Below are 72,089 nucleotides of genomic sequence, written 5' to 3' on the forward strand. Positions count from 1 at the left end.
ACGCTAACAAGCAAACCGTTTTCATCATTTTTGACCCAAAGATTGTAACTTTATCTTGAATATTGAGTTCAAACTTTGTAATTTATTCTATTCATTTGGAAATGTATAATAGATAATTGGGGCCAAGACCTTCAAATTGTAATTACCTTTTGCTTAGATGTGATCCCCAACCCTTTGTTACCCCGATCTTGAGTCAAAGCTTTCATTTTTAAACCTTGGCTAAGTATATAAGCCAATTTTGTATTTAAAAAAACCTAAGTTTTGAATAACAAAAGCGCCCCTATTTTGTTCCCGAAGCACTGTTGTTGGTGTTGCGACTCATTGACTCCGGCCAATTTATGCTTGCCCTCTGCCGAAGCACTGTCTCTGAAGAATGCTACTTCGGCCTGATTCATGCATGCCCTCTATCTTCTTGATGTGTGCTACCCGTGAGAAGAATGGTGCCCCATTGTTCCATGCGATGGGAGGCATGTCATGCTTGACCTCTGCTCGCCTGATGTATTCTAACCGTGAGGAGGACGGTTCCGGCTCTGTTAGATAGCGGAAAGCATGTGAAATAGGCTGATGCAGGTGGTTGTTTAAGTCCTTTTTGGTTGTTGCTAAAAGGTTTGAGCATCTGAATGTCTACATGTTTGTATATTGGCAGTGAGTTGATGGGTATCAGCTACAATGCGCGCGAACAACAGAAATCATATGGATGGAAATCTTTCAAGATGGTGCAGCTTTCGCTTCGTTTTTGTTCTATGATTGTATGCATATTATTATTGCAAATATTGGGTTCTTTTCTGGATGGAGGGTTATCTGTACCTTTTCCATGTTGCTGGCAGAATTAACAGGAATTTTGTAAGTTAGCTGCTGGGTGAAATTTGTGTATGGTTTGTGTTATGCTTAACATGCTCTGGTTTTTCTGTGAATTTTGTAACAAGTTTCTGGCTTTTGTGATTTGGCATGCTATATAGAGATGTAATTTGGTGTTCGTTTGCAGCCTTCAGTTTTGGTGTATGGCATATGCAGGTCTGCCTCACTACAAATAGAAGTTGTGATACTCGGGAAAGTCGGATAATACTTTGAAGAAGCAGTTCTATTTTCTTGTTATTATTTTTAAACAATAATTTGGATTGTTGTTCCTGCTGTGGGTTCGTTGCGGATATGAAAGTGACCATATGGTGTTTTGATTGAGCTTGGGTTTATATTTTTAAATTGAGTTTGGTCCTTGATGTATTATATCTTTCTGTATGTCTGATAAATGCCTTGTTAACAGTGAAAAATCTTATCGGCTTTTGTTTTCAGCTTGGATATTCTCACATATCTCGGTGCCAGCTGTCACCCACCGTAGAGAAGAAACTTTTTCACCTCGAATTTCCAATTTTGTTTATTATTATCTTCTCTCACTAGAAAGTGGCTTTTAAAAGACCTTAATTGTAGCCTTCTCTCTCTAGAGATCTGCTTTTAAGACATGGATATTTAGCTTATGATTGTCCAGCTTAATGTCTTAATATCCATCACGTTTGCATTCTTTATAAAAGCCTCTAGCCATCCAGTTATACATTGAGTTTGCAAGGCGTTTTCTGCTCCTCTGGTCTTCCTGATAACATGCTGAGATATTCCTGATAACTTGCTGGGATATTTCTGATGTGTTGATGTTTCCTCACTTCAGCTCTCCCTTTTGTGGACTTGTACTATCAAGTCTCAGCTCTACCTACATACCAGGTCTCCATGGATCATCCAATGTCTCGTTAGGGCCTTTTGAACTTGTCTCTATTGAGTTTTGAGCTATTGTTACACGTTTTGCCTTGATTTCTTGCTCGAAACTTATAATACATTCTTACAGATCCTAACTTGAATAAGGAGGAACTTGCTTTCGATTTTGAAGATGACCTTGAGTGTTCTAATGTGGGTAAAGAGGGTGTGCAAGCTACGATAGACCTTCTTGCTTCCTCTGGTTTGTTAAAGTTACCTGAAACACATTTCTCTCCTTCTTTCAAATCCGATTTGTCCCCAAAGCTTTTGAAAAAGCTTGCTCCAAAGTTGAAGAGGTCATCCCCTTCTAAAGCCTTAAGAAAAGCTCTAAGCTATGCACGTGGTAATGTATTTCTATTATGTCCACGATTTGAAGCTTGTTTAAGGTTGTGAATAACATATTTATGTCACAGGCCTCTCTGTACAGCCTCGTGACTCGAGCTCCGCTTTTGTCGCAGCAAAGGAGAGTGATGAACCAATAAGTGACAACTTTGGCTCGCAATTGGCATTAGTGCCTTCTCTTAGTGTTTTGTCCATATCAGAGTTTTTTGATGCTATTACCTTTCGTTTTGCATTTGAGGGCAAAGTACTATGCAAGTATGGTACTTATAAAATACCTAAAGCTAGCTATGCGCGACATTTGAAGGATGACTTAATAGACAGAGAGTCCAAGAACACTGTCACCTTTGTTGTCACAGAAGTGTTTGTCCATGAGTTTGTTGAATCTTTTGAAGTCGGGGAGTTTGTGCGTATTGAGGGGACGTATGTCAAGAGAAAGTGTGGAAAGATGGAGGTACTAGCTTGTGGGCTCTCTATGCAAATGTTGCCACTAATGTTGTAAAAGCTGAAAGCTTTGATTGTTGTTTACATCTTTACCCTGAACATAGAATTAAGGAGTTGCTTACTAATAAGACAGTGATTGAGTTCGCTCCCACTATCGCGTTTACTGTTGTGAAGGTTGAGACCTCCACAAGGTCCGATGGTGGTGATAGTTATCGTTTAACCATCGCAGATGGCCCTGCATCTAGTGATAGAGCAAGTGTGAGTCATCAATTTGATCTATTTGCCTTGATATCTTAAGGCTTATCTCTAATCTGGATTATTTGTGCAGTTGCTATTTGTTCCTTCCATGCGTGTCGATTATCATCTCATGATTGATGCTTTGAAAACCAAGGGTTCTTTTTCATGTGTTGCGCACAACATCAACGTCTTCAAAGCAGCATCAAGCATATTATTTGTGGTGGACGCAACTCTTATTTGTGCATTGCCAAAAAATTTAAAGAGTGTTTTCTCGCAGCATCTCTCAAAACAAGTCACTAGTATGGGATTTGGGAAGAAGGTAATCTACTTTAACTAGGTCTATTTGCGTGAGCATTGCTTGCAAGTTGTAATCTCATAATTGTTTGTAGGTCTTTGGAACTTTGGAGATTGTTAACATCAACAGCTTGGAGGTGGAATATGTGTGTGACTCTTGCAAAGGTAGAAATGTTAGTCGTCAAATTTGCAACCCCTTTTGTTACTCGTGTGGAAACCCTGTGCAGATTGTGAAGTTGCCTTCTCTTCAAGCTAAAATCTGTTTGCAAAATGGAGAAGCTGTACAAGTAATTATGCAAGGAAATATCGTGGATGTAGTTCTGAATTTGCCCAAGCCTTTTCTCAGCCTTTTTTATGAGAATTTGTTAGACTTGAAATCATCTCTTGTTGCCTTTAGCAAAGCTGGAACATACTCTATAGACAAGCACGGTTTTGTGATTGATCACAAGGCACCCTAAATTGTATCTTTCCTCCTAACCTTTTGCTTGAAGAACGAGAGTATGGCTGCCTATCCTTCATCCTTTTTTGTAAATGACAAAAAGCTTTATGTTTTGCCAAATTTTTAGTCTACGTATAATAGTAACGATGATGTTTTGTAACCTTTGATTTGTCTCTTCAATTGTTCTATGTCTCTCATTGAATTGGAAAGACATCTTCTTGACCTTATAATGCTTGACCTTGCTAACAATAAAAAATGAAACACGAGCTGTATGGATTGCACCATGGACAAATAGTGTTGTTGATAGCACCGCATTGCATGACCACTTGAACACTTTGATACATACACGAGGAACATCTCGGTTCTTGAGCATGCACTTGGTTATCTTGTTTTGCCGACAATTTAATGTGACATGTGTTGTCCATGTCTTCCAAAATAAGAAGTATATCAAATCTGTTTTTTGTGGAGGCATAAGCATAGAATCCACATCTGCAATACCTTCACTTGCTTCCATTATTTTTGAACCAAAATGTGTATGGCTTCCTATGTCGTCGAAGCATTTTAAACAGCCACGTTGTGTTTGGAGCAAAGATGACATTGCTTGCTTGACCACATTGATTAACGAGAATCCATTTTCAAGTGCTAAAGATATTGTTCAGCTCTTTCAAGCGTCCTATCCTTCTTCATTCTCAAGCAAGCAAATTTTAACTAAGGTTTATAAAATGTGGAAAGACCCGAGTTTACAACCAAGCAGTGACGTGAGGGTGTCAAAATCACAAACAACTCTTTACGCAAGAAAAATTCTAGATGTTCCATGCTATCCATGTGCCTCTTGCAATGGTTTGTTTTTTCGTAAGAATTTGAGGCTATTATCAGATGGTGACTTGCTTCTCTTGAAGGAGTTGAGAGTCCTTGTCACTACTTCGCACATGGAATCTCATGCATGTGTTGCTTGCAAGCGGGCATTGAAATGTCAACAAATTCCACCTTTTTGCATGCAAAGGTTGCAAGTTTTCAATCGAAGCATGGAGAGTGTTTCGCAATTGAATGCTATAGAGCGTCGTCTTGTGTCTCTTAGAATTCCATTTGCCCAAATAAGAGAACTTACTTATGAGGGGCAATATGGGTTGCGAGGAAGCATTGTCAACGTTAGGCAGATTTGTCTAGGGTGCAAACTGTATTGCCTTGCTTCGCAGACGATCAAGCTATTGTCCTTGTGGAGATCAAGCAAAAATTAGAATATAATCATGCATACCTAAGTGGAGCTGTCCGGCCCGCATTTGTGCTACGAGCATTGCATCAACTTGTGCTTAAGCCATTGTATCTTGAAAATGGTGCCACTATCAATTCTTCTTGGTCATCTGCCTTCTCTTTAAGCTCCGACATTGCTATCTCTCCTAACTTTGATAACTCTATAGATGACCAAGAACCATCTGACACTCTTATCCATGGCCTTTACACTTCTCAGCAAGTTGTAGATCACAATGCACAAGCCAAGAGTGTTGCACCTTGCGAGGGGTTGCACCATTGAGCCTTTTTGACGATGAAGCTTGTGAAGAGTTATCTTTCCCAGCATTGTTCTTTGGCGAAAGAAGGCAATATCATCTCTTGGCAAAAAAAAGTTATCAGAAAGTCGCGCAATGGGAGCTTAAGAATGTGGACAGAAGATTTGTAGGAGATATCGATAATATTTTTTTCAAGACGATGAAGATTATCATCAGCAAGGTCCTCGGCTCTATATGGGTTCATTTACGTAAAGGTAAGTTGCGAGGCAAGCACCTGCAAGCTAAAGACGTTCAATCAACAACCAATGTCGAACAACTACTTTCATCCCAAGTCGGATATAGTGACTTTGAGAATTTGCGGACTTCCACTGACTACAAAGCAAAACTTAAGCGCAATGTTTTCGCCATGATTCGACAATTAGGACAACCCACGTTCTTTATTACATTCTCATGCGCAGAGCAAAGGTGGAAGCCGTTGATGGATTGCTTGATTAAGCTCAATCCACACATTGTTGAAGACAATCAATCCAATAGGTGTGCTTACATGAGAACACTAGTCCGATCAGATCCTACTACAACAGCTCGATATTATGTCCACAGATTTAGAGAAATAAAGAAAGAACTAAAACGTGACAAAACCATTCTCGGTGAGCTGATGGATTATTTCTTTGTCACTGAGTTCCAACAAAGAGAAAGCCAACATGACCATGGGTTGCTTTGGATAGAAAACGCACCTGTATTTGGCATTGCTTCGAATGACGAGGTGGTGGATTTTATTGATTCATATATAACGACAAACAAGGATGAGCTTGATGAATCCTTGAGAGCTGTCCAGATTCACTCACATCGCAAGACATGCAAAAAGCACAAAACTGTGTCGATTTGGCTTCCCACGACCACCCTCAAGAAGGACAATTATCTTATGCCCAAACAATGTGAACAACACAACAAGACAACAAATTGTCGACAGGAAGAGACATATCGATTAGCAGCTCCTTGCTTTAGAACGTGAACCGACACTGTCGTTTGATGCTTGGTTAGAAACACTGAATATGGACGAAGAGGACAACCTCCAAGCACTTTGCATAAACATAACAGAGCCAACACTTCTTTTGAAAAGAGACCCCAAGGACATTTTCACAAATAACTTCAACAAGAAACTTTGTGCATTGTGGGATGCAAATATTGATATTCAATTTATTTTCAATGGACACGGTGCAGCTGCATATTGCACATCATCCATGACAAAAAATGACAGCTCCGTAAGCAAAGCAATCAAACACGTGGTTGAAGCTTGCAAGAAGAACAACTTACCAACGTTGGAACACTTGAAAAGGATTGGTGGCGGATTGATCAACGCACAAGAAATGACATCACAACAAGCAGCATACATTGCATTGTCGCTACCTTTACATAGTGCTAGCAGAGAATTTGTGTTTATAAATGCTGATTGGAGCGTCGAGAGGACATTGTTGTTGAAAAGAAGAGCCATGTTGGATTCTTTGCAGCCTGAGGACACAAATATATTCTTCGATGACCTAGTCACAAAGTACGCACGCCGTCCACCTGATCTACAGTGCTTATGCTTGGCTGAATACGCTAGCAACTACAAGCTCGTTCGTGGCTGTCCTCAAAAGAACAAAAAAAACTCGCATTATTAGGTTTATCAATTTCAAATTGGAGGACTCTAAGAGACATTATCATGAGCTTTCTTTATTGTTTTTACCGTTCATTGGTGAAGAGTCAACCTTTGCACCGACACCTATTTCTTAGAGAGAGAAATATATCACACACTCTCAAACAATAAATGAGAACCGTCAAAAATTCTCAAGCTTGGAGACCACAACTTCAACCATTGTGGAGTCCTCAATGAACACTTCATCAAGTGCAGAAACAATGGAAATTCACAAATACAATCTAGATCTTGATCTTCAAGGACCTCCACTTGCAGCGAGGTTGCTCCCTCTTTCTAAGAAGCTCGCACTGCCGAACGAGCAATACCATTCATTAGTTGAAAAATTAAACACTGATCAACGATCCCTTTATGATGACATTTTAACCAGGAAACGATTGAAGCCAATGGAGCCTATTCATCTTTTCTTGACGGGAGGTGCAGGGACAGGGAAGACTTTCGTGCTACAAACTATAGTCCAAGGGCTGATTCGACACTACAACCTGGCGATTCAACTTGACATTGAACTCCCCACAGCTTTACTAATGGCATATACTGGCAAAGCAGCATTCAATCTTGGGGGGACAACAATTCACTCTGCATTGCGTCTACCGCTCGTGCTTCACGCTAATGTCAACCTCTCTTCTAGCAGCCTTGCTGAACTTTTACAATTATACAAAAACCTCAAACTAGTTGTGTTTGATGAGGCCTCCTTGATAGGCAACAGACTTCTAAGAATCATAGATACAAGACTTCGCAACATCAAGCATAACCACATTGAACCATTTGGTGGTTTGGACTTAATTTTTTGTGGAGATCTTTGTCAAGCTAGCCCAGTTCGGGACCGTTGGATCTTTTGCGAGCCACAAGAACCAGTTGAATTGCTCACACCCTCTTTTTGGCACACACATATCAAATGCCACGAGTTAACACAAATAATGCGCCAATCAGACACAAATTTTATTTCTGTTCTCAGCAGAATACGGAAGGCTCAACAAACAGACGAAGATTTGCTCTATGTGAACTCTACTCTTAGAAACAAATTGTTTGACAAATTCATGACACCTCATCTATTCTACACAAACAAATTGAAGAACGAACATAATCGACTTGTTTTCAACGGCTTGGCTACCCAGACATACATAGTACACGCGAAAGACACTTTCCACAAAACATGCTCTACAAATCTTGTCGTTCCAAATGATCCTCAGATGACTGCGGGTTTGACAACCACCTTAGAGCTAAAACACGAAATGATAGTTGAGGTTTCTAGTGACAACATTAACATAGACGACAGTCTAGTGAATGGTGCAAATGGTATTCTCAAACACGTAGAAGAAAGGAACAATTCGCATATCGCATGGATACATTTCTTCGACATTTCAACAGGGGCAAAACAACGAGCTAAAATGCACGTCTCTACACTCAATCTATAGAACACCACTGGACACCCATCTTTGAAACAACAAAAGAATTCCAGGTTGGGAGAACTTGTTGAATAGCGTATCTAGGACACATCTCCCCATTCAAGCAGCAAATGCACGAACGATTCATAGGTCACAAGGCTTGACAATGCAAGCGGTTGCATTTGACCCAACAGCAATCAATGCGCATGGCTTGGTTTACACAGCTCTTTCTCGAGTCAAGGATCACGTTAATCTTCACATCCTCAAACCAATACTTGCAAACCAAATCAAAGTTGATGCACTCGTACTCACTGAGTTGGAGAGACTAAAAAACAACGCCAGATGGGAACACTTGATCTCCTTGCTTTCCCACTTCCAAGAGACACTACATCATTCAATCCCTAAATGTTGTCTCCATCCAAAAGCATCTTCACCAAATTAAAAGTGATCCAAATTTAATGATGTCAGACATTCTATGCCTCCAAGAAACAAGACAAAACACTTTCTTTAACCCACTTGCACCAAATTTCAACCACATTCATTATTACAACAAATTTGGTATGTCAATCTTTCACAAGGACCATGTCATTGTTCACTCCACAAAGAAACTATCAACCCTTGGAATTGAAGTCATTGAAGCTTTCGTTTCTATGCACGAAGAACTTTTGCTCCATGTAGTCTCAGTTTACAAATCACCAAAAATTCCATTGGATTCCTTGCTACTAATACTAAAGAGTGTGATCCATACAACTGCTGACATTGAAACAAGCATCATCATTGGCGACTTTAACATTGACAACAACCTCACTATCAACACTTGGAAAGGGAACTACACTCTCATGGATACAAACAACAAATCCATGATGTGACCACAGTGTACAACTCGAAGCTCGATCACATTTGGCTAAAAACTCCTATGCCATCCACAGTATCAAGGACGAGATTTTGCTTTTGGTCAGATCACTCTTCTATACATCTTTTGCTCCCAAAGTAAACCCCCTCTCCCTCCCACCCCCCCCCCCCCCTCTCTCTCTCTCTCTCTCTCTCTCCCTCTCCCCTCCCTCCCATTAAACAAAAGCAAAAACACATGCAACTACAACATTCACTTCCTTTGCCAAGCTTTTTCCAGACGTATACACAAACGCCAAACTTCTACTTTGTATACAAGCTATTTTAACATTTGATATTCCTCTTTATCACTTGCGAATCTTTTCTTGTTGTTTCGATTTCATATATACACGTCTCGTGAATTTTTCACTCTTTTCAATAAATGTAGAGCTAGAGCTAAACACAATTGAGTATGAAATATGCTTTTTTGAAAATCAGTGAGAAAGAAGAGCAACTCTACTTACATTTGAGACAGAGAGTGCCGATTTAGTGCGAGAGTTTTTTGTTCATCCATCAAGGGCAGGCCTCGTGATTTTATCACTTGTTTTGCTAGAAAATAAAACTGACTTTTTGTAAGCTTCTTACATGCATAGGTTTTTGTATGCTCCAGCCGCTTGACATACACTAGGCTCTAGGCCTCTCTACCTCTCAGTTTCCGTATAATACAATACAATGCCCTCTTACATTGTAGGCCATGGCCACCTACAGGCAACGTTAGAAAGAATCACAAGCCCTTTGTTAGACTATGGTATACAAGTTAGAGAACTCGCCTACTTCTCTGAATAACTGTTTCCACCCTGCATTTGGTGGCAAATGCCTCACTGAAAGCTGCATTCAGTGTTCAAAAACTGCTTGTAAAAGCTTAACTATGCTCTCACCAGTTCCACACAAGAAGCTTTTTCTTTGCTGCCAATGGCGGTTTATCAGATCGTTGCTTGGTTATCGGGAAGGTCGTCTGTAATACTTCTGTTTGTTGCTTGGCTGAAGGCAAGGGTGTCTGTAATATCACTTCACATTCGGAACTTTTACTGAGCTTATGAGGCTTGCTTCTGCTGCTGTTGCCATGGTGTTTACGATGGTTTTTCGGGCATGCTGCCACACCCATCTTTGGAGTAACTGTTACCCGTAGCATATCTCTGCATGAGCTTGCAAAATGCAAGAAGCGTTTAGCACGTTCTCTTTTGGCTTCAGCTTGCCTAAGTTTCTGGTCAGCTGGATCCATACTCGAACGTTTTGTCCTTCCACTAAAAAGGTTCCTTTGCAATGATACATCTCTTGTTTGGTCTCTCCACTTGCCCTGAGAAGAAGACGAGTATGGGTTATCTGAATTGCTCAGCTCATCGTCTTCAGCACAGGGTGAATCTTCTTGTGCACCACTGCCAGATCGAATCGACTCACTGGCTACCTTTGATTGCTCCAGCTCTTCATCTGCAGAAAGATCATTATGGCCATTGAACTCCATAGCCATGTATATATCATTTACTGTGGTGGGTATTCTTTCAATGTACCTGGGAAACAAGTTAAAGATTAGATGAAGCTTGATTAGCACTCACTTCCTATCTTCAGTTCAGCAGATTTGCTTTGAAATAAATCACTAAATGCGAAGGATTCTTGGCTGTCATCTTGTTACTTGAAGCACTTTATTTGATGAGGTTACTCGTGGTATTGTGAGCTTGTCCGCTGTAACTGGGTACTCAAGCAAAGGAGACCCTGGCAAGCATGAAGTTAAACTACTATTCCAGATTTTAGCCCAGCAGAATTTTCCATGACTAAAGACCTACATAATGTTTGGTCCCCCACGACTATGTGGTGGCTTGTCCTGGAAAAGCGTGCATGGGTAAATCTAAAGTACTCCCCATTTAACCCAATAGCATGCTCACCAGCCATGATTTTCAAAGCTCAGATACCCTGGTAAACATTGCGGCAGCCTAATTGCAAGGCAACCCAAGCATCACAGAGAGAGATTCTGAAATCATCCTTATTCTGAAACAAAGTAAATAGAGCAGCACGCTCCGAGTGCATGGAAAGTAACTGCCTCAATCCTCCATAGGCCAATTGTCGTCCTCCAGTTCAATAAGTGCAAAGTTACATAATTCCAACACTGCTCCCAATTCCCTCCAACATTCTCACGACATATATATCCAGGAAGCCTTTTGGTGTCTTGTAGAATATTTTAAATTCAGCATTACCACGAAATGCGTTTCAGTAGCCCTGAAACACGTAACGGCCCAAACGTTGCAGGTGCTCACTGAAGAGGCTGGAAGTGTAACACCTGAATTTTTCTCTCATGAAACATGAATAACTTTCATGGGTATTTAGTCTTAACAAGCAATCTTCCGCTTTAATCCAACTGCGCGCACATGTATGTGTGTGTACACACACACAAACATGGTGCAAGGCATGATGCCATCATCACACTTGTCAAGGGTATCTAGAGCACGACGACTTCTATAACATGCCGGGAAGGGTGTGATGTACTTTTACCCTGGTACCGTAAGAACCATGTTGTGGTTGATTATTGGGCTAGAAAGGCCACATTGAAGGAAAAGAAAGGCAAAGAAATTATCTTTTTTGTAGAATTAAAGGGTGAATCTATCCCACCCTTGTATTGGCTTCAGCCATTTTCAAATTAATGAAATCTAGTCTTTTTGTTTACTCGATCAATTTGAAAGAATTAGACGAACGTAACAAGTAAAATCTATCAGAATTAGAACAAGAACGACATAAGAAGTCAAGTATGTCAAAATTAGAACAAGAATGACAAGAATTTTTGCAAGCTCAAGCCGATTGTTTCTCTCAAGGTTTACTTGAAGAGCTACCTCCTGATATCCCTAAAGAACATACGGTTGATTTGATGCCGAACAGCTCGCCACCGAACCGGCCACCTTACAGAGTAACCAAAGCCCGGAATGAAGAAATATTGAACCAAGTAAAAGAACTTTTCGAAAAGGGTCTCATTCCACCTAGTACATCACCTTTTTGTTCACCAATGCTTCTAATTTTGAAGAAAGATGGATCTTGGAGAATGTGCATTGACTACAAAGCTCTCAACAAAATCAAATCAAGAATAGTTTCCAATACCCAAGATCGATGATATACTTAACAGACTAAAAGGTTCTACGTGTTTCAATAGGATCGATTTGAAAATGGCTATGATCAGATCGGGATCACTCTTAGAGATGTATACAAGACCGTGTTCAAGACATCTTTCGAATTGTACGAGTATTTGGTGATGCCCATTGCCTTTTTTATCTCACAAATGCTCTTGCAATGTTCAACAAGATAATGGACCAGATTTTTAGGGAGTACAGGCCATTTATGGACACCTTTGACGACATCATCATATTCTCCAAGAATAAAGAACATCACAAAAGACATCTCTTACAAGTTTTCAGGCACTGTGGCGGCACAGATTGATGGTTGTAAGGTGCAGCGGAAGTGAATGTTGAACTTTGCTCAAGATGAGTGCTCCGAACTATGCTCAAGGGTTCCTTTTACTTACGGAAGGGAGAGCCTTCCGTTTCTTTAGTGAGAGAGTGCAAGTGGTCATAAACAAAGTGGCAAACAATGTGAATGAAGGTGCATGAGACTGAGAGATAGAGAGAGAAGAATACGACACCAGAATGTTGTCAAACCCTCCTCTAAAGGCCCCATTCTCTATGGCGAGAGCGGTCTACTATTGATTGCACAAATCTCTACAATGCAATGGACTGGCCGACGATGTCGACGACGATGAGACGGGCTGAAATCTGAAAACGCTAATGGCTGAAATCTGTAAATCTTTTTTCGCTGAATTCTGACACTATGTCGGTGATGATGTCAATGGCGACGACGCGCTGAAAACGCAGATGCTGAAATCTGCGTTTTTCGGGCTGAATCTGCAAACTACGTTGGATCTGACCAAGCGACGAGGATCTGCTGCAGAAAGGTGAGACCTGCGAGGCTCAAGGCTTTACTGCAGTGCTTGACTGCTGAAAACTGAAAACGCTAGTGCTTCTGGTAGTTACGTCGCGGAGAATCTGCAGAACGCTGAGCTGTCAAGCTGATGCAAAAACGTTAGGGCTGATTTGGGCTCTACTGCAAAAACGCTATGGCTTCTTCTGGGTTGCTAATGCCAGGCTTGATCTACAGCTGCAAACGCTGGGCTGAATCTGCATTTGTAGAAAACGCTGATTGTTCTTGGCTGAAAACGCTGAGTCTTCTTGCCGGGGGGGTCTTGCTTGAGAAGGTGCACTGTGGTTGTCAGATCCCTGCTGCCTCTTTTGCCAGAATCCACTAGCGCTAGGTTTTCTTTTATATATGCTTCTCAAATTTGCCCTACCTAGTTCCCAACAAAAGTCACTTAAAAATAATAAGTGAAAATTGGCTAAAATAGGGAAAATAGGTCTATGCACTGTAAAATTTCTTCTTATGGGTTCTGATGGTAATCTGATGATCATGTTGTGTGCAACCAGAGGATATGCATCTAATCTAAGTGCCTGGACATGTACAGTTTGCGAACAGACTCTTCCTAAGCTAGGCTAACTGAACCCATGTCATGAAGTAGCTTGTCCACGTACACGTAGGGCTAGATGTACACGTGACAGTGGTCAATGGAAAAAAGAGTGAGTTTTTTTTTGCCAAAGACATTTTTTGGGACACATTGTCTCAACAAAGGGTGTACAGATGGGCCAAGCCAAGAAAGAGACCATTCAAAATTGGCCAAAACTAAAGAACGTGCATGAAGTTTGAAGCTTTTTGGTTTTATGCACTTAATACAAACGGGTTATTAGAAAATTTCACGAGAAAGAAGAATTTGGTGGCAAATCTGTTGTCTCGAAAACCACAAGTATCGGCCATCTTGGCGATACATCACCAGAACTTTGAAGAAATGATTGACCAGTATGCTATCGATCTTGATATTACAGACATCTTTAATTGGATACAATGGGGAGAGAACTGCAGGCTCTACTGTCAAGGAAGGTTATTTGATGAGAAAGACCATGTTGTGTATAACACAAGATTTGAGGAAAAAGGTATTGACGGAGTGCCATAATGCTCCTTTTGTTGAATACAGAGGCATCGAGAGTAGCTTGAAAGGGATGGAAAAGTATTTTTTCTGGCGTGAGCTCAAGAAGGGCGTGGATGAATTTGTATGCACATGTTTGGTGTGTCACAAATTGCTGACGTGTCAAGCCACTGAAGAACGGAGCCAACCTGCAGATCCTGACCGAGAAGCCTAAGAAGCCTAAACCCTAGAAGCAACAAAAGAAGTCTTTATGAACTTACGGGACCCCATCCGCCGATGGAGGCCCAAGTCACTAGAAGTAAAGCAGGCACATATGCACACTCAAAACCCTTGCGTAAAAAGATGATGACGTGTCAATAGTTATACGGACAGGCATAAACCACGTTGACATGCTGACATGGCATTGTATGGATTTTCGCGTTTTACGCTGAAAGCCTGATGACGTCACTTCATTGTACGGATTTTCAGATTTCAATGTTGGCTGCTTTTGGGAGGCAAGATGCTTTCAGAACTTGAAGCTTTTCATGTAATATACTTTTGAGAGGTCAAGGACCTTTAAATATGTGCCATGGGCTCATTCTCTGGCACGCTTCCGGGTGAAGGTGGAGAGCGTGGAGTACCGGCTTGTATTGAGTTGAAGCAATATAAAGAAATATTGAAAGGAGCGCCAAGTTTGGGGCCAATGCTCTCTTGGGGTGGAACTCCGTCATTCCCCGTCGCGTGTGCCGTGCATCTCTTTCAATTCAATTGTTATTTGAAGTGCTTAAAGTTGTTCAGTCTGTTCTTTTCCGTTGGCACATGGTGCTCGTCCCCGTGACATGGTGTGTCAAGGGTCAAGTAGATAAAATATCAAGACTCTTACAACCTTTCTCTATCTCAAACCAACCTTATGAGAGTATAGCAATAGATTTCATCTTCGATCTTCCAAAGACTCGGAGTGGGCATGATGATTTTTGGACTGTTATCGTCAGATTTAGCAAGCAAGATCATTTCATCCCGGTAAAGAAGACAGTTAAAAGCGACCATTTGACCAAAATGTTCGTCTTACAAATTTTCAGATTACATGGCATGCATATCTCTATAGTATCAGGTAGAGACCCCAAATCTACAAGCTTGTTTTGGAGAGCAATGTGGGAGAATATAGGCACTCAGCTTAAATTCTCGTCCTCGCTTCATGCACAAAAAAAATGGGCAATCAAAGATAGCCAACTCTATGGTTTTGGACTTGTTGAAGTCTTATATCTTTGATCACAAGATGTGACAAGTTTTGAAGTTAAGGTTTTTGCGTCGAGATCAAAGACACATTTAATCACTGTGTTCGTTTGTTGACGAGTCATAGACTCTCTCCCTAAAAAGGTGGTTCGTGCCAATCTCTTTGTCAGAGCCAAAATTCTCCATGCCATGCACAAACTTTCTCTTTTCTTTTATGACACGTACTTGCATTTGTGATCATCTATGAAATGAGAAACATTGATCGATTCTCAAAATGACCCTCGTGTTTTTAAACTAGCTTGATTGAGTTTCACACATTCCAACAGAGGGGCCTAAATCATAGCAAAAGAAGAAGAAACAGAAAACCTTACCAATTAATTGAAGATGGTCAAGGGGTCTACAGATTTAAAGAATTAGGACTTTAAAATCCTAACCCTACCAACTTGCAGAGCAATGTGGCCGAGTAGCCTGAGACCCTAAAATAAAGTAAAACCACCATACACTCAAAATCCCGTAAAGGTTGATGATGTGGCATGTTGTACGGACCATCTCAGATTCTGACCTGCTACTGCTAGCTATACAAAATTTCCGTGATTTGCACTTTTAGGTGCTTTTGGGCTTTTGAGCCTGCAGCTTTTGGAGCAAATAGCTTTTCATGTAACTGCTTTTAGAGGCCAAGGGTCTTTAAATAAATGTGCTGGGCTCTAGCTCTAGCAATCTACCACATGGAGAAGCGAAGCAGAGTCGCAGAGTTTACCTTGTCGAAGCAATAATAAGGAAATACCGAAAGGGATGCCTATCTTTGGAGCCAGTGTTGTCTACGAGTGCAACTTCGCCACTCCATGTCTCTCTCGCATAGATTCTCTCTCTCTCTCTCTCTCTCTCTCTCTCTCTCTCTCTCTCTCTCTCTCTCTCTCTCTCTCTCTCTCTCTCTCTCTCTCTCTCTCTCAGTATACAAGTTTTGAAGTGATAAAGTGTTGCATGTTGTAGTTATCTTTGTGTTTCCGTCCGATCCCTCGTTGGAAGTGATTACAGTGGTATCAAAGATCACCTTGCTTCCTTGCCCCTCTGCAAACTGAAGCACGATCCTAGCAACATGGACAGAGAACATGGAGATCACAACGAAGAAGGGAGAAATCCACCAAGTCCTTCCACCCAAAAGCATCCAAAGGAAATACATACTTGATATGTGGTTCGATGAGTAACAGAAGCAGAACCCGACCAATGATCGAATTGATTTGGAAGTCTTGCACAGTTACTTGGGCTCTCTTAATCCTCCCGTTAACCGTGCTATCCCTCCACAACGTTCTCAAATCTACTCTTCTCTGCCTCCTCCCCCTTCTCATATTCCCGTTGTTAACTCTTCACGTCACAGATGTAGAGATGTTTCTCGATTGCTGAGAGGAATCATCAAGCATATGGCTTCAGAAGAAAGTCCACATGTCGCTTACGAAGTACTACCACCGTTGCCTTCTGCACCTTCGTCCTATGTTCCACCGTCCCAGCCTATTGTTCATCCTCCGTCTTCTTACTCATCTGATGTCACGTGCACATGGTTGTGTGTGCCACGTGGGCATGCTTCATCGACTTCCAAAGCAAATTCTGGACATATCTCTAGATAGGAGTGTCTAGAATCCTAGGAGGATTAGTATCGACAATTTTGTGAGCTTGCTTGGGTGACCTGCATGTTCGGACGAGTCCATTCGATTAGGTTTTCTAGTTTTGGTACGCTCTTGCATAAATGGTTTGTACACGTGTCACATGCACATCTAACGCTATGTGTACGTGGACAAGCTACTTCATGACATGGGTTCAGTTCAATTAGATTAGGAAGTGATCTGGCACTTTTGTGAGTCTGTTCGCAGACGGTGCATGTCCAAACACTTAGATTAGATGCATATCCTCTGGTTGAACACAACATAACCATCACATTTCCATCAAAACCCATTAGGAGCATTTTTACAGTGCATAGACCTATTTTCCCTATTTTTGACATTTTCCACTAATTATTTTAAGTGACTTGGAAACTAAGTAGGACAAATTAGCAAATGATGTATATAAGAAAATCTAGCGCTAGCACTTTCTGGCAAAAGAGGCAACAGGAACTTCGCGTTCAACGGGCACCTTCTCACCAAGACCCCCACTGACAGTAAACCTAGCGTTTTCAGCCAAGAACCAAGCCTAGCATTTCTCAACATTGCAGAGCCTTCAACGTTTTTGCATTGCAGATCAACCCCGGCGACAGCAATACAGCAGATAAGCCCTACCGTTAGCAGATTCTCTCCCTAGGACCCCAAATCAGCGTAGCATTTTTGGATGGGCAAGATTCCCAGCGTTTTGCAGATTCATCACGACAAAGTCAGCCTTTGCATCAGCGTTTTGCAATTGCAGCAGATAGACTCCGTAGTAGAACCCCCAAACCTCATAGATCTCACTTCCCAGATCCTCGCCACACGATCAGATCCCGCATAGTTTGCAGATTCAACCCGGCAAACACAAATTTCAGCATCTGCCTTTTTTGAAGAGTGACAGAAAACCCAAGAAAGAAGGGCTTGTCCAACCTCCCCTTGTTTCTCTTTTCACTCGTTGAGAGCGGACCGTGCATTTAGCGGCCGGCCAATCAACGTGAGGTGGGAAAGAGCAACTTTGGTGTGAGTGCAAGGCCGCCAAGGGGTGCGCCCGCGGAAAAGAGAAGAGCTTGGGTGAAGAGAAGATCCTTCTATAACACAAATTGCAAGCTAAAGAAGAACCTCAAGATTCTCAAGAACCTCAAGACTCAACAACCTCAAGAACTCAAGAATCAAGACCCGCAAGAACCCAAGTTCCTAGTGAACTAAGAACCCAAGACATCAGTGGATGGTCATCACCCAAAGCGGAATGGATACTTTGCATAAACGTGATAAGCATTAGGACGGTGAAGAAGAATTTTCCCCACCAGGAGGTTTTTCCGACCCTCCCCCTTCCCCATCTACGCCACGGATTGCACCAAATCCTATGGAGACTTTGGTCAAGTCGATGATGGACATGATGGCACAACAAGAAGCGACTCACGTTGTCGTGAAGCGTGAACGCAAAGAAAAACAAGATCGCAAGCGTGAACAAGCGCGCTTGGCGGACGAGAAACGAAAAGAAAGAAAAGCAACAAGAAAGGCCGACAAGCTAGCTTGGCGGCCGAAGCAAGACAGGCCGACTTGGAGCAAGCTCGCTTGGCGGCCGAAGAAAGAAAGGCTACTATGGAGAGTGAGCTTATGCAAGCGCATTTGACGGCAGATGCAAGAAAGGAAGCGGCCAAAGAAAGAAAGGCGACTATTGAGCATGAGCGTGAGCAAGAGCACGAAGCGACCGAAGCAAGACGACCGGCCTTGGAGGCCAACCATGAGGTACAGAGAGACCAACGCATGCAAGAATTCGTCCGACAAGTTCTCACCTCGAAACCCGAGCCGACCAGTGGTTCATCAAGTGGCACAAGCCGAGATTCGGACTCCAACAACCCCGTCATCGAGAAGTTGACGTTAAGTAAGTATGATGATAAGATGGATACTACGATTATTCATTCTCGGCTGCATCAATTTAATGCTTATTTTGCGACAACTAAGAAGACAAAAAATAGCAAGGTTTTGACGACACCTATGTACCTTGCCGGTGATGCCATTAATTGGTACCACGTATGGCAAGAGGCACAGTTGGCCCTACACCTAGAGGAAGCCGACGAAGACACGTCCCTTTCCTTCAATTGGGCCGACTTCCAAGACAAGCTCAAGGCGCGGTTTATGCCTCCACAATACCTAGCACGGTTAAAAGACGATTGGCGCAGTCTCAAGCAAAATGGTATGCCAATTATGTTTTTCTCTAATCGTGTTTTGCAACTCGGCACCCAATTACGCAAATCGGATGTTGAGTGTAAGGAGGCTTTCATTTTCGGATTGGATAACTATATCAGGTTTGATGTCGAAGTCCTCGACCCAATCGATCTCAACAAGGCGGTAGCGATTGCTCTCGCATAGAAGATGAAGCACAACAAGGGAAAGCCCAAGGAAAACAAGACTTCCACAAGTACCTCTCAGACTTCTCAGAACCCTCAGAACGGTAAGAACGGTAAGAATGGTAAGAACGATAACTCTTCTAACCAATCTTCCAATAAACTCTCAAAAAAGAACTCTCCTAAGGGTAAAGCTAACACAATTGATAAACCGAAGCTCACTCCATATGAAAAAGCAGAACAAGGAATTTTAGGAGGATACGTCACTTCGGAAGAACAAAGCATTTATTCTAAGGAAGGTCGTTGTTTTCATTGTCAAATCAAGGGTCACATAAAAAGAACATGTCCTAAGCTTCAATCTAATGAAACTAAAGAACCCACAAAACCCACTTCCTTTGTCATTGCAATAAATGAGAACACGAGTGTGACCCAAGTCTCTCATGATCCTCCCATTGATGAGTCTCTCATTAAGTGTTATGGTCATGTGAAGGGTCAACGTTTTGTCATATTGTTTGACCCAGGCAGTATGCATGATTCGATTAGTGACTCTCTTGTCAAAAGAGCCCACTTGGAGGTTCACAAAACATCTCCTTTCGAGGTGTCAGGCTTCTCTCCCAGTATGGACTCTCTCATCAAGCAAGAGTGCCGTGATGTTTTGTTCACTGTTCAACAAGTGTCCTTCCGCAGAAAATTTGTAGTCTCTTCTCTTTCAGGATGTGATATGCTTTTGGACATTCGATGGTTTCGTGAGCATAACCCTCTCATTGATTGGGCGGAAAATACGTTCACTTTCAATGCCAAAAGTGACTCTCCCCTTATCATTCGTGGAGAGCAAGTTGTTGATTCTTCATCTCTCATTTCTAATGTGCAGGCAAAGATTGAAAAGAATCCGGAAAAGGAGACTCTCTCAGTCTCTTCTTTTCCAAAGCACAACATACATGATAAGCATGATGAATTGCATGATAATGATAAGCATTATGATTTGCATGATCAAGAAGTGATTATTCACGAGCATGATGATTTGCAGGAAGAAACTGTGATTGTTCACAAGGATGATGGTTTAGTTGATACTTTGTCTAGTGAAGCTAACCTCATTGCATATTCGATCGATCACGAAGAACCGATCTTGGCTCTCGAGTCGAGGTCAAAAGAACCCCCACAAGAAGTATTATGTGTTCGAATGATTAGTCAACACGCATTGTTCGAGTGTTTCATATCATTCGTGATGCTTTCTTGTATTTTAGTCACCGTCCTTTTGGGGGCGAACCGTACTCGAGCAAGAAAAACCGAGCGACGCATCTTTCCGAGCAAAAGTTCTTAAAAACTCGATACAAAATGCATATTTACTCAAGCTATATATTCGATGACAAAATGCAGCTATCTTTTTCCAAGCTAGCGGTGAAGCCAACCTTGGTGGCAAAAAACCAACATGTGGTTATTGCCCTAGTCCTAGCTGTCCTGGAAAGAGAACACTATGAATAAAAGGATACCTTGACTTTGCTTTTAGACTCAAGATGGACTCAAGGCCAACAGATGTAATGCCCTTTGCTCTTTTAGCAGACTCCAAGCTCCTTTGTACTCGACGCTTATCCGACAAGGTGTGACAGCATCAAGAAAGCCAGAGAACTCTTGATCACCCATCACAGTATCAACATCACATGTTTACGAGATAAGCTTATCCATAATAATTTCTTCAGCAGTAGCTCTTTCTAGTTGTTTCGCAGTTGTCATGGACTCAAAGGCTGCTCTATGCAACAGAGCATCTGATATTGATTGGTCCACACTTCTGCTCTTCCCTTTAGCAAAACAGGATGTTTATGAAAACCAAGGTGTATAGCACATCTAGACATGCTAGTCTTTTCAATAGGAATGCAATAATAAATTACCATCGGACAAGTTCCAATGCACTCAGGCATTTGACGACAATGAACACAAACTAATTTTCCATTATCTGCATCCAAAATACCCTTACTAGGAGCACGTGATAGTCTCCCCCACCATTGAGACTCATTGTATGTCTTTCTATGTTGAAAATAAGGACAATCCACATTTGGGCATCACAAATGGCCACTACAACAACTACAACAAACCATCCCCTTGAACAAATCACTACTACATGTTACATATTCTGTCCAAGCATGCCCGTCATATCTCTACTCCATTCCATACATGGCTGACAACTGTTTTTGTGATGGAAGTTCATAAGCAATGTAGCCATCATATAATGTTGGCATTTCCAAAACACTCTCAACCTTTTGTACAGATGTCAGTGCAACATTTAGATTAGTCTGCAATGGAAGTGCACGAATGACAACAAGCACACTTTTAATACTTGAATGGCTTGCATGTATATTTACTTCATCAACAATGATTCGTGACAACTTTGAACCTGCGGAAGGACAAGCTTGATGACTATCGACTTGAATCTTATAGAACTGTGATAGCTCATGGTCTAGCGTGTAGATCAACTCGTTTGCTTCATTGCAGTCACGTTCAAGCTTAATCTGTTCACCAAGCAATGTCAATGGCCGTAGAGAGAAACCAGAGTCTCCCATTTCAAAATGATCTTTCAAGGTTTGCGCTGTGATGGTTTGATATCGACTTTCGAAGACAAGAACTAACTTTTGTCCCCGGGAAGGGCCGAAGATGGTGATATGACGACTCATTTCCTCAGACCTGTTTCTTGCAGAGAAAGCTGCAACACAAAAAGCCATGCACCCTGGGATGGTTTCGAGGGGGTAGAGCAGTTATCTCAAGGTGTTTGATGCGAAAATATCATGCTGGGAAACTGCTCGAAAGTATGCCGCATCGACGTGGGATGGTTGGTGTTTGATGCGAAAATATCATGCTGGTAAGAAGGGGGGGGGGGGGGGGGGGGGGTGTTCTTGGAAAGCTGATTTTTAGTCGAGGTTTGAATTCTGTTAATGCCAACTCAAAAATTGTGGTTTCTATTGTTGGTTTAAAGAGCATCTAGAAGCATTAGGACACTAACTCCAAAAGTAAGTTGCTATTGAATAGTAGCTTTTGCGCAGTCATCCATGTGCAACAAAGGGTGTTGGGTATCTACGGATGATTAGTAATGTAATACATTTAGTAATTTTGAAGTATGGTGAAGTCTTTTGAGCTTAGTTTAGGTCACTGTGAATGCATGTAGAGGTAATGTACACTACCCCGATGGTCTTGTTTGAATGCTTTCAGTACCTTGATGGTGCCAAGCTTTTTTTGCCTGTGGCATTGAAATATCACCCGGCCAGTCAATGGCAAATAGGGATGACCTGGAGAAGTCAAGTAATTTGAGCTGCCATGATTTTATCGCTCAATGATGTGGCCACAGTGTATTGCTTACCAACAGCAACTTTCTTTGTATTGTTAAATTAGTAGAATAATTGGTCAAAAATCTTTACAAAATCAAAGCTTTTTGTGTATGCAGTACTTCTTCCTCTAGAGTCGGTTCTAGCAGATGTGGTCGAGGTGCATCTACACCATTACCAATGTGCAATGACCAGGTTAGTTTGGTTGCAGAGACGCAACTTCATGATGACAATGATAGCCAGGATCTAGGTCTGGGATCTTTGCATGAGATAGATCAAGAGGAAGCAGCAGTTGAAGCCTCACTACAGATAGTACCTTTTGAAATAAGACCACAGATCCAACCAAGTGTTATTGATGATGACGACAGCTCACTGCATTTAGATAGAGGGAAGGATATCCTTTCAAAAACCAGAATTTTTAGCTGCTTTGAGTGTCCTCCCGTGCCATTAAGTCGTCTCATTCCGTATGCCAAAGTTCGAGGCTTGAGATCAGATGTTAGTGGTTTAAAGTCAACATTTGCTAGAGAAGGATACATCAAGGAGAAGGGCGCATTTATTGTATCCTTGACCACATGCCAAAAAGAGAAAGCTTATGTGACAGGTATTTTTTGTTGGCTACTCTTGCTTTTTTACTTTGAAAAAAAACATTGCAACAGTTTTTTTTTTCTAATTATGCTAGTTTTGTTTTCTACTTAAGATGCTATTATGGAGGAGTGGGATCCTATATGGAGACAAATTGATATGGAGTATGAAGAAGAGCTTGCTGCTCAACCAGAATTTGAATCTCTTTGTCAAAAGATGTTTTTTGTGTGGGAAGGAAATCACAGTACTGTGGCGTGGCGGCTGTCATCAAAGAAATGTACTCCACCAACAAAGATAAGCATTGTCGTGTTTTGTGCACTGTTATTGATGCTACAAAAGTATCGGAGATTGCTTTGCTGACGAGTTTGCAAAGAATCAATTTGTGAGTTCATATCTTAATTTTGAAAATTTTTATCTGCTTATAATTCTCTTGTACACAAACTCAAATTTTGTGTGGCTTTCTCTAGTATGAAGACACATGCTTTGGTGCCCTCTCACTTGAGAGATGAGCTTGTGAACTTCGACAACATACGTGCAGCCGATCATGAGCGTTATCTTCATGCATTGCCCGAAGCAGATAAGAAACTCATTGAGAAACTTCGTAGAAGAGGCACGAAAGGAGAAGAACAATGGTATCCATTGACTAGGAGATATCTAGCATGTCTACAGTTTAATGTAAGTACTTTTTGATATTTAAAATTTCATTTTTATAAAGTATTTTATGTTTGGTTTTTATTAAATATAGATAGATGTCATCTTTATGGTCTTTTTAAATATATATGAAAAGGTTCAAATGTCCAAAGAGCTTCATAGTAGATTGGATAGCAAGAAGGATATCCTCTCTCCAAATGATCTTAAGAAGGAAGAGAAACGCATAATTGGTGAGTTGTACGGCAAATATGGAGATCGTGCTGGAAAGGTATGTTTCTTGTTTGTTTCAGGCATTAATAATAGTCTCTATGTTTTATAAGTTTTTGCATAATTTTAAACTCTATCTTTCAGATTCTAAATATAGGAGACCCTCGCCTTGGAAAAGAGTGGTATTCTGAAGTGCTGAGTTTAAAATGGGATAATGATAGTTGGGCTGCACTAGAAAAACTAAACCTCATAGCATTACATGGCGCAAAGATGGAGAATAAAGTTCTTTGGCTGTCTTTGTTGGAGGCTAGCAAGATTACTCGAGCCTCATGTGGTTTGTCCAAAGGTGACTACAAATTTCGTAGGTGAGTCCAAAGGGTTAACATTTTTGCCTCTTTTGCTTTTTAGTGATCATTTGCATTAAAATCTGTGTCAAACATGTGTGTGTATAGATGGCCCAAGAGAGAGGGGTCCATTCAAAGAGTCCTCCATGGTGCTACTGCGCTCTTGATAGACTATGTTGATGTGTCGGGATGAATCATTATCCCACCAGACTCCACGCTAGTTCTTTACTACGAGGAGATTGTTGTGGAGGCAAGGAAATTTCTATTTCCTATTGAGGTGTCCCTAGAGAGCAAAATAGTGAGGTGGAGTAGTAAACACTAAAAAAGACTGATTATTATCGTATGGCATCTCAAAGGCTTCTCTACAGGTAGAGTTCATCACTATTAAACTTCTTTGACATTGTTAGCAAGCATTTGGTTTTTTTCTTACTTTTGCTTTTTGAACGTTCTTAGATATTTCTATCATTTACTTGGGATGCGGCATATTGTGGCCATTCCTCTGCTAGCACGATCATGGGCTCAGCTTGATAGCGGAGAGGATGCATGTATCCTTCAGCTTGCATAGTCGTCAACAATGGGAACTAGATCATTGCCCATGGTGGATAGATATGGAGCAGGGATATGTTATTGTGCGACAAAGAGAGAGCTACACTTTGCGCAGATGAGAGCAGATTGCATGAGAAACGATGACATAGCACCTGACACACATGGAGTAGATCCTCAGGAGACTCGACAAAATGTTAGATCCAATAATACTAGTGAGTATTTTATAAAATATTTTAATGAATTTGGATGACTAATGGTGTGTTTTGTGTTTAATAAATATCTCTGAGAATGGGGTTGTGTATATGAAACAGTATCGCTTCCCAAGGATAAGGGAAAGCAGCATGACATGGGGCCTGAGCCTGACATGGCAGGTGCTAGCCTAAAATATCTCTCTTGAATGTCTATATTGTATAATAAACAATATTAAAGTTGTCCTTGCTTGACAGCTATTGGTGCCAGACGAACCTTACAATGTTCATTGCGATTTGTTTCTCCCAGTGAGGAGCCTATTCTACATGCAACCGCCGGTCATAGATGCTTAGCTCTGTCCGGAGATTACATTTCTTTTACTGGCGAGTTTCGTTCGGGTGTGGAGTCACCGACTTGGATGCCGCTTCATGGGCATATGGCAAGAGTACGATCTACAAATTTTATTTACAGAGAGGTGGTCGACTAGTTCCTTGGGCAGCAGACTTTATTTTTCTAGATTTGCCTTTTGGAGGAGTTTTGTGCTCTTCTCCATCACAGCCACCATGGGATGCATTTACTGAGGAGCATGTGAGAGCTGCTATCCATTTGACACATAGTACATTGGCAGATTCCGGATGGCTGGTTGTCTTGGGTTCTATTGCAGGTGACAAAAAAATTTGCTTGTAGTTTGTGTAATGATTGTTGTGTTTTTTGTCTTTGTCTAACACATTGTGTTTTTTGTTAAAGGTGACAGCCTATTTTGGATAGAGAAGGTGTGGAGAGCATCTGACTTACTTATTCATCGACATGTGGTAGTTATGCATCACTCTCCTTACGGACATGTTGAGGTTGGCAGAGATCGTCATGAGGTTGTGGCTCTAGTATATGATTTATGTATGCATTTGAGGTTAAATAATACTATTCTTAATATTTTACGCTTTTTGTTTTTGTAGTGTGACAGTTCGATGTTGTTCTTCGTTCACAGGAGCGGAGTTCTACCACCTGTTTACATTGCTGAGAGTACACCCTTTTTTCATGTTGTAGGTATGACTCCTATAGATAGCATCATGCGGCACTACATGCCAGAGACAGCATATGCGATGATGGATTCCGGTCTACCTTGGCTTGGGTCTATGCAACGTTGTTCTTCATTTATTTCTTCCTTGGTGGAGCTCCTCTGTCGGCCTAAGGGTATATGCTTGGAGTTTGGTTGTGGGATTGCTCCAGTTCTTCGGACATGTTTATGCTCTAGTCGTGCATGTGTATCCTTGGATATTGATGCGGCTTTGATTTCGACGTATGTTCTACCTTTACTTCAGTCTCAGTCTAGTGGGCGAGAGACGAGAGGCATCGACATTTGCAGATATGGTGGATGAGGGAGACATACCATTGGGTGGAAACCCGTTTGATGACTTGTGAGCATTTTACCTTGTCATGGATTCTTATGCACACAAACACTTCATACTACATGCATGTGTTTTCCTAATTTTTATCTCTTGACATACATTTGGATTTTAGGAGACTAGTATATTTACCTACCATGGTATGACAACATAGTAGGTTGTTGATGTTATTATGTGTATTTTTGTGGTCATTTCTATTGGGTTGATCTTTGATAGGTTAATTTTTGTTTCACTGAAGTTCCTTGCCGGTATACATTGAAGCACAAGCAGGAGGGATGGTGCGAGATCCAAGATACAATATGCGTCTCTCGACAAGCCACATAAAAGACATGTCTTAATTGATGATGAGTGTGATTCGTCATCATAAAAGTTTGTTGAAATGAAGAGACAATGTTTTTGTTGAAATGACATTTTTTTAATGTTCGTTGTAGCATTCTTGTATTGTCCTTATTTTTGGAAATTTCATGAGTGCAAAAATTGTTTGTCACTCTCTCTCTTTCTCTTGTATGCCATTTTGTATGCAATGCAGTCCAATGTTGCAATACAATAATGTTTTTAAGAAATGATGCTACTTGTTGTTTGTTGTAGCTATCTTGTAAGTTCCTTATTTTGTCCTTGTCTTGTATAAAAATTGTTTAAAACTCTCTCTCTCTCTCTCTCTCTCTCTCTCTCTCTCTCTCTCTCTCTCTCTCTCTCTCTCTCTCTCTCTCAAGACTCACACACACACAATATTTGTAAGTTAGCCTCGCTCAGTTTTATCGTTCGCTCGATAAAGTTCGCTCTGTGTATGGTAAGACTCGTCCTTATGTGATCCCTTTTCATAGGCATGACATATTGTACGTTGAACACGATTCACTCATGAATGAGCACGGATATATGCGGATGATTCATGAAAAGATGATATGTTTTCATTCAAGAATTTCGCATTTCATGTCTCTCCTTAGCATCACACAGTATGAGAAAGAGCGCAAGAAGGATTAAGCATCAATTTCCATTGTGTTTTGCCACAGTTGATTGATTTATATCAGAAAGTCGAGATTGACCCCATTGTTTGCGTGTGTTTGATGAACGGTTTGGCACTCCGTCACTTAGTTCATCTGCATTGCATGCGCCGTTTTTTCAAAGAACTATAATTTTTCCTGTCACTTTACATGGAATGGGTATGTTCATGTTTTTGTGTTGGAAGTGATTTCAGGAATTTTCAGCCTCGGAGATTCTTGAAGAAGGTAGACGCATGAATAGAGACAAAGTTGAAGCATTGAAGGAGCCACAGAAGACTTTGTGTCGCTTTCAGCGCGGCCCAAAGAAGCAAGCGTTGCAGACCTTTATGAAGTTCAAGTATCGGCTGACCCACGCATCAAAGTGGGCCGGCGAAGAGTCCTTTCCAGGATTCTAGACGGTGTTGGCGATCTCCCTCGACGCCATACAGTTTGGTACCAATACCTCACTTTGAAAAGGAGGGGATGTCACGTGCACATCTAACCCTATGTGTAAGTGGACAAGCTACTTCATGACATGGGTTCAGTTCATTTAGATTAGGAAGTGATATGGCACTTTTGTGAGTCTGTTCGCCAACCGTGCATGTCCACACACTTAGATTAGATGCATATCCTCTGGTTGTACACAACATGACCATCAGATTTCCATCAGAACCCATCAGGAGCATTTTTACAGTGCATAGACCTATTTTTCCTATTTTTAACGTTTTTCAATTATTATTTTTAAGTGACTTCTGTTGGAAACTAAGTAGGGCAAATTAGCAAATGATGTATATAAGAAAACCTAGCGCTAGCACTTTCTGGCAGAAGAGGCAGCAAGAACTTCGCATTCAACAGACACCTTCTCAACAAGACCCCCCACTGGGGGTAAACCTAGCGTTTTCAGCCAAGGACAAAGCCTAGCATTTTTCAGCATTGCAGAGCCTTTAGCGTTTTTGCATTGCAGATCGACCCCGGCGACAGCAATACAGCAGATCAGCCCTAGTGTTAGCAGATTCTCTCCGCAGGACCCCAAATCAGCATAACATTTTTGGATCAGCAGGACTCCCAACGTTTTGCAGATTCATCGCGACAAAGTCAGCCTTCGCATCAGCGTTTTGCAATTTCAGCAGATAGACTCCGCAGTAGAACCCCCAAACCTCGCAAATCTCACCTTTCTGCAGCAACAGATCCTCGCCGCACGATCAATTCCCGCATAGTTGTAGATTCAACCCGGAAAACGTAGATTTCAACATCTGCATTTTTCAACGCGTCGTCGTTGCATCGTCGCCATCGACATCATCACCGACATAGAGTCAGAATTCAGTAGTTAAAGATTTGCAGATTTCAGCCCTTAGCACTTTCAGATTTCAACCAGTCTCGTAGTCGTCGTCGACATCGTCGGCAAGTCCAAAGCATTGTAGAGATTTGTGCAATCAATAGTAGACCCGCTCTCGTCATAGAGAGTGGGGCCTTCGGAGGAGGGTTTTGACAACATTCTGGTGTCATATTCTTCTCTCTCTATCTCTCAGTCTCATGCACCTTCTTCACAGTGTTCACCACTTTATTTGTGTCCATTGCACTCTCTCACTAAAGGAACGACAGGCTCTCCCTTCCGTAAGTAAAAGGAACCCTTGAGCATAGTTCGGAGCACTCATCTTGAGCAAAGTTCAACTTTCACTTCCGCTACACCTTACATTGGTATCAAACCTTTGACATTGTTTTGTATCACTCAAGAAAAGTACCACAAGAACCACTTTTTTTTTTTAGCTTGTTGAGGTCACACGTAACCCAAGTCAACTTGGGCGTGTCGATTGCTAATCTTGTTTTTGAGAAGTGATAGGAAACCCAAGAAAGAAGGGCTTGTCCAACCTCCCCTTGTTTCTTTTTTCACTCATTGAGAGCGTACCGTGCACTTCGCGGCCAGCCAATCGACGTGAGGTGGAAAAAAGCAACCTTGGTGTGAGCGCAAGGCTGCCAAGGGGTGCGCCCGCGGAAAAGAGAAGAGCTTGGGTGAAGAGAAGATCCTTCTCTAACACAGATTGCAAGCTAAAGAAGAACCTCAAGACTCCAGAACCTCAAGAACTCAAGAACCAAGACCCGCAAGAACCCAAGTTCCTAGTGAACTAAGAACCCAAGACTTCAGTGGATGGTCATCACCCGAAGCGGAATGGATACTTTGCATGAAGGTGATGGGCCCTCCCCCTTCCCAATCTACGCCACGGATTGCACCAAATCCTATGGAGGCTTTGGTCAAGTCGATGATGGACATGATGGCACAACAAGAAGCGACTAGCGTTGTCGTGAACCGTGAACGCAAAGAAAAACAAGATCGCAAGCGTGAACAAGCGCGCTTGGCCGACGAGAAACAAAAAGAAAGAAAAGCAGCAAGACAGACCGACTTGGAGCAAGCTCGCTTGGTGGCCGAAGAAAGAAAGGCTACTATGGATTGTGAGCTTGTGCAAGCGCGCTTGGCAGCCGACGCAAGAAAGGAAGCGGCCGAAGAGAGAGAGAGAGAGAGAGAGAGAGAGAGAGAGAGAGAGAGAGAGAGAGAGAGAGGCGACTATTGAGCGTGAGTGTGAGCAAGCGTGCGAAGCAACCGAAGCAAGACGACAGGCCTTGGAGGCCGAGCGTGAGGTATAGAGAGACCAACGCATGCAAGAATTGGTCCGACGGGTTCTCACCTCGAAACCCGAGCGGACATTGGTTCATCAAGTGGCGCAAGCCGAGATTCGGACTCCAACAACCCCGTCATCGAGAAGTTGACAGTCAGTAAGTATGATGATAAGATGGATGCTACGATTATTCATTCTTGGTTGCATCAATTTAATGCTTATTTTGCGACAACTAAGAAGACAGGAAATAGCAAGGGTTTGACGACAGTTATGTACCTTGCCGGTGATGCCATTAATTGGTACCACGTTTGGCAAGAGGCACAGTTGGCCCTACACCTAGAGGAAGCCGTCGAAGACGCGTCCCTTTCCTTCAATTGGGCCGACTTCCAAGACAAGCTCAAGGCGCGGTTTATGCCTCCACAATACCTAGCACGGTTAAAAGACGATCGGTGCAGTCTCAAGCAAAATGGTATGCCAATTATGTTTTTCTCTAATCGTGTTTTGCAACTCGGCACCCAATTACGCAAATCGGATGTTGAGTGTAAGGAGGCTTTCATTTTCGGATTGGATAACTATATCAGGTTTGATGTCGAAGTCCTCGACCCAATCGATCTCAACAAGGCGGTAGCGATTGCTCTCGCATAGAAGATGAAGCACAACAAGGGAAAGCCCAAGGAAAACAAGACTTCCACAAGTACCTCTCAGACTTCTCAGAACCCTCAGAACGGTAAGAATGGTAACTCTTCTAACCAATCTTCCAAAAAGCTCTCAGAAAAGAACTCTCCTAAGGGTAAAGCTAACACAATTGCTAAACCTAAGCTCACTCCATATGAAAAAGCAGAACAAGGAATTTTAGGAGGATACGTCACTTCGGAAGAACAAAGCATTATTCTAAGGAAGGTCGTTGTTTTCATTGTCAAATCAAGGGTCACATAAAAAGAACATGTCCTAAGCTTCAATCTAATGAAACTAAAGAACCCACAAAACCCACTTCCTTTGTCATTGCAATAAATGAGAACACGAGTGTGACCCAAGTCTCTCATGATCCTCCCATTGATGAGTCTCTCATTAAGTGTTATGGTCATGTGAACGGTCAACGTTTTGTCATATTGTTTGACCCAGGCAGTATGCATGATTTGATTAGTGACTCTCTTGTCAAAAGAGCCCACTTGGAGGTTCACAAAACATCTCCTTTCGAGGTGTCAGGCTTCTCTCCCGGTATGGACTCTCTCATCACGCAAGAGTGCCGTGATGTTTTGTTCACTGTTCAACAAGTGTGTCCTTCAATGTATGGTCATCACCCAAAGCGGAATGGATACTTTTCGTGAAGATGATGAGCATGGAGATGGTGAAGAAGAATTTTGCCCACAAGGAGGATTTTCCGACCCTCCCCCTTCCCCATTGACGCCACGGGTTGTACCAAATCCTATGGAGGCTTCGATCAAGTCGATGATGGACATGATGGTACAACAAGAGGTGCAACGCGCCGCCTTGGATCGCGACCGTGAAGAAAGAAAGGCAACCTTGGAGCGTGAGCGTGAGCAAGCACGCTTGGCGACCGAAAAAAGAAGGGTAGCCTTGGAGCGTGATCCTGAGCAAGCACACATGGCGGCCAAAGAAAGACGAGCAGCATTGGATTAAGAACATGAGGCGTAGAGAGACCATTGCATGCAAGAGTTGGTCCTACAGGTACTCATCTCGAAGTCCGAGCCATTCAAAGAATCATCAGGTAGCACAAGTCGAGAAGCGAATTCCAACAATCCTGTCACCGAGAAGTTGACGTTCAGTAAGTATGACGGTAAGATGGATGCTAATGTTATTCATTCTTGATTGCATCAATTTAATGCTTATTTTGCGACAACTAAGAAAACAAGAAATAGCAAAGTTTTGTAGGCAACCATGTATCTTGCCGGTGATGCCATTAATTGGTATCAAGCGAAGCAAAATGCACAGTTGACCGCGCACCTAGAGGAAGCCGAGAAAGGCGTGCCCCTTTCTTTCAATTGGGCCGACTTCCAAGACAAGCTCAAGGCGCGGTTCTTGCCATCTCAATACCTAGCGCGGTTAAAGGAAGATTGGCGCAATCTCAAGCGAAATGGTACCCCAATCATGTCCTTTTCTAACCGTGTTTTACAACTTGGCACCCAATTAGGCAAATCGGATATGAAGCACAAAGAGGCTTTTATTTTCGAGTTGGACGAGCATAACAGGTTCGATGTCAAAGTCTTCGACCCTGTAGATCTCAACAAGGTAGTAGCGATTGCTCTCGCATAGGAGATGAAGCACAACAGAGGAAAGCCTAAGGAGAACAAGTCTTCTCACAATACCTCTTAGACTCCTCAGAACCCATAGAACGGTAAGAATGGTAACTCTACTAGCCAATCTTCCTCTAATCCTTCGGAAAAGAACTCTCAAAATGAATCTAAGGGTAAAGCTAAAGCACCTGCTAAACCTAAGCTAACCCCCGATGAAAAATTCGCACAAGGAATTATACTAAGACAGCACCACGTAAAGAACCCAAAGCACCGACAACTACCACAAGCACTTCAATGAACCAATATGAGTCTCCACATGTTTCTGACAGACACATTGATGAGTCTCCCTCCCGAGCGGCCGGAGGGCCATCGCATCGAACGCACGGAGGGGGCATAGCCAGTCAGTAAGACTCCCTACCGTTTGCACAAGACTCAAGAAGAAGAGTTAGAGTGACAACTCACGGAATTGATGGCCAAAGGATTCATACGTCCTAGTGTTAGTCCTTTTGCTCTCCTATCTTATTTGTCCGCAAGAAGGATGGTTCGTCTCGTTTGTGTGTTGATTACAGGGCATTGAACAAGATGACCGTCAAGAACAAGTTTCAGATGCCTCGCATTGAGTATCGATTGAGGCTTTTGCAACTCTCAAGGTTGCGGTGACAGAAGCGTCGTGTCTCATCCTTGCCTTTTGGGATGACCCCTTTGAGGTATGGACGGATGCGAGCAATGTCACCATAGGCGCTGTGCTTCAACAGCATGGCAATCCATTTGCATTTCTTAGTCGAAAATTGAATAGTGCAGAAAAGAACTAGTCCGTTTATGACAAACAACTTATGTCTGTCATTCACTCTCTCAAGCATTGGAAGAATTTTCTGTATGGTAGAGAGTTCAGAGTTCGCACACATCACCAAGCCCTCAAGTGGCTCCAATCTATGCCTAGTGCACATTGGAGTAATCACCAAGCAAGGTGGTCACAATTTTTTGGACAATTTGGAGGTTTGATTGAGTATGTGTCTGGTAAAGCTAACCTTATTGCAAATGCCTTAAGTCGCAAAGGACAAATTCTAGTTGTTGGGTCAAGATCCATAGTTTCTCTTCAGGGTGTGTCTTTCGACAGCATGAAGAACCAGGATGCAGATTCCGAGTTTGGTAAGCAATGGTTGCAGGCTCTTGCTTCCCAAGGACCTAGCAACTATCTTATTCGTGAAGGTTTGTTGTATTTTTGTCACTGTCTATATGTGTTGCTCTCTCTCAGGACAACCATATTGCACGATGCACATGACTCTATCATGGGTGGGCACACGGGAATGAACACCACTCTGAAAAAAATAGAAAGATTCTTTTATTGGCCTTAAATGCAAAAGGATGTGTTCCGTTATATCACATAGTGCACTATTTGTCGAAAGGTAAAAGCTCCTCGGGGTAAGCAACAAGGCCTCTTGCTTCCGCTGCCTATTCCCAATGGACTTTTTCAAGATATTTCTATGGATTTTTTGACTAACTTCCACCTAGTTTGCATTCAAGGAACACTCAATGTTTGACAATTGTTGACCATTTCAGCAAGTTTTGCATGTTGCTTCCTTGTAAGGCCACAGTCACTGCACAAGATGTAGCACGGTTGTTCACAAAGCATTGGTACCCCCTCTGTGGTTTGCCAAAGTCGATTGTTTCAGATTAAGATGTTAGGTTCACATCCAATTTTTGGCGCGCACTCTTTGAAAATTTTGGCACTAAGTTAATTTTTCATTGGCTTTTCAACCACAGTCAGATGGTCAAATAGAAATTTACAATCAATTGGCTTTTGATGTTTTGAAGTCATATGTGCATGATCAGCAGTCTCATTAGGAGCTCTATCTCTCTTTGATTCAAGCAAGTTTAAATGACTCTTATTCCTCTACCATTGGTAGAACTCCGTATGAGGCAACTTTTGAACGTCCGTTCCAGTAACTTTTGACTCGCTCGATCAGTCCAGTGCCTGATGCCAATGCTGAAATTCGGTCGTTGGATGAGATTTCTGACAGTGTGAAGCTTCGGCTAAGCAAGGCTCAGGAGTCTTACTCACGCCAGGCTAACAAGCATCGTCAGGATGTTTCTATCAAGGTAGAAGATTGGATTTATTTAAGAATCATGAAGCAACATCTTAAGCAAGTCGGAAAGAAGTGTCCTAAGTTGTCTTTCAAAATGTATGGTCCATTTCTTGTCATTAAAAAGATCAATGAGGTTTCGATGAAATTGCAATTGCCTAACTCATGGTCAATGCACAACGTTTTCCATGTTTCTTCGTTGAAAGTGTTTCAGAGAACATCTCCAAAGGACATTTCCGAAGAAGAAGAGCCCGAGATCATTGAGGAAGCTGAAGTCATGGAGCCGGAGCAAGTGTTGTTGCATCGGTTTCGCCATGGCTCAAAGAAGCAAGTCCGACAGTACTTTTTGAAGTTCAAGAATCGAGGAACCCACAAGGCAGTGTGGGTCGATGAAGAGTTTTTCAAAGATTACCTAAAGTTGTTGGAAGACTACAAGGAAGCCATGCAGCTCGGTACCAATACCTCACTTTGAAAGGAGGGGATGTCACATGCACATCTAACCCTATGTGTATGTGGACAAGCTACTTCAGGTCTAGGATTCAGGTCACCTTAGGAAATGTTTTGGCACCTTTGTGAGCCTTTGAGCAGGTCATGCATGTCCACGCACTTAGAGTAGTTGCATATCCTCTGGTTGCACACCTTGTACCAGCCAACATATGCATTGTCCAAGCAAAAGGTCCACTTTCTCGGCCAATTTTGGTACAATACATATCCAAGTACTTTTGGCTTTATTATTAATTAAATTACCAGTTCCTGGGATCGTGGGGTTGTAAGAGAACTGCTCGACCCAGATTTTATCAGTTATATATGTAGACTTGGGATGCCCAGATATAGCAGAAGTTACAGCAACTTGCAGTGCTACTTCTCAACAAGACCGACAGAGAGCCTAGAGTTTTCAACCAAACAAGATCCTCTAGCGTTTTTCTCTAGCAGATCCACTCTAGCGTCTCCTGGCGTTTTCCAAGCGCATGAGGCCTAGCGTTTATAGTTCCGTACCGCTAGATCAACCAAGTACATCAACGTTTTCAGTTTTCAACATTCAGCCATTGCAGATTTAGCCCCTAGCCTCGCATATCTCACCTACCCACAACAGATCCTCGCCGTACCATCGAGTTAGCCAATGTTTTCAGATTCAGCCCGATGTCCGTAGATTTCAGCTTCTGCGTTTTCAGCGCATCGTCGTCGCATCGTCGCCATCGCCATCCTCGCCGACACAGTGTCAGAGATCAGCAAAAAGTCAGTGTTCTGCACATTTCAACAATTCAACCCTAGCGTTTTCAGATTTCAGCCTGTCCTTGTCGTCGTCGTCGTCATTGTTGTCGACATCGTCGGCAAGTCGATCGCATCTAGACCATTTACCAGATTTGTGCAATCAATAGCATAGACCTCTCTCTTTATAGAGAGGGGGGCCCTTGGAGGAGGGTTTGAGAACCGTCTGGTGTCGTATTCCTCTCTATCTCAATCTCAGCACCTTCATTCACAGTAGCATTCACTTTGTTTGTGATCATTGCACTCTCACTAAAGGAACGGAAAGCTCTCCCTTCCCTAAGTAAAAGGAACCCTTGAGCACAGTTCGAAGCACTCATCTTGAGGAAAATCAACATTTACTTCCGGTGCACCTTACAGAGTTAATGTTCTTGCTATGAAGAATCAAGGATGATCACAGTTCATGTGTTGTGTGTAGTGCGCAATCACGTGCAATCCTTAAGACTGAAGAATCATTGCAAAGCATGCCTAAATAGGATTCTACTTGGAGTAATGGGTTTGTATGGCTCTCTACTAACATATAGGTTAAATCCCACCTAATTTAAGCATATTTTAAGCTTACCGTTTATATTACAAAAGCTGTCAGTACAAGCTATTGTCACAAGTGCTCAAAGCCTTCTTGATCTCACAAGACTTAAGCCTTTGTCGCCTTCAAGAAACTCAAAGAGAGAGAGATCGCCCAAAAACTGATGCTCCTCACAAATGCCCCCAAGAGGTCTTTATATAAGTAAAAGCCTAGCCTTATGGTTGCCCTTGAGCCTTGTTGGCTTTTCAATTGTCCGACCTTTGGCTTTTCATTTGTCCAATCCCTTGGCTTATAAAAAGAAGGGCACCCCATTTTCTAGGGTTGATTTGTGTTATGCGTCTCACTTTTAGGACTAATTTGTGGCATACCATGTAAGGTGCAGTGGAATGAATGTTGAACTTTGCTCAAGATGAGTGCTCCGAACTATGCTCAAGGTTCCTTTTTCTTACGGAAGGGAAAGCCTTCCGTTCCTTTAGTGAGAGAGTGCAATGGACACAAACAAAGTGGATGAACACTGTGCGTGAAAGTGTATGAGACTGAGAGATAGAGAGAGAAGAGAATACGACACCAGAGACGTTGTGAAACCCTCCTCCAAAGGCCCCACTCTCTATGGCAAGAGCGGTCTACTTATGATTGCACAAATCTCTACAATGCTTGGACTTGCCGACAATGTCGACGACGATGAGGACGACGACGAGACGGGCTGAAATCTGAAAATGCTAAGGGCTCTTTATCTGCTGAATTCTGACTCTATGTCAGTGACGATGTCGATGGCAACGATGCGACGACGACGCGCTGAAAACGCAGACACTGAAATCTGCGTTTTTCGGGCTGAATCGGTAAACTTCGCTGGATCTGACCGTGCGGCGGGGATCTACTGCGGGAAGGTGACATCTGCGAGGTTCGGGACTTGATCTACGAGTGCTAAAGGCTGAAAACTAAAAACGCTGGTACTATGGCTGATTCTCTCGCCATGATCTGCAAAAACGCTGAGGTTGTGCCGCAAACCAAAAACGCTAGGACTGAATTCTGCTCTGCTGCTCTGCCGGTTGTCCTGCAAATGCAAAACGCTAGGCTGATCTGATGTTCTACTATCGCCGGAATCTGCAAGTGCAAAAACGTTGGCTGATCTGGTGCAATATACAAACTTAGCAAAATTGCCCTACCTACTTTCCAACAAAAGTCACTTAAAAATAACAAGTGAAAAATGTCAAAAATAGGGAAAATACATCTATGCACTGTAAAAATGCTACTGATGGGATCTAACTGAAATCTAATGGTCATGCTGTGTGCAACCAGAGGATATGCATCTAATCTAAGTGTTTGGACATGCACGGTCTGTGAACAGACTCACAAAAGTGCCAGATCACTTCCTATTCTAGACTGAGTTGATTGAATTGAACCCTGATCATGCTGTAGCTTGTCCACGGACACATAGAGTTGGATGTGTCACGTGACATCCCCTCCTTTTCAAAGTGAGGACCGGTACCAAACTGTATGGCGTCGAGGGAGATCGCCAATGGCATCCGGAATCCTTGAAGGGACTCTTTTCCGGCCCACTCTGATGTGTGGGTCATGCGGTACTTGAACTTCATAAAGGTCTGCAACGCTTGCTTCTTTGGGCTGCGCCGAAAGCGACACAAAGTCTTCTATGGCGTTCACCACACACACGCAAACAATGAGAGCAAATCTTTCTCTTCAGATCTAAATCAATCAATTGTAGCAATTCACAACGGAAATGCCCATGCTTGGTGCTCATACTTTCATGTGCTCTTTCTACAACTGTGTCATGCCAAGGAAGAGACATGGAATGTGACTTCCTTGAATGCATACTTTTCAGCTTTTCATGAACAATCCGTTACATTCGTGCTCATTCATGAGCGAAACGTGCTCAACGTACAATATGTCATGCCTAGGAAAAGGGAGCACATAAAGACGTTGTTGAATGTACAGGAAACGATAACGAATGAAACACTCGTACAATGCGTGTTGACGAATCATTCGAACACAGTACTTCCTGTAAGTGTTCTTTGGACCTAGGATCGAGAGCCAAGATCGGTTCTTCCTGAGGGGGTTCTTTGAACCTCGACTCAAGCACCAAGATCGGTTCTTCGTGATTGATCGAATCTGCAATGAGGTTAGCTTCACTAGAGAAAGTATCAACTAACACATCACCCTTGTGAACAATCACATCATCTTCATGCAAATCATCATACTTGTGAGAAATCACATTTTGATCATGCAAATCATCATGCTTGTCATTGTCATCCAAATCATCATGCTCATCATTATCATTCAAATCATCATGCTTATCATTGTCTTGCAATTCTTCATGCGTGTCTTGCTTTGGAGAAGAAGAGATTGAGAGAGTCTCCTTTTCTTGATTCTGTGCAAACTGCGCCTGCACAATAGAAAAGAGTCGCAAGAACTCTTTCATGTGTTGGTCGCTCTGTTCTTGTCTTGCTTTGTTCTCGCGATCAAATTCTGCTTCTCTTTCTTTGTTCTCGCGATTCAATTTGGCTTGACTTTCTTTGTTCTCGCGATCCAATTTGGCTTGACTTTCTTTGGCTTCCAAGTCGTACTTATGCTCTATGGCTGCCACTCTTTCTTCGTAATCACGATCTATGGCTCCCAATCTTTCTGGGAACTCCTTGTCCATCATCCTTTTGTCGAAAGCCTCCATAAAGTTAGTGCAATCCTTGAATCCTTGGCGTAGATGGGGAAGGGAGAGGGTCGAAAAAACCATTGGTGGGGAAAATTCTTCTTCGCCTCTCGCATGCTTATCACCTCTAAGCGAAGTATCCATTCCGCTTCGAGTGATGACCATCCACTGAAGTCGTGGATTCTTGTGGGTTCTTGTGGTCTTGGGTTCTTAAGTTCACGAGGAACTTGGGTTCTTGTGGGTCTTGACTTCTTGAAGTTCTTGAGGTTCCTGAGTTCTTAGGGTCTTGAGGTTCTTCTTTTGCTTGCAATTTGTGTTAGAGAAGGATCTTCTCTTCACCCGAGTTCTGCTCTTTTCCGCGGGCGCACCCCTTGGCGGCCTTGCGCTCACACCAAGGTTGCTTTTTCCCACCTCACATCAATTGGCCGACCGCTAAGTGCACAGTCCGCTCTCAATGAGTGAAAAGAGGCACAAGGAAAGGCTGGACAAGCCCTTCTTTCGTCAGATTCCTGTCACTCTTAAAAAACACGATTAGGAATCGACACGCCCAAGAGAACTTGGGTTCGTGAGACCGCAACAAGCAAAAAAAATTTATGTGGTTCTTGTGGTTCTTTCCTTGAGTGATACAGAACACTGCCAAAGCTCTGATACCAATGTAAGGTGCAACAGAGTGAATGTTGAACTTTGCTCAAGATGAGTGCTCTGAACTGTGCTCAAGGTTTCTTTTTCTTGCGGAAGGGAACGCCTTCCGTTCCATTAGTGAGAGAGTGCAATGGACACAAACAAAGTGGATGAACAATGTGCGTGAAAGTGTATGAGACTAAGAGATAGAGAGAGAAGAGAATACGACACCAGAGACGTTGTAAAACCCTCCTTCGAAGGCCCCACTCTCTATGGCGAGAGCGGTCTACTTATGACTGCACAAATCTCTACAATACTTGGACTTGTTGACGATGTCAACGACGATGAGGACGACAACAAGACGGGCTGAAATCTGAAAATGCTAAGGGCTGAAATCTGCAAATCTTTATCTACTGAATTCTGACTCTATGTCGGTGACGATGTCGATGGCGACGATGCGACGACGATGCACTGAAAACGCAGATGCTGAAATCAGCGTTTTCCGGGCTGAATCTACAAACTTCGCTAGATCTAACCGTGCAGCGGGGATCTGCTGCGGGAAGGTGACATTTGCGAGGTTCGGGACTTGATCTACGAGTGCTAAAGGCTGAAAACTGAAAATGCTGGTCCTATGGCTGATTCTCTCACGATGATCTGCAAAAACGTTGAGGTTGTGCTGCAAACCAAAAACGCTAGGACTGAATTATGCTTTGCTGCCGGTTGTCCTGCAAATGCAAAACGTTAGGCTGATCTGATGTTCTACTGTCGCCGGTGTTGCGGTATAAAGCCCAATGTGGTCGCCCAGGTAAGTGGGCGGGCCTCCAGGTATGTACACATATTCTTTTGTAAAAACCTAATAAGAACTCACTATGCTCTACACATTACAGTAGAGCGAGTTCACCATATCGTCGTGTTCTTCTTCTCGCACTCTCTCGCGCGTCGCACTTCCGCTCGTACTCCTTCAACTGGTATCAGAGCTCACATCGAGGCTCGGGGTAGCACTGCAGGAGGCTAGAGTCACCAGCTCAGATTGGAGTGAAATTCGACAGGCGAAGACGCGGCCCCAAATCCTGTGGGCAAGCCCAAAGGGCTTGGTGTTGTCAGAATTTCATTCTGAGGTCATCTCGGCCACCGTTCGGCTTCGACAAAGTTCTGCGCAGGCCATTTTCGACTACGTGGTCTCAGCGGGTGCAGATCCGACTCTGCAAATTTGGGGTTTTTCGGCCTACGACTGCAGGTGCTGAGGATGTCGACACTCCCAAAGTGTTGATTTGTGGCTGTCTACACATCGAAGGACGGCTCACAGTTCTTGGAGACGTCACATACAACACAGGTGCATCTACACAGACTGTAGGCGACATCCACTAGTTCATCAGGTAGCTTGTGTTTGCTGCTTGATATTCCAGATTTCATCCTGACATTGCAGGTACTTCCACATGGGATGTATTGTCAGAGATGATCTATGTCTGTTGAGGGTTTGCTGGCTGTGAGTCACGCAGCAAACAACCGCCGCAGCGGTTACAACATACAGTGGGAAATTTGTGGATGTATGACTTTGTGGGAAGTCTATGTACTGTCAAATTTACTGCAGCCTTTGTTGAGGGTCGAGTGAGGTTTTATTGAGCTGGGGGATTCTCGAATGTTGAGATCCTTTCGGTGATACAGGTCTTGGAGCGATCCCTCGAGCACCCTTAGATAGGCAGCTAGGATGTATTGACTGTGAGTTAGACAGTTGGGATTGCATCTTTGCTTTACTGCCGTTGAGGCATTGTCACAGTCTATGCTTACAGGACAGTGACAGGACAGTCAGAGACAGTACAGGTGCAGGACAGGTTTACCCATAGCTTACAGTGTCAGAGAGACAGTGTTTTTTGAGCTGTTTTTTGGTCTGTTTTTTGAGTACACCAAAGCCATTTTACAAAGGAGACTCTACCGAAATTTCTGCAGAATCTGAAGCTTTCTTGGTTCATTTGACAAGTTGATATTGGTTCAGAGGTCAGTTTACAGGGGAAACTCTGCCGAATTTTTCCCAAAAAAGTAAACTACTGTGAAGCGTAGCTATGGCTGGATCACAGGACACTGCTCTTTACAATATCAAGAAGCTGGATGGAACCAATTTCCCATTGTGGAAGAAGCAGATTTGGCACGTGTTGGTACAAAAGAAGCAGATAAAACCTATAAAGCTCAAGGGAATAAAACCAGAAGATATGGACGAAGATGAATGGAGCGAAATGGATGAATTGGCACTTTCTACCATTATGCTGACTTTGGCAGAAAGCGTTTACTTCAATGTAGCAGACGAGATGTCGGCTTATCAAGCATGGTTAAAGCTGAGTGATCTTTATGAGAAGCAGAGTGCAGCTTCACAGGTATACTGGCTTAAAAAGCTTGTTGACTTGAAGATGAAAGAAGGGACACCTATGTCCAATCATCTGAATGAATTCAACACAATCTATAGTCAGTTGTCAGCTCAAGGTGTCAAGTTTGATGAACCTGTTAGAGCTATGTTCCTGTTGATCACATTGCCGGAAAGTTGGGACACTTTTCACACAACTTTGAGTAATTCTGCACCTCCAGATGGTTTGAACATAGAAGGTGTAGAAGGAAGTCTGCTTACTGAAGAAACCAATAGAAAGACAATGGACAAAGGCAAAGGAACAGCCTTAGTTGTCAAGGGAAGGACCAAAGAAAAGTACAAAGGTGGAAAGAGGAATCAGTCTCGTAGCAAGTCCCGCAGTGCTAAAGGCAAGAGTGACATAGAATGCTACCATTGTGGCAAGAAGGGTCACATGAAAAGAGACTGCAGAGAATGGAAAGCAGAAAAAGGCAAAGAGAAAGCTGAAGACCATGGTGAGAAGAACAAGTCCTCAGTGAAGATTCAAGAAATAAATGTGACAAAAACTGTTGCAGAGGATGACAATCTAGTGTCAGGAGACATCTACTTCTTGAAGAATACAATGGACTCAGCTCTTCTTACAGCATCTGATGGAAATGCACTGAGTGACTGGATTATAGACTCAGGGGCATCACTTCATGTGTCTCCAAACAAGGAGTGGTTTACTTCTTATGTGACCACTAAAGATCATGTTCGGCTAGGCAATGGGCAGACATGTGAGATCTTAGGCGTTGGAGATGTTCAATTGAAGTTTCAGAATGGCTCTTCTTTCACGCTGAAGAATGTGAGACATGTTCCCGCAATTACAAAGAGCTTGATCAACACAGGTTTACTTGATGATGCTGGCTACGTCACCACTTTTGGACAGAACATGTGGAAGATATCCAAGGGTTCTATGACAGTAGCACATGGAGTAAAGTCTGGAGGACTTTACATGATTTATGTATCAAATGTCTCTAAAAATGTAATCAATGTAACCGAACAGCCGAACGTTTCTTTGTGGCATAGCCGGTTAGGACATATGTCCAAGAAGGGAATGGAAATCTTGTCTCATTCTGGTTATTTGCCTGGCTTTTCATTTAATGATTTTGAATTCTATGAACATTGTCTGTATGGTAAGCAAACACAGCAGCCACATAAGCATAGAAGCAGTAGAAGAGATACACAGTTGGCACTTGTTCATAGTGATTTGTGTGGACCTATGCCTAACCTATCTCTAGGGGGAGCTTCTTACTTTATGACATTTATAGATGATTACTCGAGGAAAGTATGGGTTTACTTTCTCAAGCACAAGGATGAAGCGTTAAGTGTTTTCAAAACGTTTGTGACACTTGTGGAGAATCAGAGTGGCAAGAAGCTTAAATACTTACGCACTGACAATGGTGGAGAGTATGTTTCAAAGGCCTTTCAAGACTTTTGTAAGTCAAAAGGTATAAAACGTGAACTTACTACTCCTTACAATCCTCCTCAAAATGGTGTTGCTGAGAGGATGAATAGGACCATACAAGAGAAGGTCAGAAGTATGTTGTCTAATGCACAGCTGCCAAATGGGTTTTGGGCTGAAGCTGTATCAACAGCTGTTCATCTTGTAAATAGATCTCCTAGCAAGATTTTGCAGAAGGATTCAGTGCCAGAGATGGTATGGTCAAGCAAAATGCCCTCATACAAGCATCTCAGAGTCTTTGGCTGTGAGGCATATACTCACGTTCCAAAGGAATTTAGGAACAAACTTGAGCAAAAGAGTAGAAAGTGCATCTTTCTAGGCTATGGTAATTCTGGTGAGATGGGGTACAGACTTTGGGATCCCGAATCCAGAAAGGTTGTCCGCAGCAATGATGTTCACTTTAATGAATCCAAATATCATTCTAAACGAGAGAGGGTTGAGGAGATTAGAAGAGTTGTCTTCCAAGAAGATGGACCTGCACGTGCAAGACAAAATGTCAGGGCTCAAGAGGAGCAAAGACAGGATAGAGTGGAACCACAGGTTGTGGCTGAGCCTGAGCCACCTATTGTGCGTAGATCTGGACGTGTCACGCGACCTCCTGATAGGTTCGTTCCATCTATGAACTATGTCATGTTGACTGATTGCAATGAGCCTTCATGTTACAAGGAAGCAGTGCAAATGAAGGACTCCGGGAATTGGCAATTGGCCATGCAGTCAGAGATGACAGCTCTGCATAAAAACCAGACATGGAAGCTAATTAAATTACCACAGGGCAAAAAGGCTCTACCTTGTAAATGGGTTTACAGGTATAAGATCACCGCTCATGATAGTCAGCCAAAGTACAAAGCAAGGCTTGTTGCCAAGGGCTTTAAGCAAGAACAAGGCATTGACTTTGATGAAGTCTTCTCTCCGGTGGTCAAAATGATTACATTGAGATGCTTTCTTGCATTGGTTGCCATATTAGATTTGGTGTTGCACCAAATGGATGTCAAGACAACGTTCTTGCATGGTGATTTAGATGTGGAAATTTACATGCAGCAGTCAGAAGGGTTTGTTGAGAAAAGCAAGGAAGATTGGGTATGCCAGTTGTTAAAGAGTCTTTATGGCTTAAAACAATCACCGAGGGCATGGTACCATAAATTCCACAAGTTTATGCTTTCTCAAGGCTACAAACGTAGTGAGTTCGATCACTGTCTATATACAAAGAAGGCTAAGGATGGTAGTTGGCTGATCCTTATTTTGTATGTGGATGACATGTTGATTGCTGGCAAGCACTTGGAAGAAATTTCAGCTTTTAAGTCAAAGATGGCAAAATCGTTTGACATGAAAGACATGGGTGAGGCAAGTCATATACTTGGTATGCGCATTGAGAGAGACAGATCAAAGAAGTTGATTTGGTTATCTCAAACAGAGTATATTGACAAGGTTTTGCAACGTTTCAATATGGAGAAGGGAAAGGCATTGAGTGTTCCATTGCCACCATATGTGAAACTTAGCAAACAAGATTGTCCTGTGTCTGAGGAAGAACAGGCTGAAATGGATAAGATTCCATATGCGTCTGCAGTGGGTAGTTTGATGTATGCAATGATTGCTACTCGCCCAAACATTGCATTTGCAGTGGGAGTAGTAAGTCGATACATGTCAAACCCAGGCAAGAAACATTGGGAGGCAGTGAAAGGAATATTGAGATACCTGAAAGCTACAAAGAGTATGCGTATATGCTATGGAAGTCAGGAGCTAAGTGTAAAGGGTTTTACAGACTCAGATTATGCAGGTGACTTAGACAACCGAAGGTCTACGTCAGGGTATGTCTTTACATTGGCTGGTGGAGCAGTATCATGGCGTTCTAGATTACAAGATTGTGTTACTCAGTCTACTACAGAGGCTGAATATGTTGCAGCATCAGAGGCATGCAAAGAATCAATTTGGCTTAATCGACTAGTAACAGATTTGGGAATCAAAGAAGAGATGCCTGTGTTATATTGTGATAGTCAAAGTGCTATACAATTGGCTCGCAATCCAGTTTATCACTCAAAGACAAAGCATGTGGATGTGAAGTATCATTTCATCAGGGAAATGCTCGAGGATAAGCAACTTCAGCTTGTCAAAGTTCACACCACAGAAAATCTTGCTGATCTACTTACAAAAGGACTTCCCTCAGAGAGCTTTGCGCATTTTTGCAAGCAGTTAGGTGCAGGGTAGTACATCACTTCTCTACATCTCTTGTATATTAGCTTGTATAGTAGCTTCTCTCACACTTAAAGTACCACATTGGACTTTAAGTGGGAGGTTGTTGGGGTATAAAGCCCAATGTGGTCGCCCAGGTAAGTGGGCGGGCCTCCAGGTATATACACATATTCTTTTGTAAAAACCTAATAAGAACTCACTATGCCCTACACATTACAGTAGAGCGAGTTCACCATATCGTCGTGCTCTTCTTCTCGCACTCTCTCGCGCGTCGCACTTCCGCTCGTACTCCTTCAGCCGGAATCTGCAAGTGCAAAAACGCTGGTCGATCTGGTGCAAAAACGCTAGGCCTTCTGTTGAGAGAAAACGCCAGAATTGTCGTGGGGGTTTGGTCTTGCTGAGAAGTTGCATGTTGAGCAAGGTGCTCCTGCTGCCTCTTCTACCAGAAAGTGCTAGCGCTAGGTTTCTATTTATACAAACTTAGCAAAATTGCCCTTCCTACTTTCCAACAAAAGTCACTTAAAAATAATAAGTGAAAAATGTCAAAAATAGGAAAAATAGGTCTATGCACTATAAAAATGCTACTGATGGGATCTAATTGGAATTTGATGGTCATGTTGTGTACAACCAGAGGATATGCATCTAATATAAGTGTCTGTGACTTGACTGAACTGAACCCTGATCATGTTGTAGCTTGTCCACAGACACATAGGGTTGCATGTGTCACGTGACATACGCCTTGTTGAAAAAATAGTAATCGTTCTCGATTACATCTGCAAAACAGAACAAGTGTAACACAATTATATTTATCAATTAGTCAATCAATCATATATATGCATGAATGGTACATACTACAAACCACATGGTATGCATCACATATATCTAGGCATAACTATCTAGTTCAATCTCAAACTCTCAGATACTCTATATGCACTAGAATCAATCAAACTAGTCATCACATCTAGTTCTTATCTTGAACTCCACGGATGTCTCTGATGCACTAGAATCAATCAAATTATTATCCAGTCATCTCATCCTCATTAGAACTTGTTGATATCCTGAAGTAGCAATATTAGCCATCACATCATCCAGATCTTACTGATCTTTGACGGATGTCTTGATGCACTAAAACCACATACCCAATTTATGTCATCCAAATTGGAGTTTTCGATGCACAAGATTTATCCATACTAATCATCACCATTCAGTTCTAACTCAAACTTTACGGATGTCTCTGATGAATTAGTACATCATAAAGATAGAATGTTGTAGTCATTCCATCCATTCATACTCAATCAAATAGTAAGACATTAGTCAAAATGAGAGAATAAATCAACAATCTTAAATAGGACCTTTCCTGTCGATGTATGGATTGTGTTTTTATAGGCGAACTTCACCAATGGCAGATATTTGCCCTTAAGTATTTCCATATCCACGTCGCTCGAATACCTCATATCTACCAAAAGGATCACTTGCTTTGTCTTCAAGACTTCCATAATGAGCATCATAGAAACCTCGCCTTTTGTTGAGTTGAACACAAATCATCGGCTGATTAAAGAAAAACAAATTGTCTCCCCATAAATCTATCTGACTGCATGTTGAAAGCTTTGGAGCTTCAGTAGCAACAAGAAATTGTTGCATGAGTTGCACGGTTTTTGTTTCAGCTACTTCTTCATCGTCCGCCTCAGAGAAAACATCCTCTACAAGATCCTTCTCCCTGATGTCGTTCTCGAGCTCTATTTCTTCATTATTGTTCTCCTCTTCACTTTCGTGAAAGGTAGACTTTGAAACCATCATGCTCTGTTATTGTGGGAAGGATCGGATTGTTCGTAGAAGAACAATCAACCGGCGGGCTCTGATACCAATGAGACACAAGAAGGCAGAATTCTTTCCCTAGAAGCGTTGGCCCTCTTGACGGGCGCCCCCAAACGGTATTTCTTTTTATATTGCAAAAGATGGCCAATACAAGTTGTTGTCAGAAGTGCTCAAAGCCTTCTTGATCTTCACAAGACTCAAGCCTTTGTCGTCTTCAAGAAATACTCGATGAGAGAGATCGCCCAAAAACTGATGATCCTCACAAATGCCCTCAAGAGGTCTTTATATAGGTAAAAGCCTAGTCTTTTGGGTGCCCTTGACTCTTGGCTTTTCAATTGTCCGACCTTTGGCTTTTCATTTGTCTGACCTTTGGCTTTTCATTTGTCTGACTTTTGGCTTTTCATTTGTTCAATCCCTTGGCTTATAAAAGGAAGGGCAACCCACTTTCTAGGGTTAATTTGTGTTATGCGCCTCAGTTTTAGGGCTGATTTGTAACACTCAAGTTCTATCCAATTGTTTGCAGTTTTCTCACGTGTTGTTGTAGATTTCTTGCTTAGAGTGTCCGAGCGTGTTACAGTTATCATACTTTCGAGCTATAACATCGACAAAGGTGGTGGAGTATAGCACATAATATGTGTCTCTTTTATTGGAGAGACTTCCCACGACCTTGCCCAACAAGGAGAAGCAAAGTGTAGAGCAAGGAGCATAGGCAACAAAGCCTCTATGGGAGAGTCATGGAGTCTCCCTCACCATCTATGGGTGGAGCAACACCCCAAGTGGTCGATCCATGAAGTGATCGGCTATCCCAGTAAAGCGATGTGCTTCGTCAACTCTCATGATACATCCAACAGTGGGAAGTGCATTGATCTACTTGCACCAATTAGACAATGAATATAGAGATTATCGGGCTGAAAACCGTGGTGGACATGGTCAAGGACAGAATAAGCAGTGCACGGAATCACCTTGGATCTAGTTACCGTGGAGTCCCCGTACGAGGCGAACTCCCTGGTTACCTCCGCATTGAAGAACATAGAGGGACTCTCTCGTTATCGGGCCCTCTCAAACCCAATCACACGTCCACATGAACCAAGACGGTGAGTTGAGGAGAAATCTTTGGGTCAAGACTATGTCCCATCGTCCATTGTCCCCACGGGGTTCATCGTGCGCCCCGTAGCACCGAGCCGTGGTTTGCTAAGATCGGGCGTTGGCCATCACCCCGGAGCCCCGAAATCAACCGAGACGTAGCATAAGCCAATATAGCAACAAGAGCTATCATTAAGAGCATGTACTATCTATCATCTTGACCTTTTGCATGGCCCTTTGCCTTCACAACCTACTAAGACTTTCTCTCCCTCCCTCTCTCTCTCTTTGTTCCAAAACATATGATGATACTAACTTTTAATTTCATGGATCATTTTGGCCTTACGCACTACTTAAATTGAAACTAAACCATAGAAAAAGAAACCAAAGACGAAAATCTACCATGAGCGTTGCCAGCCGTCATGGTCAATGTAAGTTGAACCTACATTAACTTTTTAATTTAAAGCTGAATTTAAAGCTGAATTTTAAACTTTCTGCATCAAGCTAAATCAGCTTCATTCAATATGTGGATGCATTTTAGGGCCTGTCAATGGGATGTAAAACAAAACCATATGCTTCCACAACACAAAAATCACAATATCTGCTCACTACACAAATGTTTCAACTTTGAACTTAAAGTACAATCAAAAGAACCCACCTTTGTCTAATCATCCTGTTGCTGAAGTCAAGAAGGCTCTCCCCTTCCAAAACTCCACCTGGCAAATTAAACTGAATGCTCTCCAAAAGCCTGCAAATATCATCAATGAGAACCTGTTCTGCTCCTGATCGATGAGACAGTTTGGACATGAGAAAGAGGATCTCCATGCGAAAAAGAATCTGCAACTCATATCTATGGTGAATCATTAAGAAATAACAAACAAGAGGTCCGCAGATAAAGTAACCAAAGCAATTGAACAGGTGATGGTAGGTATGAAAGGATACTCTCTTACTTTCTCCTCTGAACCATATGTTTGACTTTTTACAGCGAACCCTGAGTCCATTTCAAGGGAAGCTGGCTTTGGTGGGCTGCAATTCTTGTATTTGGAGTCTAGCATCCTGGGACTTCGCAAAAGAAGTCCCATTAGACTGTTCCAGACTGTTTCGTCTGGTTTGGAGTCAGAACAAATCTGATGGGCATTTTCAGCATCCAGAACTACTCTCTGAGCAAAACTGTAAAGATCAATTTCGGATGATGAAAGGCACTCAGCAACTTTCTGTTTCAAAGACGATATGTATGCATTAAGTTCCAGTAATTTGAGATCAGCTTGATTTACTTTTTCCTGTTCGAGGCATGGACTATCTGGGGGTATAGGTAATACGGACAATTCTGTGTCTTCCCCAACAAGATCATTTTGCAGTAAGGGGTCCTGGTTACTCTGGCCTTTGTCATTGTCAAGAGAAGGTATCGGCTGATTATGATCAGACAAGAAGAGGACAGTCTGACTTTTGGAATCCTGTGAGTAATCGTCGACACATGTTGAAGCTGGCTCACTTCCCGTCATTGGGTTATCTGAACCAACATCAGGAATCCTACAACAGCCGCCTCCAGGGACTGCAGGACAGATTTCAGGACTAAAAAAGGGTGGATCTTTATCATCTTTTGTTTGCCTCATCCAGCAACTCAACACCTTCATTATTTTTGAGCGTCGAATGCTTCTTGTGTACAACTCTTCCAGGTGCAACTTGCCAGGGTGCTGCACTATCTCTTCATGCTTCAAAGAGCATGACTGCTTAGCCTTTTTCCTTCTTTCCTGATTTACAAGACTGTCCACCTTTAAATTGTTTCGATGGCCAGACACCAAAGGTGTGAGTGGCTTCCTTTTCTGATGGCGAGGCTTATTATTGCACTCGGAGGCTTTGAGATGTTGGGACTCCTTTATAGTTTGTGAACCCTGGGATGAAATTTCAACAGAAAGTGCCTGTATACTTTCAGGATTCATTCGACTGTTTACTGTGGCATCATTGACTGACAAAGTTTTCCCAGGCAACTCTACTAAATCATTCTTTGGTGAGGTACTTTGGGGCTCAAGGAACCAATCTTTGCTCACAATGCTAAGAAGAGCAGTATGAATAGATACAGGTTCAAGCAATGCAAAGCAAGGCCCGTCAGGGGAGCCAATATCAATTATTGCAAGCCTTTCCTCACGAGCAAGATGTAGCATCAGTAACTGCCATGCAGGTTTTCCAGGTTCAAAATAGCACCACTCTTGCTGATAAATTTGACCAAAAAAATAGTCGCCAAAAAGATTTCTGTCAATCCCATCTCCCAACATGACTTCAAACTCACCTGATTTTCCTGTCTTGATAGCTTTGGATCTCAAGATGTTTTGTGCCAGTACATACTCCCTTGCGCAATTAAACACATTTTTGGGCACAGTAGAAGTGATAAGCAGGACCTTACCTTGAATGAAGCTTTCGATCTGTTTGTTGTCAACTGAGATGGCCTCTACCTTGCATAAGGAGGCCCTCAAGAGTTTTTTGTTCACATCCTTGACCTGAATGCACATATTGTAGACTTTGGATGCGGGCTTACAAGTGATTTGAAACCATGGGTGGGCAAGCCCCTGCCAGAGAACAGAAAAGGCAATCATACGGAGACCTGTGATCAGCACATCTAGAGAGGTCAAAGACCATCCTAAGTTACTTAACATAAAGTTGAATCGGTTTCTTTGAAAAATACGATCACTGCAAACAATTTCCCTTCCATGATCCACTGTAGTGATGGTTGAGGGAACATCTACCCAACAGAGATGAATGTTGCTTGCTGAGAATGATCCATACACTTTTCTGAAAGTGGAAGAGAATAGAGCCTGCATATCTACTTGGGAAACCATGGGATCGACACCAAAAAAATGAGCAAGTTCTGAATGGTTGGTTGGCAATGCTGAAAAGAAGAGTACCAGGTTCGAATTACAATGAACCGGCAGTGGCAAGCATCCTTGTAAGGATTGTATTGCAGACTCTTCGTTTGCAGATAACAAAGGGCTCCATACACAATCAGATAAGAGCTCCATCAGTGATGATGCGATGAAGCTTGCATTTGCAGGAGACACAGGTACGCTGTTTATCCCCATTACATCTGCTGAAATTGTTTTGTGAAGCTGTGTATGTAGACAATTCAGAGCTGAACAAAATTGAGAGAGTACTTCTGGTAAAGCTGGGGAGTTGTCACCACCTGGGCGGACAGAATCAAAGCGAGTAGTACATGCCCAGCTACCAAGGATTTTACCAATTCTGCACCTAGATGCAAACGGTGTCATGGAGGAGTCAAAAAGCTTGAAAGCCCAGCGACAGGATGGTGACATTGATGCCAGAATTGTGCGCACACTCTCTTGAAACAGAGATGCTAGCTTGTCGGGGTGTGGATGCAGAAGCCATGACTGAATGTCCACAACTATTACCAGACGCTCAATCTCTTTCATCATTGGTGTCATCATTGATGGCCCTGGAAGTGATGAGATCTAGATTTAGCTTTGCAATTTCAATAAACGTTTTGTGAAGTTACTAGTTGCATGCAGAAAGCCAAGAAGCCATCCATTTTGTTGACGTAAGTGATGCAGAAGGCAGAAAAGCGATGCATTTTTCCGCCTAAGCTGCTTGTTCTGCAGATCTTCCACCAGAATCTCCAGATTTGGCATATCCCTTTGTTTTCACACAGCTAGGAAGTTGCCAAAGAAAGCCTAAGAGGAGAGAACCGCAGTTAAGAAGAAGCTCGAGGTACAACGCTGCAATCGGTGTGGGATAAAAGGAGAACCTTCCTTCACATATGGAGAGACGAAAACCTTTCGAAGCATGAGGAAGATGAGCGGGTAAACTCTCAATCTGCAAATGGAACACAGGATTAGTCATTCAAAGCATTATGAAGCCCCTTGGCGGGAAACCTTCTTGGAGCTACATGCGCATTTTAAAATTTAAAGTATTGGCCAACTTCCAATTGAAATGCAAACCTTCGGCAGTTATTAGGCAGGTGACACACGAGCATGAGCACGCCCCGCCCCCGGTTGAAGTGGCCACCACACGACAATCAAGGAGTGGCTCCGCAAAAGGGCCACCAAAGCTTTGGACAGACTCAACCGCTCGCCTAAAATCGAACATCCACACCAAATGTTCGAACCCAAGACCCACCCGCTAAGAAGTGAGCTGCCTAATCAAACTTCGTGAATCTTGGTGCTAGGGGACCCGCCTTTTTTTAATATATGAATTTTGCGGGCACTTAGTGTGTGAAGTCCCCCTCCGCCTATTACACAACAACTTTGCAGGTGTTGAAGTGTGTAAACACCCAAGCTGGATCTTTTCGCGGACAAGAGTCGCCACCAATAGCAATATGCCATGCTTGATGGGGGGCTTCACACACAAAACACAAGGGCACATGTAAGCGCTTGTGTGGAAATCCACTCACAAACGAGGATGTCTCAATGATGGGCGAGTCCCCCCTTCACTCCCCATGGACATGTGCTACATGATTACACAGGACACCTCAGAAGAGTTTTTTTATATATGCTATAAAGGTATCCACGTGACAGTCTTCAATGCTTGTTATAAAACGTACATACACGTTAATCCCATTAAAGAAAGTCATTAAAAACTGCATAATCAAGCCCAGTATCATGTTTGAAACACTCCACGAAGCTTAACAATAGTAACTCATCCCATTTTCTTTGAAACAAGTGAAAATCGCTAGGCATGCCAATAATTTTCCATAATAAGAGAGAGAGAGAGACGGAGAGAGCTCCACGTCCCTAAGCTCTAGACCCTACTTTAAAATCTCTACATCCCTAAGCTTTAGAGGCCTGTGCTCTAGACCCTTCTTGAAAGCTCTCGAGCCCTAAAATCTAGACCCCATTGTAAAAGCTATACATCCCTAAGCTCTAGAGCCTTGAGAAATAGACCCAGCTTTAAAATGCTCTACATTGCGAAGCTCTAAACTCCACTTTTAAATCGTTCTAAGGTCCAAAAACTCTAGAGTCTTGAACTAGAGACCGTGCTTTAAAAGCTCTACATCCCTAAGCTCTAGACCTAGTTTTTAAAGCTCTAAAGCCTAGATCCCTTGCCTAAAGTTTGAACTAGCAAGAGTAGTCATCTTATATACAACAACCTTAGTCTATGACCTCATGGGTGAAATGCCTTCTCAAAATGAAAAGGTAACTCTTGGGGTTTGTGGAGCCACCCATTATGCTATGACCATCATTAACAAGAGTTGGAAAACCATTGACCTTCTGGTTATCCAGTACCAGCTGAATAGCTTGGAGGTCTTGCTGGTCCATAGAGTGATGAAAGAGCTTGACAATTTAGTGATGCCTATCTATGATTCGGAGTTTGGTTCGAATGCCTGGAAATGGCCTGGAAGCAGTCTCTTATGGAAACCCCATCCTAAAGACATTTATCATACAATGATGCATAAGAAGAATTGGTCTAGCCCCCTTAACAAGATATGGAAAAAACAATGGCCGGAGGAAAGGTGGGAGCAAGTAATGGAGAACATGTGGAAGCCAAAGGTTCCACAGCACATGAAGGTATTTTTATGGAAGGTAATTTGGGGTGCTCTACCGATGGGGGTGAAGATTCAAGAAAGAGGGATTGGGTCAGATCGATGCTTGGGGTGTAGGTTGGCTAGTGAAGATCTGGCCTACCTCTTCATGGATTGCCCAACTATCAAAGGCCTCGCAGGGAAAATATGCAAGTGGATCCAAAGAACATGGAAAAATGGATTTTACAAGACTGGTTTATTCCTTGGAGGGAAGAATTCAGGTAGTGGTCCTACCCTCCTAATTAGCACTCAAATCGTCAGGTACTTCTTCTTACATAATGTATGGCAGACAAGGAACCACCGTGTGTTTGAAGAAGGCCTTGAGGTGGCAAGGTTCACATAAATTATACAAGAAAGCAAAGTACTAATATGGACGCTCGGGCGCAATCAACACTCGGAGGATTGGTCTAGGATTACTTGTGCCTTGTGTGATAGCAGAGGGCATGCCTAGGACGGGGAAAAATCTTGGCCATTGGTAATTAAAAGGTCTCAGAAGAACATGATAATGGACCTTATGTCTCAAGGATAAGCGGGCGAGTTGGTAGGGATGGATGCCCTGATAGCCGATGTAATTATGGTCCCTGGATGATGTCATGGCTCAACACGAGCATGACAAGACCTTGTAATTATTTGGGTTGATATATATAACTCACTCACGATTGTGAGTTTTGCTTATATATATGTAAAAAAAATACCATCATTAAACACTTTCCATCAACCTAAAAATCACCCAAAAAAAGAACGCCTGAACGCCTCTCATCTTAATAGTTGTCTGAACGCCTCTCATCTTAATAGTTGCCCACTATCTCTATAAATCAATCATTGAATTTTTTCGATTTTGAAAAAAAAAAACAAAACTATTTTTGTAGCCAGAAAAATAGAAAGCAACCCTAAGCCTTTGGGTAGCCAAAAAAACATAGTCGTTGCTTTTCCAACCTTTATCAGTAGTAAAATAAACATGTGTCTTCATGTAATTGGCCTTTCTTTTCATCGACATTGCACTCCTTTGTTGTCATCAAATCTAATATCTAACCAACCCAAATGATTTTTTCATATTAAATTGATCACAACAAGGGTTAGAATATAGACATGTGCTTACGGGTCTATCTCAACACGAGGCCAATGATAAAGGGGTCCAAATGAGAGATAATATTTCAACGAGCAAGGTTAGCTAATGGAGCTTAACGACCTTAGGGTTAGCTTCATTAAAGACCTCCAATGGTTAGTGTCAAAAGTCCTTTGACCTTAAGTAAGCTAGGGTTGTGCTCGAGGTGGGAACCCGGCCCAAGCTTGAGGTGCTTGTCTTCCTTGCTGAGACTAAGGTGCTTGAGGTGCTTAATGGCTAAGGTGCTAAGGTGCTCCATGACTAAGAAGCTTCAGGCGTTAAGGTGTTCAAAAGTCAAAGCACATCCCTACTCATGAGGGGGCGAGCCCTCTTTGTAGGAGCTAGAGAGAGAACACACACACCTCACACAAGGCAAGCTTGGTACAAAGAAAGCAAATAGGACACTTGTCAAGCTCCTCTTCATGTTGCCCTCACAGTGTGCGTAAAGCCTATTGGTTAGCCTCCCAAGGGGTCCAATGATAATTTAGTTAATTTAATTAATTGTTTATGCATTTATCAAGTCCTCTCTCTCAAGGACACTTGTCCCAAGGCTACCCTTGCTGCTTGATATGCATTAAGCATGTGATTGGCCAGGCTTGAGGAGGTCCAATCAAGTCCCAGCTAGTGCTAGAAGAGGGGGTTGACCAAAGCAAGGAGGGGGCTAGCTTTGGGGGGTATACTCCCCCCCCCCCCCCCCCCACACACACACACACACGCACACACTCATTATGTGAGTTGCAAAGTGCAAGAGCTCCATCTCCTTCTCCATCATTGTAGAGACGTTGAGAGCCTACACCAACACTCTTGGCTATGGAATGCAAATTCAACCGAGAGCCATGCTCCAATGCTTAAGCTTGTCATCTTTTCCATCTTCATTACTATGCTACTATGTATGCTAAGCAAGAAGAGTGATGCTAAAAGAGGAACTATTTCTTTCTCTTATAGATGTTTCTTCTTCCTCTTCCCTATCCTTGTCCCCGCTAGCTCTCTCCACCTTTGAAGGTGTTTGAGGCCTTGGGACTGAGGCCGGGGATGGTTAATGTTTTTTACAAAACCTATGTTATGCTCGTGATGCACAAAGCTTTCCATCTTCATTGCATCGCCTAGGTGACGAGGAACACAAAATTGTATTGTACCGAGTCTCTCATGATGAGAGAATTTATAATAAAAAAGCCTATTGGAGAGGGGACCGGCTCCACATAAATCCAGTCCTCAATTGTTGTCAAGTTCTCTAAACTATCTCTCTTGCAAAAGTATTGTTCGTGCCAAGTTGATTAAGTATTATGGTTATGTTGCTACCGCTAATTAAGTTCACCATCTATGTTCTCAAAGTAGTCTCACAAAAATGTTCACTCTAATTCTCTTAATTCCGATATTCTCAAAGTTCATAGGCCATTTCCATTACATTGGTATCAGAGCTATTGCTTTCTCTTTTCTTGCTTGAGAAGAGAGGTCCTTAAGTTTTCCATGAAAGGTTGGGCTTGTTTATTGCAATAGGGTAAGTGGGATACAGATCTATTATCTTGGTCGAGAAGGACTTAGTTTGAGGTACATCATTGGGAACTATAGTCTTAATAATGGAGCCTCTCGGGGCTTGCCTTTGGCTTAACCATTATTGAGCTACGAGCAAGCTCAACAGGAACCATAATCAACTGAGAAATGTTAGAACCTCTCCACTAGTCTTTGCAATCAACAATGTTTAAACCATGGGTGTGGCTGCTTGAGAACTGATTTTCAAAGGTAAAGAAGAGTAGCGACTAAAGTTTTTGAGGGTATCAAAGCACAAGGTAATCTATACATAAGTTTAATTAGCCATGGTTGACAATAACCAAGAGAGTAGAATGAGCATTGTTAACTTTGATTTTGCACATGAAGGTGCTAATGATGATGCCCCCATGTTTGTCAATTATCTTGTTACTAGGTTGCAGCAAGCTATGGGCAATCCTTCTTTGCAAGCTGAAGTTACTCAACAACTTCGTGCTTATGGATTTCCCTTCCTCTCTAAGAGGAGACAGAGCTTAGGAGGCCTCTCGATGAGACCCCCTATAACATTTAATGGCCTAGTAACTTGTGTGTAGCGGAAAATAGCATGCACATAGTGAGCATTTCATTAGAATAGATTCCTAATGAGTATAACAAGAGTGCTTGGGTGGAGAGAGAAACTAAAAGCATAACACCTAGTCATATAGCATGAACAATACTTCAAAAGAGAGACAAATTAATGTATTTACAACAATCGAGGACCGGATTTACATGGAGCCGGTCCCTCCTCCAAAAGGTTTGTATCATAGGTTTCTCCCATCAAGAGAGACATTTTTACAATACAATTCTTTGTGTTCCTTCAATACTAGCTAGTGCAATGAAGATTGAAGCTTCGAGCACTAAGCAAAACACCTATAAAACACAACATCAATTCCCTCACGGTCTCAGACCCAAGACCTCACACACCTTCGAAGATGGTGAGAGCTAGCGGGGTACGAGAGTAGGTTGAGAGGAAGAAGGAGTAGTCTTACGAGAAAGATGTACATTTCCTCACATAATCACTCATATTAGCATAGCCTAGCTTAGTAATTAGCATGGTAGAGGAGATGAGCATGCATTGAAGCTTGTCTCTTGGATGGATTTGCATCACAAAGCCAAGAGTTGTTGGGGTAGGCCTCCCTTCTCACAAGCTTGGAGTAGGTGTTAAGCTTTCCATTAAAGCTTGAGAAGGAGAGAGAGAGTCTTCTTGCTTCACACATGAGTTGTGTGAGTGTGTGTGTATGATAATGACTTGACAAATTCAGCCCCCCCTCTCTCTCTTGGTCGACCCCTCTTGCATTTTACTCACGCTGACACCCCATTGGACCTCTCCCAGCTCAGCCAGTGAAATTTAAGCAGCATAAGTGATAGCCTTCTGACATGTGTCCCCCTTTTCCCTTTTGTGAGAGCTTTAAGTAATTAATTAATGCAACTAAACTCTCATTGGACCCCTTTGTCTCCTGGCCAATAGGAATCAGACAAGCCATTGGGTTGCTGAATGCTCATTGGACCCCTTGGGAGATTGTCCAATAGTCTTCTAGAGAGCTTAATTCTTATTGGTTCTTTTATTAAGTATTTTTAAATTAATTAAACTATATTTTCTCTAGCTTAATTCTCATTGGTCCACCTCCATGGCCATCCAATAGGATTTGAGTACACCTTGTGGGCATCTGGGCTAGGGAGCTGACATGTGTCCCTCTTTCCCTTTGTGTAAAGGAAGATTGTGTGTGTGTGTGTGTTTCTCTCTCATCCCCTACTTCTAGGGCTCGCCCCCTCCTATGTAGGACTCATTGAAGACTTTTTGTACACACACAAAGCATCCAATTTTCCTAAGATTTGACCTTTGGACACAACCTTTGAATTTTGGAACCTTAGCATTTTGGAAGTCTTAATGGTCTCAACCTTAGGTTCTTTAAAGCCCATTGTGGCACATTGCTCTTTTGCAGATGGTCCCCCCTTTGGATCCCTATTTTCCCTCTTGTGGATCCCTACTGTGGCCAGCCTGCTAGCTTAACCAATATTCTACCTTTTTCTCCCCTGGCACTTCCCCATATCAAATGATCAGTTTAACATGAGAAAATCATTTAGGAGAATTAGATATTAGTTATTAAGACATTACCTCTCTCTTGAAATCATAGTCCTCCTTGACTATGGGGTAGAGACAATAAAGCCTATTCATTAGTCCATTTTCTAGTGGGTAGAGGATCCCTATCTTACCCTATGATATCGTTCTAGAATGGATGACTAATCCATTTGGCACTTGAGAGCCTACAACTTCCGCAAGCATGTCTACACATTAGTCCTATCAATCTTCCATAGTAGAGTGACAAGCTCTACTTGGTGTTTGGGAGAAGACGTCTCCACAAACTTGATCTAAGCATGCATACTACTCAACATTTGTGCACAATAAAGAAAAAGAGAGTCTTATAAGACAAAAACTTTGTTCATTTTAAACATTTGCACATTTGCTTACTCTAGGGAAGCATTGTAAGCATTGACAAGGTTAGGTTATCCTTTAATTGTATGCCTTGCATCCATCTAGCGTCTTCAAAAGGATAATTCTTAAACTTTATAAGATATTTTCGGATAGTCTTACAGCCTCTTAATACCTTGTCTTCATGTTGGAGAATGGACTCAGGCTGCAGCACCTCTTCTTGGTCCTCGATCTCCGATGGGTCTTCAATAGTTGGTTCTTGAGGTGGCTCTTCTTTGTAAGGCTTTAGTAGGCTCACATGAAAAGCATTGTGTATGTGCCAATGGCTGGGCAACTTGAGTTGGTAGGCCATCTCATTGATTGGTCTAAGAATCTGGAAGGGACCATAGTACCTTTTGTCGAACTTAGCATAGTACTTTTGGTGTCCCATAGGATTCTTGCCTGTTGTGTGCCTTAATCGAGCCTTGGGAAATTTAAGTAAGACACAATCATTTTCTTTAAAATGCTTGGGCTCTTTTGTGCTTATCAACAACAGCCTTTTGCCTTTGCTGTGAGATAGAAATAGCATCCTTAATCTTTTGGAAAAATTCTTGTAGGTCTTGGCTATACTCATCTGCAGCAAAGATCTTCTCGTGTACTTTAAGTAGCAGGGGAATTTTTTATCTTTCCTCAATTACCTCGAAAGGTGCTTTTCCCGTGGAAGTATGTACATTGTTATTGTAGGCATACTCCACTAAGGGTAAGTACTTCTCCCATTGGGACCTTTGATCTACTTCCGTTACATAGGCTTTTAGTAGATCAAGGATTGTTAGGTTAGCTATTTCACTTTGGCCATCCATTTGCAGGTGATAGGCCGAAGAGAAATTTAGCCTTGTCCCTAAATTCTCAAAGAGGCCCTTCCATAAATTACTGGTCATTCTAGGATCTCTATCCAACACTATGGACATTGGCAAGCCATGGTACTTGAAGATTTGCGAAATGAAGAGGGTTGCCATTTGATGGGCTTTGATAGTCTTTTTGACATGTATAAAATGAGCTTGTTTACTGAAACTGTCTACTATCATCCATATTCTCGTATTCCCATGGATAGACTTAGGCAATCCAAAGATAAAGTCCATGGATATGCTCTCCCATGGTGAATTAGGGATTGACAAGGGTTGAAGCAATCCAGGTTGCTTCCCTCTATCAAACTTTGTCTTTTGGCATACCACACATTTAGAAACATACTCTTGTATGTTTGCTTTCATGGTAGGCCAATAGAAATATGTTTCTATCCCTTTTAGGGTAGACTAAATCCCTCTATGCCCCGCATAAGGAGGAGCATGAGATTCATACATTACTTTCTCACGTAGTGAGTTAGTAACGCATAGTCTATTGCCATAGAGAAGATAACCATCTTGTAAGGTAAATGGTTCCTCTTTCTTCCCTAGTGCAAGGGCTGAAATGACATCTCTAAAATCGGGATCAATAGCATACTCATCTATCATGGAAGATAGGTCATTGTGAGTTGCTATGGAAACCGCATTCACTCCCGCCTGTCTTGAGAGTGCATCGGCTACTTGATTATGCTTGCCAGTAATGTGAGCAATATGAAAATGAAATTGCGAAAGGAAATTTTCCCACCTCATTTGTTTGTCGGACAGCTTGGTCTGCGTCATGAAGTACTTAAGACTTTGGTGATCCGCCCACATAATGAAAGGAGTCCCCAATAAATAGTGCTTCCATGAGTCTAAGGCATGTAGAACTGCGAGGAGTTCCTTTTCATATATGCCTAGAGCTTGCTCAACAGGGTCGAGCCTTTGACTTTCATAGGCTATGGCATGCCTTTCTTGGAGCAAAACAGCTCCAAGACAATCACCGTGCAAGCGTCACATTGGACCTCAAATGGCTTTGAGAGATCCAGCAGTGTAAGCACATGTTGAGAGATAAGCTTTTCTTTAAGCTTTTCAAAAGCATTGTTCTCCTTGGCAGTCCATATATACCTAACGTTTTTCTTTGTTAGGTCATGTAATGGTCCTGCTATTAGTGAGAACTTTTCTATGAAGCATCTATAGTATGCACACATACCTATAAAGCTTCTTAGTTCATGAAGATTCCTTGGTTTAGGCCATCCTTTTACTACCTCTAACTTTGATGGATCCATTTGGATGCCATCTTGAGAGATAATGTGACCTAAATACTGAATCTCTTGTAAGAAAAACTCACTTTTCTTTCAATTAACATAAAGTTTATTCTCTCTTAAGACTTGAAACATTACCTGGAGGTGTTGCTTGTGTTCATCTAGTGAATTAGAGTAGATGATAATATCATCAAAGAACACTCCAGTAAAGGTTCGGTGAGGCCTGAATAGCTTCTCCATCAAGCGGTTGAATGTGGCTAGTGCATTGGTCAAGCCAAAAGGCATGACAATGTATTCGTAAAGACCAAACGTAGTGCAAAATGTGGTCTTTACAATGTCTTGATCACTATCCTCATGTGATGGTAGCCACTTTTTAGGTCAATCCTACTGAAATAGGTCAACCCTTGTAGTTTATCAAATAGGTCTTCTACCCGTGGAACGGGAAACCTACTCTTGATAGTGATCCTATTTAGTGTTCTATAGTTGACACACATATGATATGTGCCGTCTTTATTTTGCACTAGCAACACGGGTGAGCAAAATGGAGACGAGCTAGGCCTAACCATGCCCTTCTCAACTAACTCATGCACTTACCGCATAATCTCCTCTTGTTGAGCTTGAGAAACTCTATAAGGAGGTTTATTATGCGGTGAAATTCATGGAAGAAGTTCAATTGCATGGTCATCATTGCTTCATTTAGGAGGTAGTTCACAAGGGATGTCGTCAATAAAGATATCTTGAGAAAATTGGATAACTCTAATTCCTTGTGATTGTTTATATTTTCTTTTGCTAAAGCATTAGGTTCATTTTGAGATCTTTAACAAAAATCGTGTACATGGAAATAGAGCTCTTTGTTGACTTATTGAAAGCTTGCGTATGTACAATGGGTATGGTGTTACCCATTTCCTTAGCATCTATGTACATATCTTTTTCCTTGAACCTAAAGTAGATTCTTCTTTCAGGGAATTTAACATTGGCAGCCATGCGATCAAACCATGGTGCCCCTAGGATTACATCCTCGTGCTTGAGAGGAGAGATAAAGAAGTCCTCTTTGTCCACATAGCCTTGGACATGGAGCCTCAATTTCTCGATTAAGGGAGTGACTGAAGCTTCTTGCCCCTTGAAAGCACCATCTGGGGGTAGGAAATCTCCCATCTCATAGGCTTGGATGCCTAGCTTGGTGGCCAACTCTATGGATATGAAATTGTGAGTAGAACTAGGATCAAAGAGAATAAAAGCATCATGTTCTCTTACCTTTCCCCAAGCATGGCATAGAGGAGATCCTTTGTGGTGAGCTTCCTCTTCTTGGATTTCGACCAAGGTAGCTCTAGGAGGCTCATGGCAGGTGTTCTTTTGGGGACAAGCGCAACACGCATTCCCTTGCTCACCGCAATTGAAATAGCAGTTATCCTTGCGATAACGCTCAAGAGAGAGTTTATTTTTGCCTTTGTAAACTCCCTTCTCCTTAGCTTTGTTGTTATTGGAATTGCCCTTAGGAGACTTTTGGACATGGTCCTTCCCCTTAGGCTCATTGAAACCATTGTTTTCCATGGGCTTAGAATTTCTCTTAGCCCCTGTTTGGAAATTGATTCAAGAAGCCACCATAGTATGGTATATAACCGCGGATATGGTGCGTGGCCTTTGGGAGTAGACATACTCCACCATTTCTTCAGTTATGTCCGCACAAAATTGTTGCTTTTTCTCTCCAAAATCATCCTTCTGAAGACTGTGGCTTTGAGATGTAGTCCCAAAACTTGTCTACATATTTGTGAATGGATTCATAGGGAGAGAGCTTCAAGCTTCGCCATTCGGTGAGTAGTTTGTCTTTGGCATCCATGGCCAAAAACTGCTTCATAATGGAAGCTCTTAAAGCTTTCCATGTTCGTGGAGCATTTCCTGGTGGACTTCTGAAAGTGCATAGCTACATGGCATAGCTTAGAGGACTCTGTGAAGCCCTCATCTCCAAACGCCGCATCGAATTTTTGGATAAAGACCAAGACTTTGTCCGTAGTACCAAAGGTGCCATCGTAGATGAGGAAAGAGATGCTCTTCCTCCCTCTTTGAACTTCTTGAGCTTAGACAACCTCTTTTACGCGGTATAGTATTTTCTATGGCCTCTTCTTTTTGATGGTTCAAAAGTTGCACCATCACTTTCGTCAGAAGATAAAGAATTTGAGGAAGATGGAGAAGAGGGTGACCATTTCTCGCTTTTTCTTGCCTTGATGTTCTTTGTCTGCACCATCACTTTCATAAGAGGAAGAGGATGAAGAAGAGGGTGTCCTCTTTCTTGCCTTTTTCTTCTCTTGCTTTTTGTCATCCCTCTTTGAATTATGGTGTGGAGAAGTATGCGATGGTCTTCTCCGTTTAGGAGGTGATGGAGAGCGTTTAGCTCGCCATCTTCGTGGATCCATCTCCACCAAGGTGGCAGGAGACTCACTTCTTTCTCGTTCCTTTGGTGGGGGCTCTTGAGTTCTCCTTTGAGAAGGAGATGCGTCATCAAGAAGCAAAATTTTGAGCCCTTCGTATGGATCCTCTTCTTCTTCCCAAATGGGAGAGAGGCCTCTTTTGGGAGTCTCACAAGGAGGCTTCCTAGGTACTCTCTCGCCATGGTGGGGAACTTGGAGAATCCCATGAGCACGAAGCTACTGTTGCACTTCACTTTGGAAAGATGGATTTCCCATAGCTTGTTGAAGCCCAGAAACAAGGTAGTTAACAAGCATAGGGGCATCATTAGTAGCCTGCTCATTAGCAAAATCAAAGCTATCAACATTTATTTCACTCTCTTTATTATTGTCAGCCATTCTAACAACGTTTAGGTGTAATCTTTTTTAGGTGTACTTTGGCAATTCAAGCCCTAGTTGCTATTCCTCTTTACCCCTTTAGAAATGCACTCAAGCTACTGTACCTGTGGCTTGAATACCATTAATTGCAAGGAATAGAAGAGAGGGTCTTTCAACACCAAAACAGCATCGACCCCTGTCAAGCTTCTAATAGCTCAATAGTGGTTAAGCCGTAGGCAAGCCCCATAGGACTCCACTCTTAAGACCATAGCTTTAGACGGTAATGCCTCGTTAACTGCACAAAGGCAGGCGCACTACAAGGCTGGAAAATTCCTATTCTACTTACTCAATTGCAATTAATAATACCAACCATTTATAGCTAGCTTGAGGACATCCCTTCTTGAGCAAGAAAAGAGAAACCTTGTGCTCTGATACCAATGTAACATTTAATGGCCTAGTAACTTGTGTGTAGCGGAAAATAGCATGAACATAGTGAGCATTTCATTAGAATAGATTCCTAATGAGCATAACTAGAGTGCTTGGGTGGAGAGAGCAACTAAAAGCATAACACCTAGTTAGATAGCATGAACAATACTTCAAAAGAGAGAGAAATTAAGCTATTGACAACAATTGAGGACCGGATTTACATGGAGCCGGTCCCCCCTCCAAAAGGCTTTGTATCATAGGTTTCTCCCATCAAGAGAGACATTTTACAATACAATTCTTTGTGTTCCTTCAATACTACCTAGTGCAATGAAGATTGAAGCTTCAAGCACTAAGCAAAACACTTATAAAATACATCAATTCCCTCACGGTCTCAGACCCAAGACCTCACACACCTTCGAAGATGGTGAGAGCTAGCGGGGTATGAGAGTAGATTGAGAGGAAGAAGGAGTAGTCTTACGAGAAAGATGTACATTTCCTCACATGATCACTCATATTAGCATAGCATAGCTTAGTAATTAGCATGGTAGAGGATATGAGCATGCATTGAAGCTTGTCTCTTGGTTGGATTTGCATCACAAAGCCAAGAGTTGTTGGGGTAGGCCTCCCTTCTCACAAGCTTGGAGTAGGTGATAAGCTTTCCATTAAAGCTTGAGAAGGAGAGAGAGAGTCTTCTTGCTTCACATATGAGTTTGTGTGAGTGTGTGTGTGATAATGACTTGACAAATTCAGCCCCCTCTATCTCTTGGTCGACCCCTCTTGCATTTTACTCATGCTGATACCCCATTGGACCTCTCCCACCTTAGCCAATGAAATTTAAGCAGCATAAGTGATAGCCTTCTGACATGTGTCCCCCTTTCCCCTTTTGTGAGAGATTTAAGTAATTAATAAATGCAACTAAACTCTTATTGGACCCCTTTGTCTCCAGGTCAATAGGAATCAGGCAAGCCATTTGGTTGCTGAATGCTCATTGGACCCCTTGGGAGACTATCCAATAGTCTTCTAGAGAGCTTAATTCTTATTGGTTCTTTTATTAAGTGTTTTTAAATTGATTAAACTAGATGTAATCTAGCTTAATTCTCATTGATCCACCTCCATGGCCATCCAATAGGATTTGAGTACACCTTGTGGGCATCTGGGCTAGGGAGCTGACATGTGTCCCTCATTCCCTTTGTTTAAAGGAAGCTTGTGTGTGTGTGTGTGTGTGTGTGTGTGTTTCTCTCTCATCCCCTACTTCCAGGGCTCGCCCCCTCCTATGTAGGATTCATTGAAGACTTTTTGTACACACACAAAGCATCCAATTTTCCTAAGCTTCTTTGACCTTTGGACACAACCTTTGAAATTTTGGAACCTTAGCATTTTGGATGTCTTAATGGGATGAACCTTAGGGTCTTTAAAGCCCATTGTTGCACATTGCTCTTTTGCAGATGGCCCCCCCTTTGGATCCCTATTTTCCCTCTTGTGGATCCCTACTGTGGCGAGTCTGCTAGCTTAACCGATATTCTAGCTTTTTCTCCCCTGGCACTTCCACATATTAAATGATCAGTTTAACATGAACAAATCATTTAGGAGATTAGATATTAGTTATTATGACATCCCCAAAAGAATACTCTCTCCCATAAGAGAGGAGAAATCCAAAGAACGAGAAAGAAGCGAATCTCTAAGTTCCTTTGAAGATGTAGCTCCACGAAGACGGCGGTTTAGATGATCGCCAACTCCTCCCAAGAGGAAACGGTCAACCCACATTCCTTCTCCTCATTCCGAAAGGGAAGAGAGGAAACAAAGGAAGAAAAGGGTAAGAAAGAGGTCACCCTCTTCTCCTTCTTCTTCACCTTCTTCTTCTTCCGATGAAAGCTTTGGCCTTCTTCCAACAATTTGATGCGGCCTTTGGAGACAAGGGCTTCATGGAGTCTTCCAAGCTACACCATGTAGCTATTCACTTCTAGAAATATTTTCATCGATGGTGGGCTAGCCTTTGTGGCAATGGCAAAGCCCCAAAGACATGGAAAACTCTACGAGTTTCCATCATGAAGCAATTCCTTGCAAGTGATGCAAAGGACAAAGTGCATATCGAATGGCGGAGTTTGAAGCTTCTCTCCCATGAGTCTATCCACAAATATGTGGACAACTTTTGGGCTTTACATCTCAAGGCTAGTGTCTGTCAAAAGATAAACTTCGTTGAGAAAAAGCAACAATTTTGTGCGGGTTTACCTGAATAGGTGGTCGAGTACGTCAACTCCCAACGGCCTGGTCCTATCACCACAGTAATCCACCACACTATGGTTGCTTCGCGCATCAATTTCTAACAAGGGGCTAGAAGGAATGTCAAGCCCATGGAAAGCAAAGACAAAAGTGATGCAAAGGGAAAAATCAATGCTTAAAACTCCTCCCAAGGCAATTCCAACAACAACACATAATCGGTTTAAGAAGAAGGGAGTTTACAAAGGTAAAAATAAACGCTTTTTGTAAGGACCACAAATGTTTTAAGTGTGGGGAGCAAGGACATGGCTATCGTTCTTGCCCCAAAAGAAATTCCTAGAGCTTCCACTATCGAAGCTCCAAAAGAGGATACTCATTGCAAAGGATCACCTCTCTCCTATGCTTGGGGAAAGGTAAGGGAGCATGATGCCTTCATCTTGTTTGACCCTAGCTCTACTCACAACTTCATATCAACGGAGTTGGCCACCAAGTTGGGCATTCAAGCTTTCGAGATGGGAGATATTGTAACTGCCAAATACAACTTTCAATGGACAACAAGCCTTTGTTACTACCTCGATTGGGAAGGCGAGGCTTCATGTCCAAAGCTACATCGACAAAGAATACTTTTTTATCTCACCTCTCCAACATGAGGATGTTATCCTAGGGGCACCATGGTTCAACCGCATGGCTGTCAACATGAAGTTCCCTGAATAGAGAATCTACTTCACCTACATGAAAAAGAGCATGTATATAGATGCTAGTGAGTCTGCTCATACTATACCACTTGTAAATCCTCTTGCTTTTGATAAATCGATGAAAAGCTCAATTTCTCCATACATGATTTTGTCAAAGAGTCCCTAAAAGGTCCTAATGTTTGATCACATGTAAATGGTAAGAATCAAGAAGAGTTAGACTTGTCTAATTTTGTAAAAGGATTCCAAGATGTGTTCATCGATGATATCCCTATGGACTTACCTCCGAAACGAGGGGATGATGACCATCAAATTGAGCTCCTACCAGGAAGCTCACCGCCTAACAAGCCTCCTTATCGAGTTTTTAAAGCTCAATAAGAGGAGATCATGAGGCAAGTATAAGAATTGGTAGACAAGGGATGGTGAGGGCTAGCTCCTCTCCTTTTGTTCTCCAGTCCTTCTAGTGCAAAAGAAAGATGGTACATACCACATGTGTGTGGACTATCGAGCACTAAACCATATCACTATCAAAAATAGAGTTCCCGTACCTCGGGTAGAATATTTGTTTGATAAGCTACAAGGCTCTACCTACTTCAGTAGGATTGACCTTAAAAGTGGCTATCGTCAAATAAGGATAGTAAAATAAGATATCTTAAAGACCGTGTTTCGTATAACGTTTGGTCTCTATGAATATCTAGTCATGCCTTTTGGCTTGACTAATGCACCAGCCATGTTCAATTGTTTAACAGAGAAAATCTTTAGACCCTACCGCAAATTCATTGTTCTTTGATGATATAATCATCTACTCCAAGACCTTGGGAGAACACAAGAAACATCTCCAAGTTATTTTTCAAGCGTTGAGGGAGAAAAAACTTTTTCTCAATCAAAAGAAAAGTGAGTTTTTCCTTTAAGAGAGTCAATACTTAGGTCATATTATCTCTCAAGATGGTATCCGTATAGATCCATCGAAGTTAGAGGTAATAAAAACATGACCTAATCCAAAGAATCTACATGAGCCAATAAGTTTTATTGGTATGTGCGCATACTATAGATGCTTCATAGAAAAATTCTCTCAAATAGCAGGACCAGTATGTCCCTACAATCTTAAAAAAAGCTTGGGACACGAGTATCTTACAAGATCCCTAAAAGGGGAAAAGAAAGGTGATGATCGCGAAGGGAATGACAGATTAAAATCAGGGCACTCAATGGGTGAGGGAGGTGTAAGGGGAGCGAGATTTTCGTGGTTGAGAAGGAAGAGAGGAGGCGAGAGCTGCAGCTATGCATATTTATTTAAAAAATAATGTTTCGGTTTGTAGCAATCACGAGGCATAGCCCATGTGCTTCGACTCTTCTCTCTTGAGCACCCTGCGAGGGTTCGAATTCCGTTTACTGGGCCTTTTTCATATCAGAACCAACACCTTTGAAGGAAGTTTGCGGAAGGGATCTTGTGAGATTCGTCTCTACCATTATATGACTTAACAAAGAAGAACGTTAAGTACTCATGGACTGCTAAAGAGAAACTTACCTCCCAACCAGTCTTTATGCGTCCGAATCTCTCAAAGCCATTTGAGGTCCAATGTGATGCTTGTGGTGATTGCCTTGGAGCAATATTGCTTCAAGAAGGGCGTGCCATAGCATATGAGACTCGAAGGCTCAATACCAATGAACAAGTCTTGGGCATATATGAAGGCATATATGAAAAAGAGCTTTTAGCGATTCTACATGCCCTAGATACATGGAAGCAATATCTATTGGGGACTCCACTTTTATTACGAACAGACCACCAAAGTCTCAAGTACTTCATGACACAAACCAAGCTTTCTGACAGACAATTGAGGTGGGCAAATTTTCTTTCGCAATTTTATTCTCATATTGCTCACATTGAGGTAAGCAAAATCAAGTAGCCGATGCTCTTTCGCGACAATCAAAAGTTAATGCGGTGTCTATAGCTACTCACGATGATCTATCTTCTATGATAGATGAGTATGCTACTGACCTTGACTTTAAAGACATAATGTCAGCCCTTTCTTTGGGGAAGCAAGAGGAACCATTCACCTTGCAAGATGGTTATCTTCTCCATGGCAATATGCTATGTGTTACCCACTCCCTTCATGAGAATGTTATGTATGGATCCCATGTTCCTCCCTATGCGGGGCATAGAGGCATTCAACCTACTCTTCAAGGAGTAGAGACGTACTTCTATTGGCCTACCATGAAAGTGGACATACAAGAGTATGTTTCAAAATGTGTGGTATAACAAAGACCAAGTATGATAGAGGGAAGCAACTTGGATTACTCCAGCCATTGCCAATCTAAAATTCACCATGGAAAAGTATATCCATGGATTTTATCCTTGGATTACCCAAGTCTATCCATGGGAATACAAGAATATGGACAATAGTCGACAGGTTTAGCAAGCAAGCACACTTTATTCTTGTCAAAAAGACTACTAAGGCACACCAAATGGCAGCTCTCTTCATATCTGAGATTTTCAAACACCATGGATTGCCAAGATCCATCATGTCAGATAGAGATCCTAGAATGACCAATAATTTCTAAGGGGTCTATTTGAAAATCTAGGTGCAAGATTGAATTTCTCTTCGGCCTATCACTTTCAATCTTGCAGCTAGACTTTCAAAGAGACCTTTCCAAAAATTAATGGTCATTCTAGGATCTCTATCTGACACGATGGATGTTGGTAATCCATAGTGTTTGATAATCTGAGATATGAAAAGAGTTGCCATTTGGTGTGCCTTAATAATCTTTTTGACAGGAATAAAGTGTGCTTGCTTGCTAAACTTGTCAAATATTTTCCATATTCCCGTATTCCCATGGATAGAATTGGGCAATCCAAAGATGCAATCCATGGATATACTCTCCCAAGGTGAATTTGGGATAGGCAATGGCTGGAGTAATTCAGGTTGCTTCCCTCTATCATACTTGGTCTTTTGGCATACTACACATTTTGAAACATACTCTTGTATGTCCACTTTCATGGCAGGCCAATAGAAATACGTCTCTACTCCTTGAAGAGTAGGTTGAATACCTCTATGCACAGCATAGGGAGGAGCATGGGATTCATACATAACTTTCTCACGAAGGAAATGGGTAACACATAGCCTATTGTTGTGGAGAAGATAACCATCCTGCAAGGTGAATGGTTCCTCTTTCTTCCCCAAAGCAAGGGCTGACATTATGTCTTTAAAGTCAAGGTCAATAGCATACTCATCTATCACAGAGGATAGATCATTGTGAGTAGCTACAGACACCACATTGACTTTTGGTCGTCGTGAAAGTGCATCGGCCACTTGATTGTGCTTACCATCAATGTGAGCACTATAGAGGCCACCCTCTTCTCCATCTTCTTCATCCACTTCCTCTTCTAAAGAAAGTGATGGTGCAGACAAGGAGGAACAAGAGAAGAAACAGGCAAGAAAGAGGTCACCCTCTGCTCCATCCTCCTCATACTCTTCCTCTTATGAAGAAAGTGATGGTGCAGCTCTTGAACCACCTAAAAGAAGAGTCCATAGGACATCCTATGCCGCCTGGAAGAGGTCGTCCAAGCTCAAAAAGTTCAAAGAGGGAGGAAAGAACATCTCTTTCCTTACCTACGATGGCACTTTTGGTGCTACGGACAAAGTCTTGGCCTTTATCCAACAATTTGATGCTTCAACCTTTGCCAATCCCTAATTCACCGTGGGAGAGCATATCCATGGATTTTATCTTTGGATTGCCCAAGTCTATCCATGGGAATACAGGAATATGGACGAAAGTAGACAGATTTAGCAAACAAGCACATTTCATACCTGTCAAAAAGACTATCAAAGCCCATCAAATGGCAACCCTCTTTATATCACAAATCTTCAAGTACCACGGCTTGCCAATGTCCATAGTGTCAAATAGAGATCCTAGAATGACCGGTAATTTATGGAAGGGTCTCTTTGAGAATTTAGGTACAAGGCTAAACTTCTCTTCAGTCTATCATCCTCAAACGGATGGCCAAAGTGAAATAGCCAACCTAACCATTCTTGATCTACTAAAAGCTTATGTCACAAAAGTAGATCAAAAGTCCAATGGGAGAAGTACTTACCCTTAGTGGAGTATGCTTACAATAACATTGTACATACTTCCATGGAAAAAGCACCTTTTGAGGTGATAGAGGGAAGATCAAAAAGTCCCTTGCTACTCAAGGTACATGGGAAGATCTTTGTTTTGCAGATTAATATAGCCAAGACCTGCAAGAATATTTTCAAAAGATTAAGGAGGCTATATACATCTCTCAACGAAGGCAAAAGGCTGTTGCTGATAAGCACAGAAGGGCCCTAGCCTTTAAACAAAAAGATTGGGTCTTGCTTAAGTTTCCCAAGGCTCGATTAAGTCACACAACGGGCAAGAATCCTACGGGACACCAAAAGAACTATGCTAAGTTAGCAAAAAGGTACTATGGTCCCTTCCAGATTCTTAGGCCAATCAATGAAATGGCCTATCAACTCAAGTTTCCCCGTCATTGGCTCATACACAATGCTTTCCACGTGAGCCTACTAAAGCCTTACAAAGGAGAGCCACCTCAAGAAGCAATTATTGAAGACCCACCAGAGTTCAAGGACCAAGAAGAGGTGCTGCAGCCCAAGTCCATTCTCCAACACGAAGACAAGGTATTACGAGGTGGTAAGACTATTCGACGATATTTTATCAAGTTTAAAAATTATCCTTTTGAAGATGCTAGATCGATGCAAGGCATACAATTAAAGGAAAACCTAAACCTTGTCAATGCTTATAATGATTCCCTAGAGTAAGAAAATGTAAATATGTATAAATAAACAAAGTTTTTTTCTTATAAGACTCTCTTTTTCTTTATTGTGCACAAATTTTAATAAGTATGCATGCTTAGCATCATGTTTGTGGAGACATCTCCCGAACACCAAGTAGAGCTTGTCACTCTACT

General features: G+C 42.3%; 3 protein-coding genes across 3 annotated transcripts; 2 read left to right on the top strand and 1 right to left on the bottom strand.

Moving 5' to 3' along the window:
- Positions 1-1,640: 1,640 nt before the first annotated feature.
- Positions 1,641-3,512, top strand: LOC147424469 (uncharacterized). The gene is made up of 6 exons (XM_086500845.1): positions 1,641-1,710; positions 1,832-2,088; positions 2,168-2,502; positions 2,628-2,781; positions 2,852-3,079; positions 3,150-3,512. Exons 1-6 carry the CDS (start codon positions 1,641-1,643, stop codon positions 3,510-3,512), a joined length of 1,407 nt encoding a protein of 468 aa, XP_086356971.1.
- Positions 3,513-6,894: 3,382 nt separating this feature from the next.
- Positions 6,895-8,106, top strand: LOC147424470 (uncharacterized). Its single transcript, XM_086499962.1, has one exon. The coding sequence runs from the start codon at positions 6,895-6,897 to the stop codon at positions 8,104-8,106; it is 1,212 nt and encodes a 403-aa protein (XP_086356088.1).
- A 1,220-nt stretch (positions 8,107-9,326) lies between these two features.
- On the bottom strand, positions 9,327-52,390 carry LOC147424471 (LIM domain protein). The gene is made up of 4 exons (XM_086500607.1): positions 52,271-52,390; positions 49,266-52,145; positions 48,982-49,173; positions 9,327-10,472 (listed from the first exon to the last, which is right to left on the bottom strand). Exons 2-4 carry the CDS (start codon positions 51,758-51,760, stop codon positions 9,839-9,841), a joined length of 3,321 nt encoding a protein of 1,106 aa, XP_086356733.1. The 5' UTR covers positions 51,761-52,145; positions 52,271-52,390; the 3' UTR covers positions 9,327-9,838.
- Between the last annotated feature and the right edge of the window lie 19,699 nt (positions 52,391-72,089).

Source organism: Adiantum capillus-veneris, chromosome 25 (genome assembly GCF_014529385.1).
Source record: "Adiantum capillus-veneris isolate H3 chromosome 25, ASM1452938v2, whole genome shotgun sequence".
Lineage (NCBI taxonomy): Eukaryota > Viridiplantae > Streptophyta > Polypodiopsida > Polypodiales > Pteridaceae > Adiantum > Adiantum capillus-veneris.

What these genes read in the sequence shown, in the direction of transcription:
- LOC147424469 (XM_086500845.1), top strand. Translation starts at nt 1,641, where the DNA reads ATGTTTCCTCACTTCAGCTCTCCCTTTTGTGGACTTGTACTATCAAGT. An exon ending in CAGCTCTACCTACATACCAG is followed by an intron (nt 1,711 to 1,831) that starts GTCTCCATGGAT and finishes ACATTCTTACAG; the next exon opens with ATCCTAACTTGAATAAGGAG. An exon ending in GTATGGGATTTGGGAAGAAG is followed by an intron (nt 3,080 to 3,149) that starts GTAATCTACTTT and finishes AATTGTTTGTAG; the next exon opens with GTCTTTGGAACTTTGGAGAT.
- LOC147424471 (XM_086500607.1), bottom strand. Translation starts at nt 51,760, where the DNA reads ATGATGACACCAATGATGAAAGAGATTGAGCGTCTGGTAATAGTTGTG. An exon ending in TCAGAGGAGAAAGTAAGAGA is followed by an intron (nt 49,174 to 49,265) that starts GTATCCTTTCAT and finishes GATTCACCATAG; the next exon opens with ATATGAGTTGCAGATTCTTT. An exon ending in AACAGGATGATTAGACAAAG is followed by an intron (nt 10,473 to 48,981) that starts GTGGGTTCTTTT and finishes CTTGTTTCCCAG; the next exon opens with GTACATTGAAAGAATACCCA.
- LOC147424470 (XM_086499962.1), top strand. Translation starts at nt 6,895, where the DNA reads ATGGAAATTCACAAATACAATCTAGATCTTGATCTTCAAGGACCTCCA.